Source organism: Camarhynchus parvulus, chromosome 1A (assembly GCF_901933205.1).
Source record: "Camarhynchus parvulus chromosome 1A, STF_HiC, whole genome shotgun sequence".
Classification (NCBI taxonomy): domain Eukaryota; kingdom Metazoa; phylum Chordata; class Aves; order Passeriformes; family Thraupidae; genus Camarhynchus; species Camarhynchus parvulus.
Genome location: NC_044586.1, coordinates 42957902 through 43029990, shown reverse-complemented (window position 1 = coordinate 43029990; position 72089 = coordinate 42957902). Strand labels below are relative to the sequence as shown.

At 39.3% G+C, this 72089-nt stretch overlaps 2 protein-coding genes across 4 annotated transcripts; one reads left to right on the top strand and one right to left on the bottom strand.

Moving 5' to 3' along the window:
- Positions 1-48000: 48000 nt before the first annotated feature.
- On the bottom strand, positions 48001-57237 carry DNAJB9 (DnaJ heat shock protein family (Hsp40) member B9). 2 transcript variants are annotated; one of them, XM_030960928.1, is made up of 3 exons: positions 57126-57237; positions 53286-53513; positions 48001-51532 (listed from the first exon to the last, which is right to left on the bottom strand). In XM_030960928.1, the coding sequence occupies exons 2-3, from the start codon at positions 53500-53502 to the stop codon at positions 51102-51104; spliced, it is 648 nt and encodes a 215-aa protein (XP_030816788.1). In that variant the 5' UTR covers positions 53503-53513; positions 57126-57237; the 3' UTR covers positions 48001-51101. The 2 variants fall into 2 exon arrangements, with proteins under 2 accessions (XP_030816788.1, XP_030816789.1); XM_030960929.1 differs by having other exon boundaries at positions 57192-57229.
- A 189-nt stretch (positions 57238-57426) lies between these two features.
- THAP5 (THAP domain containing 5) lies at positions 57427-63655 on the top strand. Of its 2 annotated transcripts, none has more exons than XM_030960078.1 (3): positions 57427-57615; positions 61430-61619; positions 62255-63655. In XM_030960078.1, exons 1-3 carry the CDS (start codon positions 57533-57535, stop codon positions 63185-63187), a joined length of 1206 nt encoding a protein of 401 aa, XP_030815938.1. In that variant the 5' UTR covers positions 57427-57532; the 3' UTR covers positions 63188-63655. The 2 variants fall into 2 exon arrangements, with proteins under 2 accessions (XP_030815938.1, XP_030815939.1); XM_030960079.1 differs by lacking the exon at positions 57427-57615 and adding an exon at positions 57654-57931.
- The last annotated feature ends 8434 nt before the right edge of the window (positions 63656-72089 follow it).

Genomic DNA, 72089 nt, shown 5'->3' with positions numbered 1-72089 from the left:
AATAAGAAAGAACTTACTGCACAAGAAAGATCAGTCCAGGTTTCTTGACATATGGTCAGCTTGGGAAGCCAGGGAACAAGGAGATATACAGAATGACATCATTCACTTGGCCCCATGCTAGCCTCAGATTCAAACACACCTTCTGAAATGTTTTTCAAAATTATTATGTGAATACAGCAGGTGCAAATATATTTGCAAACAAAGTTTAAAATAAATTTATTCTCACAGGGAGTTGCTGAGGACCAAATGTATCACTAACATAATAACATGACAACCTACACCAGGGATGTTGATTGACAAAGAACACCTCAGTCAATGAGGAGAGGTGGCACTTTTACCTTATTGTGAACTTTGGAAAGAAAAGGCAAAGAAAGTCAGAAAAAAAACCACAATAAATAATCTTCAGTGATCTGGATGCTGGAAAGCAGGAGTGCATTCTTGGGCAGAATTCTTCCCAAGACCTACAAATCATTTGTGCAACCTCGGTAAAATTGTTCCAGAGCATGGCTGCAAGGGAAAAATAAACATTATCAAATAGGATGAAAACTTAAGAAACAAGACACCATCTCTTCAGCGGTGAAATATGGTTTGCAAATGCTTCATGTAACTAGAGGTCTGAAGATAGTTTAGGGGAGGGAATATTTTGTTTACATGTGACATACTGCCCCTTACCTCCTTTTCAAAACTTTGAGTAGGGAAAGGACAGGCAATATACATTCTTTTCCCTTCTCAAAAGGCAATCCTAACCAGCTCCTGAGAAAGTGTGTGCATATGGCACTCTTCATCTCCTCTATCCTTCCACCTTCAGTTCCTTCACAGATGGGGAAGGTCCACAGTCCTATCTGAAGTGAAGAGAGTAAAACTGTACTTTGTAAAATCTGGCATTTATTTAAGATCTAAGAAGTTAAAATGCCAGTTTCCCCATCAGGGAAACAGCACAATCCGTTTCAAAGCATTCAGTATACCATCTTGTTTCTGCTGAGTCTTTGCTAAGATACCAATTTAAATGACATTGGTCCAGAAGTTATATTGCTAGGAGTGTGTAAGGTTCAAATTAATTGATATTTAATTGGCTGAGACGGCCTGATGCCCATGCTATTTTACTGAAGGAATTAGAGATAAAATATTGTTGCCACTGCAGATCCATCTCTCAAGAAGGGAACATGACAAATATAAAAGCTTTTCAACCCTGCAATAAAGTGTCAGGGGCAGACAGAGTAATCCAGAAGCATTGTGTGTCTCTGAAAAGTTTGTCCATTTATAATGAGCTATTCATCAAATAAACATCAATCTTACATGCATGTTCAGAATGAGAAACGCAGGTTGGCTGATACCATGGGAATGAGCAGAAACATAGATGGATTTCCTTGATTAATGGGAGTATTTGCCTCCCTTTTTTCTCAAGCATGGATGCTCTCCATAATGCCTAGTTTTCCATGACACTGTGCTTGTGGCTTTTCTGATCTTAGTTTTGTACAAGCATGTACCACATGTGGATTAAACATCATTTAAATTTTACATTTGTTCTCTAGTTACACTTAAGCATACAGATGAAATCTTGCATTTTCACTCTCCAGCAGTTTTTCAAGCTCTTTTTCTTCATAATAATAAGTAAGATTAGTTCTAGATGGCTCTGACATTTTATGTAGGCAGAAAATGGAACGTCTTTATTACCTCCTTAGGGATGTTTTCTTCTTCACATATGGTCTTCTACCTCCCATTAACTTTAATGGCATTTCCTCCTTCCAATCCACATGAGAGCAAATACATCTTTAATGTATGTAATCCTTTGTTCAAGGACCACAAGCTTGAAGAAGAATTATTCAGGAGCACTTTCAGAACATAAGGATATACAGTAGTAGATTCTTCAAACCTAAACATATGTATTTTGACACCTTCTTTTTATATGTGTTACAAAATCCTGGGGAGAGACAGGCTCAAACTGAAAGTGAAGGAAAAAAAATAACCATGCCAAAAAAAAATATAACCATGCCAAAAAAAAAAAACACCACAAAAACACCACTCAACCAAAAAAACCAGTATCGTTTTAACAAATATTTATTTTCCATTAAAAATGTCAGAAATAAAAAGGGAAGAAAGATGTTAATCTGCCACTCTTCAGTACTGCAGTATTACTCACTACATCTTTCTCTGTAAGGAATCGCAGCAAAATCAACGTGATACATCCAAATACTAACATGGAAACTGGTAGAAATTTGCCATAGTTCCTCATAATTATTTTTAATACCTGTGATAATAATGATTCATTCTTTTCCAGAATCCTACATCCAAGCACTCTAAGCTTTAATTACATTAATTCTCACAGTCCATCACTGAAGTTCGTATCAACACACTCATTTTACAGAGGAATGGAGGACATGCTTTTCTCCTCTCGAGCTACCTAAAAAGGGCATCTGAGTATTGAAGAGCTCCCACAGGGATTCATTCAAATGCTCTTCCCCTGATTAATCTACTTGAGGTAGGACTGTATCTGCAGAATTGCTTCTACCTTCAGGAAAATGGGAAGACTTGTAGAGATTTGCCTGACAGAATGAAATTGAAGGCAGCTTTCCTTTGTGGGATAATGTGCTTACAAAGGGCACTGTCCTACTGTGTAAGGGAGCTATTGTAGCGTTGAATAGTCACAAGAGAACAAAATAGGTTTTTATCTCAAACTGAAGGGATTTCTTCTTTATAATACATGACTGAAAACCACTAAGGGAATAACTTTTTTTTCCTTTTATATAAATTGGCTAAATACCTTGATAATTTTTTTTGTAATCACATTACTACAGAAAAATTGATCACTGATATGTTAAATGTAGTTTTATTAGATTTGTCTAAAAAGAACAGGTAATTGTTATCTAATTTAAAACTACACGACAAAATGACATCACCTGTAATGAAAAGAAAACCTCATAAAATAAATCTAAAATGGTTTTTTAGACCAAATCTGTAATTCTGAAAATATTTTAGTCCCTGTATTTTACCACAAAGCACTCAGTACTCTCAGTATTTCAGTACCCAAAAAAAACCCCAGACTTCTGAATTTTTTCAAGGAAAAAAGAAGCATACTACTCTAATTGCTGGCTCAACAGTGCATTGATATCCATGAAAACACTTCTGGAATTTTTAGTGTTAAATTTGTTCTTAAAGACAGATTATGTTAGTGCTATTGGGGAGTTTTTATGGAATTTAGTAATTTTTCTTCAATGATTTCTTGAACTAAGGCCACAAACCTTAATTCTACTAATAATGGAGCTTTTAAAATACACCTTCTCTTGTAATTCTGCAATAGTCACTTCAAATCAGTTATTCCCATGAATGTACCTACTGGTAAACTTAAATTGAAGCAGTATTTTGAATGCACATCAAGGCTTTTGAATACAGTAATTGCAAATCTCTGCTTTTAAGACTGGAATTGCATTCATGCAGAAACAAAATAAAAGCTATAGTCAGAAACTAAATTGATTTCTATGAACATAAAAACATCAAGGAGTCCAAAAAAACAAACCATCATCATGGCTTGATGAGCCCATACAGCAGGTGTTTTGAAACTCCACATGATTTTCAACTCTAACCCTGTGCAATGACAAGAAATCGATGTATAATGTTAATGAGGCCAATCACATTGATATGGGAGGATAACCTTTGAATCAGTCAAAGCCATTTTGTACAGAGATAAGTGCTTAATCCTCTAAATTCAGACCATAGCTCCACTGCCGAAAACTTCAACATTTAGATAGACACCAAAATTATGATATTTCTTAATGCCTCACTGTTACTGTTTGGAAAGAGTTTTAGGAACAAATTTTTTGCATGTAAAAACATTCATGCAAATTAAGAAGTAGTAATTGTAAATGTTGGTAACAGGAGAAATGTAGCTACTAAAATCCAGCTCTGATAGAAAAATTACTCTTTGACCATGAGTTCATTTTCCACTGTAATGTTCTCATTGATTTCCTATTCCTGCTTGAATCCGATAGTCAGTGTGAGAAATCTTAATGACATAACTTGGTTTGCATCAATTTATTTTTCTCATGTTGTCTTAAAATGTTTAAGTTTCTTCTGTTTCAATGACCTCTTTTCTGATCTGCTGTGGTACTTCAGGGCAACAGCATTTTGACTTTACCATTATTTTATCCTTCCATAAAAGAGAAGATCTCCGTTTAGATGTATACACATAACAGTGTATTGGCATTTTCCTCAATAAGTAATGAAATTCCCACATCACTGTCTGTCATGGATGGCAGAGGTTGACCTGAGAGCTGGGTCCACAGAGAAGAGTTTAATATGATGACATATTAAAAGCAAAGCCAGGGTAGCACAATGCATGCAGGTGATTTCTCTCAGAAACACACGTGCTAGGTGACCACTCATGCCATTCTACATGCTCAATGTCTGTGCTACCACATACCAGGGCTCCTCTGAATGGCTGGCCCAGCAGTTCACCAAAGCAAAAGTGAAAGTTTGTGTATGCATAAACAAAGAGAAGAAAAAGATATTGTTCTTGACTTTCCATCAGCATTCACTGTCTGGCCACTTCCTAGGAATATCCCCCCCTTCCTCCACCTTTTCTTAGTTTTTATATCTGAGATGACATCCCATAGTATGGAAAATCCCTTTGGTCAATGGGGTCAGCTGTCCTGGTTGTATCCCCTCCCAGGACCTTTACCTGCTACACTCACAGCCCATGGGGGAGGCAGTGGAGGGCGTGGAAATCTGGGGGGACAGCACTGGTGCTGCACCAGCTCTGCTCAGCTGCAGCCAAAACTCCAGTGGGTGTGCTATCAGTACCTTCCCAGCCACCAGTGCACAGTAACAAGGGCTACAATATACAAGGGTATTAAAATAAACAAATAAATTTTCCTCAAAGATATAATTGGAATATTAAAAAGATTACAGTCCATGGTACTACATATCCCTTCGCTCGATTCCCTGAATTGGTTCCTTGTTTGCTTTAGTTTTTCTCAAATGGTGCATAAAATACAAAGATTAGTACTATTTTCTTGGTAAGGTAGCAAAAACTTTTCCTCACCAAACGGCTGATTGAACTGGGTGGCTAGCTCAGCTAGTCCATGTGAAATAAATACTGGAGGGTGTTTAAGGACAAATTCCTTGTTTTCAGCTATAGTGGTAAATAAGGAGCGAGTTACAGTTTCTTGTATTTATCTACAAATCTTAAAATAACCTTAGGAAAGCGATTTGTTGGTGTGAATTTATGTCTCTTTCAGAAGCCACACACTTTTTTTTTTCTCATTTTAATCCACATCTCTGAATAAGCTTTCATGCTGTTTTGTAGCATCTTTCACCCAAACTACATGGTGACACACCACTGTGTGTTAAGTTGCAAGGCTGCCTACCTTGAAAAGCCTATTTAGTAGTGATATACAAATCCTTGTACCCTGCTTTTGGGCGAGCACCGTGTTGAATCCTTGTTGTGTTGTCTGAGATAAAAATGTATGCGAACATGGAAGTAGAAAATTAAATTTTTGGAGTGTATACACTTTGACAGTAGCCTTTCTCCCCAGTTAAAATTCTCTGTACTGCCTCATTTAAGAACTTTTGGATTTTTACGCTACATGAATATAAAAATTGCTTTGAAACACACAGTTTTCTGAAGGATTAATGTACCTTTTTAAAAATTTATTTCACTTTTACCCATGTAAGCTAACAACATGCTTTACAGAACAACAGGTCTCTTTCAGATACTAGGATTCCCAACTGACATTTAGCTCTTGTTTCCCAGGACAGTACAAAGCCCACGCACTTGGAATATGGTCATCTTTCAGAAGGGGGGTGTGCAAAAATCAGCTCAACAGAGCTGTCAAATGTTCTGTGTCCACTCTGACTATTATTCCTTTGTTTTAAGGGCTTCTAGGTGGTCAGAGATGCCCTGCCAATGCCAGCTCTGGCAGCAACAAGGAACATCCCTCCCTGGATTCCCTCCCTAAGCTACAGAAATACAGGAAAGCACCTTTCCATCTTGCCAAAAACCAAAGAACCTTGTAAAGACTAGGAATGCAAAAGCTCACCTTCTACCAGAGACTTCTGGCTATTCCTGATCAGCCCTCACTCTGTTTTGTGCACTGGCTACATCAAGGGCTGTTAGACCACGAGCATGGCTTAGGAGTGTCAGGACCTGAACATTTGCTGTGTTAGCCTAAAACAAATCTTGATTAACTTGGATGTTCTCATGTAAATAGACTCCCTAATCCACCAATACTTACTAAGGCCCTGTGCAGCCATGCTTGCCCCTGTAATGGGGCCCTATAATCAGCATTTCTTTCAGTCTCTATAGGCCAGAAGCCTTTTTTTCCCTTCCAAGAAAAGGAAATTTCTCCTTCTCACATGATCCTGTTGAATAAGTGTATTATCTCTAGTGTGTAATGCGCTATAAAATGGTCTGAAACGCTCATATTTCTTCTGAACTAGCTCTCTTGTGTCATCTTCTATTCCTGGCTGGTGGGATTGCTAAAACACCTTTTCTCTCAAGGTTTTCAGCCAGCGACTAACTACTTTTAAGGACAGACTTATTTCCCTCAGTATTTGGTTTATAGGATAAATCAATCTTAGAATAAGTCATGATAAATCAGCCCTTGAAGTTGAATCAGCTGACAGGGGTTAGTCAATAAAGTCCATAACTTTCAAATATCATTCAGATATTCCCCTGCACTTGAACCAAGAATATTTTTTTTTCTCAAAATTTCTAAAGAATCCTAAAATCTACAGAACAATAAGCAAACAAAAAGAAAATTGTGAATGTATAAGATCAGGTTTAGGGTAGCAATTGGTTTTAATTTTCACAATGAATTATTCCAGGTTAAAATATGGCTGCTCTCTTAATCTGTCTTTAAAAACAAAATAAGTCTGCATAACTCAGAAAGCTGCTATTTGGCTGGCTTGGAGAACATTATGGTGTTTGAGTCTGTTATGTTCAGGCATTTTTCATCACCATTCCACAAGCAGTTTTTTTGCAAGAATTCAGTCCAAAATTTATCTTTCTTTACTGCTTAAAAAAAAATTTATTTTGACAGAGACATTCAAGTCTTTTAATAGTTGTATAATATTTCCTATTGGTTCACTGATTCCAGTTTGGTTTACCAGCTCATATTCTTTACTTCTTTTTATTTTGGGAATATAATTTCATTCCTGTCAATATTTTCAAGTCCCTGTCAGTATTTTCATGGGCTGCTAAGCACTTATTATCAGTTGCAATAATGTTATTACAATTTCTTTTCCTCTTGTTCAGACTATATGCCTGCTTCAATGAGATTTTATTTCATTTTAAAATCATGAACCTTCTCATGAGCACTTAGCTCTCTGTCTCAACAATGTAATATACAAAAGAAGTAATGTCTAGCAATATTCAGGAGAGAAAACTTTGTTTGATAAGGAGGTTTTCTCCCCAGTGGAATAACAAGTGAAATATTTTGAGATATTTCTGAAGTTCAAATGAGAAGGGTTTTCAATTTCACTGGCATTAGACAATAGGAGATCCAAAATCCACAGCCATTTGAGATCAGAAAAAGTTTATTTTACTTTTAACAGTTTGTTTAATAGATTTATGGGTAGTTTTTTGCTTTTTAAAACTAGAACATTAAAAAATGCACTTTGCTTCCTACTTAAAGCATTCGTCTTCACCTTTTATGTTGCAGTATTTTACTATCTATTATGCTGCAGAGAAAACAAAATTAAAACATGGATAATACTCAAATATATCTTAAAACCTACTTTGCAGCTAAGATATTATTTTCCAAAGCCAAAACAAGAAATTATTTCTCAGATTATATTTTTACCTTAGCCCCTGTGTTTAAGATCTGAACAATTATGTTCTCCAATTATAAAGGTTTTTGATTTGTCCAATTTCTGTAGTGAATAGAATGGTATTGAACATACGACAATTTTGTAAAAGAAAATCACAATGTTATATGTAGGGCTTTAATTTCCCTTAAATTTCTAAAACTGATGTTCTAGAGAGGCAAATGAAACATTTCATTTAGTATTTGCTAATTTGTAAATAGGATGATTTTATTAAAGAACTATTATGGTATCCTCACATTCTTCCAGTCTTCTGAGTGATAATGCTTCTTTTAATTCTCAAGCCACACAAATTAACAAAAATGTATATTTGCATTGTCCAGTTTGTGGTGGTTTTTTTAACTCCTGTACTTAACACAAGTTCCAGCTCTTTTACTGTCATAAATACGTCTTAAGAATATAAAATTATGGCAAGTTCACAACATACTGAGCAAGAGGATTTATAAAATATAGGACATTAGAAACATTTTAGAAACATGTAAAATTAAAAACATTTTCTTGTTTCCAGTGACAGTCGTGTTTACCTCATTAATAAACTTATTGAAGATGATTCCCATCAGACATTGTGGTTCTTTGTGCTACCCATATGTGTAAGAACTGAACTTTCCTAAACAGAAAAAAAATTAAAACAACTTTGGTAAGGTTATTTTAAACACAAAAAAAAAATTGCAAAATTATTCTTCTCTATGAAAGGAAAACAAGTTAAGTAGAAATAAGTATCAGCATAAAAAATTTCCTTACTTGCAGGATGTGGGAAAGTATGTTATGATTTATTTTAGAGCAAATATATGCTATTCCTCCTGCTCTTTCCACAGCAGGCATTTTTGTCATATCAAGAATTTCCAATACTTTTTCTAAATCCTTTATTTTTACAGGTATTATACTCATTTGAATTCATGACATACCACCTATTACAATTTTCATCATTCATGTAAAGTTTTTGGCTTTAAGGACGATATTTTCATCTATCAAAATGCACGTTATACTACTCAACACAATCAAAAGTAATGTAAAACTTTAAATGTTTAGGATTTCAGGATTTTTTTCTTCATGTCCAGAGTTGAAGTTTTCCTGACATTTCTTCTGTCAACAGAGATTTTAAATTCAATCACTTCACGGTCACTGTGGCCAAGATGGCCACCAATTTCCACTTTGCTCACAAGATATTTGAGCAGGCAGCAGATCAAGGAGGCATCTTTTCTATTCAGCTCCCCTAGTATCTGCACCAAAAAGTTATCATCCAGGTATTTCAGGAGCCTTATGGACCTGTTTGTCCCAGCTATGTGGTGTTCCCAGCTAAGCTGAAAAGTTCCCACTTCAGTGGTGTTCCCAGAAAGTTGAAGTCCCCTGTAAGAACAGGGGTTGTTGATTTGGAGATCTCCTGTAGCTACTTTGAGGAGAATTCGTTGTTCACAGAAAACCAGATTTTGTATCTTCAAAATTTATATAATATTTGACAGAAAGGAAGCCACATTGTGAAAGTCAAAATTAATTTAAGTCCACGGCCAATAGTTTTCTTCCAAAGCCATCCTATATCCCAAAGTCACTGAATTCCCAAAGTTCGGATTGAGCCTTTCCATCTCTTCACTTCTGTTCTCTCCTATGTATCTTCAAATACAGCCAGCCCTTGACCCTAAATGCAAAGATGAAACATTACTGTTTCTTCCTATGTTTACATGGAGGCTTAAGATTTATCCATCCTGAGTTTCTGGAAGAATGACCAAATATTCTGAGCATCATTTTTCCCACAAGCCATTACTATTTTCTGTAATGTGTCTATGCGTCAAAACCCAAAACTCAAAGGTTGACTGCCAAACTCATCCAAGTTCATATTGTTGTGCAGTGGAAGTGTAATGAAAAATACCACAAAACAGGGCAGTGTGACTCTGCTGTGAAGCAGAGGTCAGTGCTTTTCTTTCTCTCTTTCTTTCTTTCTTTCTTTTGAGGGAACAGAAACCTATACTGTTGTAAAAATCATGTAGAAATGATGCAGCATCAGAGAGATAACAACCTTCTCCCCTTTAACAAAATGAAACTAATGAAAAGCTAATAAAATCTAAAGAAAAATACAAGGAGGAAGAGGTTAGAGTGAAAGTTCTTAGACAACGGTCTGAGGAAAATGATGGAGCATATTTTTTCTTAGGCTAATTCCATTCTCCATTTTTTAACTCACTGACACCAATGTTGCTTTATTGACTCCACCGTTTCTCTTTATTGAAATGTTGATTTAGCCCAGCATGCTCCGTATGTTTCAGCATATTGTTTTCCAACAGTCATTGGGACCTAAACATCAGCTTAAACTTCCCTGTTGAATGGAGACACACATATTTTCTTGTGCTCTAGAACTGAAGCTGAGGGTTGGGATGGAGGGCAGGAGAGCGATGGTGGGTAAAGAGAGAGTCCAGGAGTAGCGACTTCAGCATGAAAAAAGTTTTTGCCTTGTGATTTTTTCCAGTGGGGAGGAAAAAAGCATCATTTTTCCCACCAGAGCAATGAATAAAAAAATCACATTGCTGCAACATGGTGCCACATCAAATTCCTCTCAGAAATGTCTTTCTTCTAGCTGCTTTCCTTCTGTGGATGTGCTAAGTACCTACCCACAGCTTTCAACCAGAGCTGTAGCAGCTGTCTCTTGGCAATATTAAATTCTGAGGCACAACCATTGCACCTGGGGAAACAGGTGGTTACTCTTTCAATGTAAATTTCAGGATTCAAAAAATCCTACTCTAGAAGTTAGGAAAGCCAGAGCCTGATTGTCACAGAAGAACTGCTTGCCAAATTAGTTGTCTGGAAGAGAGCATAGCACAATGCAAGCCCTGGCTCTCTGTAGCCTGCAGCACTGACAGGAACATCAATGCTGGATGAGTGGTTGTCCTATCTCAAGGTGGCCTAATTAATATTGCAAACCAGTGAAGAGTGATACTGAGATCAAGATACTAGTTGAATTGCCACAATTAGGTTTCTCACTCAAGATGCACAAGTTTGAGAAATCAGTCTGAATCTGAGGTAAAAAAAAATTTTTAGAGTCTGATTTTTTTTCCCCACATCCTGGCTCTTTGTATCACAACCTGGTGTTGTGTTACTGGTTACACTGGTTATGCAGCTCCTCAGTATGAGCAGAAATCCTATCCATCCATTCCAAAATCTGCATATGATGGCAATAAAATGTTTCTTTTACTGACTTTTGTTGTGTGATTTTCACCTGAAAACTCCCAGCTAGCAATATCTACCACAGCAAATACACACTGGTTGCCTGACATCTCCAGCCTGAAAATTCAATCTGCACATATAAATTCCACAACTGTGGATATGTGACAAGCTAAACAACCTACCTACTTATACTTCTTTATACAATCATGTGCAAACATGTCTCTACTTTTCATAGAAACATTTAATTTTTTTTAAGGTGACAGAATCTTTGTTTTCTCATGAACTATTCAGAAATCCTGTAGCAGCTAACTTCCAAACTATTACTGTCAGAATCTTGAATGACTCTAATTTCATTCTACTTTGTCTTCCTTCCAGAAGTCATTAATTAAGGACATTACTCTGAAGCACTAGTGCCTGAACACACCAATGAAAATTCAGTTAAATGACTCAGCTTCTGAGAGCGATCTTGTTTCTTTCCAAACAAAGCACTAGGCCTTGATGAATGCAGAAGAGCAAAAAGTTTAGAACAATCTGTTCAGTTTTTGTGAGTAATTTTTAAACTTTACATGCTGCCAGTTTGTCTGTGGCTTTCTCAGTATGCTGAAAGATAACCATAAGTCACTCTCTTTCTTTTTATCATGTGAAGTTCATAAATCATTACTTTATCAGAGGTATTTGCCACTGTAACATGCTGAGTTCCTGTAACATGAATTGTCTCTCATCTTCCTATAGAATACCTTTTTAGGGAAAAAAAAAAAAAACAAAACCAAAAAATACCCCACAACAGAAATGGTTAGTGGTGGTGTAATTTTCCTGCAAGTAGAAAATATGGCTAAAAAACCCATTAGACAATCTTTGTAAGAACTGCTGCAATCCATGGCTGGGACATGAGCAAAACAGATTAGATCCACAAAGCAAATATCTTGTTGCTGTCTGCGGTGTCTAGAGAGAATGGACTGCTTCATTTCCTGGATTCATGGATCCCTAATGAAGTATAATTGTATCTCCATGATGGTTTCATGCTAATTGAAGGAGACTACAGAGGAAACCAGCTTCTGAAAGCAAGCAGTTAACATTACTCTTTCAAGGTACTTCCAGAATTAGTCTTCTTTCAAGGTAGTTCCAGCTATTTTTTCACCATCCATTTCTTTCACCATTCATCATTTCAGAGAACACAAAGACATGGGAATAACAAAAATACATTATAATTTTTATAATTTATAAATGTTAATCTTTTAATATCTTCTTGCAAAGAAATACTGGTTTTAATTGGATTACAAATTTTTACTTGCTTTCCTACACTGGCATAAATTCAGCCTCATATTGAGAGGCTCATATATATATCTTATATCATGAGATATAAGATATACCACTAACTATATTCTTCTTATTCTGTCTAAACAGTTATTTTATTAAACCATTTATTACTGAGCCTTGCCTACTGAGATCCAGACAGAACCCTGCATGATCTCTCTCTTAACCTTCTTAACCACCCGCCTGGGGCAGAGCAGGATCATTTACTATTTCTACTTCTGACTTTTTTTCAGTCTGAATTTGTTAATTACAGATGCAAAAAACAAAGTCAGGCCTTTTATAATTACTTTCCCCCCACTGCCTCAAACAAGCTCAGATCATTCTGTATCTGGGGCTACACAACAGAGATTTTGAAACTGCCAGGCTGAGCTGGTATTAGCTAAATTGCCTTCTTCATGGCAGTGGAGGGTTAAGCTTTCACACAATCATTTCACTTACTGTGATTTGGACATTGAGCAGTATCTTCTTATTCTGTGACCACTTTGTCCATTTTTGTTACATCATTGTAACCACAGCAGTGCAACTGCTGAGGCAACAGAAATTAGCCCTAATGTGGTTGTACATGTAATTCACAGGGGTTTAACTCCCTTTACTTGGCCACAAGTGCAAGCTGCCCTCAATGTCAGCCACAGTCTATTCTGAAACATCTTCTAACTGTGTGCTTTGTTTTTCTCTGCTGAGGAGTTCTCACAGTACTGTGAGTAACCAAAACTATTTTTTCACCTTCCGCTTTACCATCACTCTTGCTAAAAGTCTTCAGACATGTCTCAGGTAAAATGACCATAAGAAAAAAGTATGCTTACATCCACTCAACTATTTTGTTTAGAATCTGTCCTGGAGTGATCACCTTTGAGTACAATAAAGTACTAATAAAAAAAGCATAACCTCTTTGGCATCTTAAAGAAAATACATGCATTTAAGAAAAAGCCAGTGTTTAAGAAATATTATTTTGGTTTTCCAGTTTTTGCCTTTGCTTTTTCAAAATAATGTTATTTTAGCTCTGTGGAAGAGCTATACAGTCTAAACATTCTGTGCCTTACAAAATTTATTTGGTAAGTATAACTTCCCTACACCTTCCTAGATGACAGTAGAAAAACTGAACCTCGCTCCTTTTCAAGCAGTTCAGAATTTCTCTCTTTTTTTGCAGAGGATTATGGAGATAGCTTTGACTGCATCAAATGATGCTCCAAAAGCTTTTGAAGAGAAGTTCAGTTTCTCCAGGTACTCAGAACTCTCTTCTATTAGGCTGAAGAAGCTGAAATAAGGTTAATTAGGTTCGATCAAAGGGTGTCTCCTCCAGGATACAGATTTTTCTGAGGTAGATTAGAACTGGAATAATGAACATTAACAGAGTCAGTAACGTATACATTTAAAAGGAAAATAATTCTAGAATTTTGTCTTCCCTAGGAAACGTGTATAACGCATATTTCTAGGTCCATGTAATTCCGTGCCACTACACCTCATTTGATGGTTCTAGAAATGATTACCATTTCAATAAAATATCAAATTTAGTATTTACCATTCACAGACATAAAATGGAAAATAAGAAAAAGTACATTACCCAACCATGACAGTAAAAATTAGAGCAGGCACTGAAAGTGCAATAAACACCACAGCTATTTCTTCATGGAGGGAATTTGTGCACTTCAGTTTTTGTTGTCTCAGGTGTTTTTAGATTACCTGGAGATGCACTTTCACTTCATCAGCTCCCGATTCTACGGAAAGCTCAGAGCCCCACTGAAGTCTACAGAGCTGTTCTGGGGCTGTTCTGGGGCCCCACAGTTCAGCTCTCTTGTCAGCCTGAAGAGTTAGGATCTTTTTGGCTGCCTAGCCATACAGAGCAATTCCATTGATCTGAAGCAAAAAGCTTCTTATAACTGTGATAGCTGGAATTATTACTAGCGATTTATTATAGAGATGAAATTTTGTTTCAAAGGCCCTGGACACATCTGAAATAAATGTTCCTGAAACTTTCCAATTGCATATTTAATACATCCATTTATCGGATAAAAAAACAGCAACATTTAATATTCAGTTTTTTCTTTAAAAAATTTATATTCTCTGCATCCAAGTTCCACTGGGCCCCACTCCCCCCACAGAAAGGTAAGCACACTGAGTCAAAATTGCATTTGGTTGCCCCCAATCAATTCATCTGTATATCACTGCCAATTATTTGCACTGAGATATTCATTTCTGAAAAGCACATAAATTTAGGTCCTCCAATTCCCCATTGCAGCGACATGGTCTCTGACGATGTGTGGGAGAGGTTTTCACTTTTAGCTCTCTGATTTCAGAAGTGTCTCAACCTGATGAGAGAAGCAAATGCTTTTTTTGAGTCACTGCTGACTGTAAGACTGAAAAAATGCTGAAAATTACTTTCAAATTAAATCTCAAAACTTAGCTATCAAAATAGCATCTATTCCATTAGCATACTATTGACAAGTGTATCTTCTCAGTGAGGTTAACTGTGGCTCTCTGCTCTTACAAGCCAGTGTGAATGTAAATCATGCCTTACAACCAGCTTTGAGATTGGAGTATATTGTCCATTGTCACATTGGTCTCCCTTTTACACATGAATTAGCATGCCCTAATTAGCTGCTTTCATCATTTAATGCTCCTATCCAAAACGCAAACCAGCTCAGCTTCTCTAAATTATTATCAAATGCATCATATTCTGTAAATTGTAGGCTTTATTTTGAATCCTGATCTTTACCTCTCAAGTGAAGCAACTGATTTCCAGTTTTTCATGTTCTTATTCACCTGAATAATTGGCACTCAATTACTCAAGTAACATCACAAACTCCAACAAATTCTTTGCTGTAGGGGAAAAGTTCAAACACTTCTCCCATGACATCTAGTGATTTAGTCTGATCAAATTTGTGTGAGTAGGGCTGGAGAGTGGCATACAAAACACAGCTGATCAATAGGGTTACAATAGCATCAATTCTGTGGATGAATCAGTGTGAGGCTGTGATCTGAGTATGTTTCCACATGACTGTTCACTGTTTGTTAAGTGAAGTTTCAGAGGTTCTTCAGCATCTATTTCTTAATTCATATGCTGAAGTTTTGGGCAGGTTTTTTATATATTCAAGGTTCTTTGCAGGTGACACAGACTAGCTTTATCTACTAAGCTACACATTTTCACTACTAAGCAAAGAAAATAGCCATAGGAATCTTTTCCTATAACTTCTTTACAACAGAGTTAACCTACATTAATTTAAAAAAAATCTGCTTCCTGTCAAAAACATTGTGCATGCAGATTGTCTAGAGAGGTTGTGGAGTCTCTCTCACTGGGGATATTCAAGAATCATCTGGACACACTGCTATGCCATGTGCTCCAGGATGATCCTTGATGCTTGAGCAGGGAGGTTGGACAAATGTTCCACTGTGGTCTCTTCCAACCTGACCTATTCTGTGATTTTGTGAATATCAAACATTAAAAATTGCTGGGTAGTTTTTGAAGATTCTTTTCTGGTGTTTCAACTGTATTTTCTTTTGTTTGCAATTAATGCTAAAGATTTACTAATTTCAACAACCTTCTCCTCTGAATCACAAAAAATAACTTTTTTTAGTAAAACTGTTAGATTATGACCAGGACTGTACTGAACTCCTTTTCAACTCATACAAAAATTGCTTCTGGAACATGAGGTAAGGTGTTTTTTGGATGGTCGCCTTTCTATCTTGAAATATATGTATGTATCAAAAGTGCTGCTATTTAAATATACTTTAGTAAAGATCCTTTCTGTAAAATGGGACAACAAATGACAGATTTTCTTGGATCTTAAGAGGTCCTCATGTTTTTTCCTGTCAATACTAGAAATTCAATTTGACATTATGTTATGTGAGAATTTTTTTCAGCTGAAACACAAGAAATAATTGACAGTCACTGGATCTGCAAAAATCCAAGAGCAGCGACTCCTAAAAAAGTCATGTAAATTTTAGGCTGGCTAGAATGTAAATTCTATCTAAAGGCCAGTGTGAATGACACGTTTTGGTGTGGAAATGCTGACTTAAATCTACACAGAGATTTTCTCATCCAAGAGTAACTCAATTACCAAATATATCTCTTTATCTTCTATTATTTTCAGAAAAATATTTTGAGTTATTATGTCTTTTTGACTGTGTAAATTCATACCTTAAATATTTTTATAACTGGTTAAATATATAAAAAATTGATTTGGAAGGTGAGGCTGGGGGGAGAGAGGGAGCGAGAGAGAGAGAGAGGGAGAAAGAAAGAGAGAGAAGGTGGTGTACCTTATCTGAGCCTAGGTCTGAATCCCATTTATAAGATCTCTGTTTCTAGTAGTTTAGCTAAGTAAAGAGAGGCGGGGGGCATGGAGGGAGGGAAGAAGGGAAGCTCACAGGATCCAGAATCTACATGTTTATACTTCTTTCAATCCAAGAAACTGATATATTTGACGTAAACCAGAGAACACATCTTAATAATGGGTAAGAAAGGAAAACTTTGTCATCATCTTGCTGATGCAGAAGCCATGACTGTCTTATTTCTGTTTTATGAGTCCTTGCATTTATTGAAGAAGGAAATTTTTGGAAGCTAGATATCTAAGTCAGACTGAAGATGTGTATTCAGTTTCCTTAGGTTCTATGGGACATTCTACCACAAAGTTATTTAAATTGAATCCTCTGACTTTATATAATGAAAATAAGATAAAACACAAATTCTCACTGATGATAGCTGCTGCTGCTGCTTATTATTATTATTATTATTATTTTCTATCATTTATCAATTCTCCTGATTATTATTAAAAATAAAAAGCAACAAAAATTCATATACTGAAAAAGACCTGTCTTGACATAGACTACAATTGATGAAGCAGAGAAATGAGCTGTTAATCAATGCAGCTGAAAATCCAGGAAAAAATCCCAAAGATTCTGTTTGTTAAAAAACAATTCTTGCATTTCATTTTTGAGCAAAACAAATGAATCTGTGTGGCTGAACTGTCAGACTTTAATTGCTTCAAAAGCCTAATGACAAACGGGGAGAAGTGTCAGAAATTCACATGATTTATTATCTTCCTACACTTCAGTTTCAAGCAAATGTACAGTCCCGGAGGGATTCTCAACCACTTTCTGACAGGCCCTCAGCACTGAATTAATACACATGGTAAAAGAAAAGTTAATGTAGAGTATCAGATTTGATTAATGGAAGTCATGTCAGCTGTCAGTCCTCTGCAAACTAAATAGGCAAAATGCTCAAGAAAACTCGGTGCTGTATATGAAGGTTGCCAGCAACTTTAAAGAGGATCATAAAAATAACAGTAGATGATTATTAAACATGAAATAAAATAAAAGAGAACAATTGGATTTTTGCTTCAATGTTTAATATGTATTCATTCGGCCAACTGATTTTTTTGTCTAGAAACTGTGTTAGTCCCACAAATTCATTCTAGGGATTTCTGTTTGAGTTTTCTAATCTCTGCAGTAACTTTTTATTTCAAGGCTTTTGATTGTTTTATAACTGAGTTCTGAAACACTGATGAAGTAATAAAGCCCAAAAAATCCTAGGTAAAAATAACCTCATCCACAGTACAAGAATTTATGTCATTAGGTTGAACTAATTCATTCAATCATGTGCCAGGACTACTGAAGACAGCATGCCCCAAAATCAAACCCTGTGACAACTGACATGCTTTTGGCCTTGAATAGTGTTCAACATGGACGTAGTATGCCAAGGGAAAACCACATAAATGCTTCATATAGCGGAACCTGGAACATCTTTTTAAACATTCTGAATGTTCCTATACCCAGGCACTACTTCTGATGCCATTTATTATTATTATTATTATTATTATTATTATTATTATTATTATATTATTATTATTATTATTATTATTATTATTATATGTTATCTGCCCTATAAAGAATCTTTTCAACATTGAAGTCTCTAGTCACAGTACAGGGCTTTCATGAACATTATCCTGTCAGAAACACTGGACTCAGTTCAGTCCCTTCATCCTATGAACAGTTGGAACCATTACAATTACCATTACTGGTACCATTACTGGAACCATTACTGGTACCAAGTCTATAAAGTACCATCTCCTCTATCACAGAACAACATCCTCTTACAGTATTCTCTCATGTCCATGTGGAACTGTCAGAAGTCAGAGTTCACTGCAGCTCTGAACTGAGCAAAATCAATGTCTACCCCATCCATATTGCTGTTAGTTTTTTCATAGTATATTCCACAAATAATCCCACATGGGACCTTTACTGCATTACTGGAGATCAAAAGCCAAGGCTAGGATATCCCTGCAACCTGTACCCTTATTCATGCCACATGAAAAAGAGCTGAGGCTTGTAGACAGGTTGAGCTAGTGAGGCAGATGGGCACAGGCCAATAGCTTCACTCTGAAAAGGCTTCTTAATCTGTTTGCTAATTTCTCTTCCTGGAGCAGGGTCAGCTCAGCCCTTCAATAGCTGAATCCATAACTTCCCGTGTCTTGCATCCCCATAGAGTATTACCAGCTTCATCAGCTCATTTCCTGTCCTTTCTCATGAATCACATCCCAGCTGAGTCAACGTGGTGGGTGTATGTGAAATCAGAAATAGCCCTGCTGTGCTTAGAGACAGGGAGGGACCCCAGCTTGTCCTGAAGTTTCAATGCAAACATGCTTGACAGCCTGGTTCTCTCATGGTATTCCAGGTCCCATTTCTGCTTAAGCATCCTTAAGGTTCACACTTCCCTAGAGTCCACACACCTTAGGAAAAACTATTAACACAAAAAGTGGACTTCAATGCATGAGTGGAAGATATCCTTGTAGCCGGTTCTGTCACACATTTTCTTCAACCCCAGATCCCTTGTTTGTCTATTTACTCCTTCTTCAAGAGATCACACACCCAGCTCCATCAGTTCCAGGACAGCTCAGGCTCCCAGTCACCAGAGATGCCACACTAGAGTGAAACAGAAGTTTGTGTTCCAGGATTTTCAAGGGAATTTGTCCCTTGAAGGGAGAAGCAAATCGATAATGGTATGACACTCCACGAAGAGGGACTCCGGTGACACATCCCTTCTGCCTGTACACATTTCAGTCCATTGAGAGTCCATCTTAGGAGTCCAGATAGGTGTTCACTGTGTTTTGCATGCACATGTCTGAGAAAGAGCCAGAGAGGGCTCAAGAGTCCTTTGAGGGCCTTTTCTTTGTGGTCTCTGTAAATGAGAGAAGGAAAATCCTAGACAGAAACAACTGAGACAAATTGCCTAAATGAAGTCTATGGTGTCTGATATTCTCAGGATATAACAGATTCAAACTGATCTACCTACATAAAATTATGAATCAACACCTAAGTCAACTAGTGACATATTCATAGGGCCTGATACTTATTCAGGCATTCTGATGCTCCATTCAGACACTAAAGTGCCAAGCTGATAGGGGCAGATGTTTCACAACATGTTTTACTTTGCCTTGCAGAGGAAGAGAGAGCTGCTATATGAGCAGTGGTAAGGGTGGTCCTTCATATTTCACAGTGCCACATTTTTAAACCCTCTTCTTCTCCTCTATATATCCTCCCACAGCAATACCCTAGAAAAAGAGGAGCTAAGAGATTATTGCTGCTAATTTGGGACAGTGGACGAGAGCAGGCAAGGTTTGATGTTTGAAGCAGCCAAGGGGCCTCGGAACTCTTGGCATGGCCAAGGCATCCCATAGGCCCTGATATGTGCATGTAACCAGAGCACTCTGAGGGCACCTGCAGCTCCCAGAGATCAAGTCACTTAACAGGTGCCAAAAACCTCTTCAGGAGCCTAGGTGTATGATAAACCCACAATCTTCATTTCTATTTCCTCACATCTTTGTGACAACTAATATCTAAATCTAGTGAAAATGTGATCTAAATAAAAAGTGCCTAACATGATCAGAGATGCATCAGCTTGAAGTAATTAGCCCAAACAGCAGAACAGTTATTAGCTGTAGTTCCACCTACTGATGGATTATTGTTTATTAATAATAAGTATAAATATGGCTTGGAATTACAGGTGCGTCCTGCTCTCTCACTGTGGTTGTCACATTTTGTCAATGCCACCTCTTTGTGGTTTTTCTTGACTATCCTTTGAGGAAAAAGAGACAGATACATACAGCAGGGCAGTCATGGGCTACAGCCTGCTCCTATTTCACTTGACATTGATTGACACTGAATTTCCTGGAGAAGAATTGATCCATGCTCAGAAGAGAGTCCTGCACATCCTGTCTGCAAAGGCAAGTTGGCAGGCACAAAGACCCCCCCATCTGTTCCCAGGCATCCTGATGAAATTTCATACTGTTAAACCACAAGGGCCAAACTTCAGCCCTCCAGCTCTCAATGAGCAAATGCAGTCGTGCAGTCCAATGGCTCCCTTTGCACAGGAGGGTTCAGTCTGTAAGGCCTGCCCATTGCTGGCATGGCTGCTTAATGACAAGACATAAAACTGACATATGCATGTGCCTGGATTCTGATATCCATCAGCAAACCCAAAGCATTGCCCTAGATATCCTGCCAGACTTGTTCTTGCACATCCAGGCGTGTTATATTCTTCAGCCAGCACATCAGATGCTCTCAGAGTAATTATGTCAGGGAAAATAAGCAAACACTTCACAGCAGAATGGACTCATCCAGACAATCTATAAAGGATTAGGTAGTTGCCAATGGATGAATATTTTTTCACAGAATAATCGTCCTCTCTCTAATCCTCAGCTCTGTATCTTAGGGAAAACACACAAAATACCTGCAAAAAATGAGCGTAAGAGCTAAAAATCATAATTTTACTGGAAACAGAAAACATGGGCTCAGCAGAGCTAGCATTTGGACCACACATATTATGATCCATCACTTAATAATTGTCTCTTTCAAAGACGTAAATATCACCTTTCTCCTTTTTCCTTTTCTTTTCAAAACTGTCTATCTACTGCACAGACTAACTGAACTCCAAACATTTTCTAAAACTGTGTTTGGTATTGAAATCTTCTGCTTTTCTTTCAGATATGAAGTGTGCCCAGATGTTCATCTAATTTTTCCAAATAAGCAAAGAAATTGGCTTCTACCATACCAACTAGAAAGTAACACACTGAGGACTTATTGACTTCCATAATTTTAAAGCTACTGCAGGATTAAAACAGGATTCATAGACTTTTTCTTGAACAAAAGCAAAAGGGGGGGGTATTTTAGAACAAAAAATGTTTTCTGAAGCCATAATGTCCAGATGCAAATGAGCTCTGCAGGGATTTAATTCCTTTCAGGCTGGATACTTGTAATAATTTCACCTTATATTGACTTGATATTAGGTTGTTATCTTGAAACAATCTGTCAAAGAATTCAGTATCTATTTTTTTTCTTCCCTGTTGCACTAGTGGAAGATTTTCTAACCTTACCATTTTAAGGAAAAATCAGTGCCTTTTAATAATTAAATACATTCTTAAAAAGAAGTGAAGGTGTGACAGATGTATAAGTTGTGTACTAGGGTAGTTTTAAGATATCTGCACAAGCCGGTGAAATGACATGAGGTCCTTTTACAGAGCTGACCTAAAAAAAAAAAAAGGCATGTTACAAACCACGGATGCATGAATCTCAGTCAATACTAAAAGCTGGAGAGTGCCTAATGAGCTGTGGGAGAACAAGGCTTGAGGGGATGTGTTAACTAACACAACATCAGACACAACTCTGCAGTCAGGGCTGACAGAAACAAGTCTGTGCTTGGTGACCAGCCAACCCTGCTGCCTGCAGCTGGCTTGTCTTCAGCTGCCTCTGCCCAGTGCCCGTGTGTAAGGCAGCGCCAGCAGGTGAAGGCTTGCACAGCCAGCACAGCTTTCCTCCTGCTGTGCAGGGAGTGCACAAACCCTGCAGCCCCAGAGCCTCCAAGCCCCAGCCTTCTGACTGCCTCTTCAGCTTGATAGGCCCTTCATTTCATCCTTGACACGGCAGCAAGAGACCTCAAGCAGAGTTTTAATTTTCTCTTCTGCCTGCTGGCCACTTAAGTTGTTTAGCCCTCCAACACCTCTTAATGCAGCTGACTAGATCAGACAACATCACCAAACAAAATGTTGGTTTTCATGCAGGGTGTTTAAAACACTATTTTATCCATATTTTTAAGTTTGTAGAAAAAAGGAAAAAAAAAAAAAACAGTGAGATTGCAGGTCTTTGAAACCAAATAAATGAGCAGAAAACCAGAGGTTAATATGAGCAGTGTGACAAAAGACAGAGGTCTGAAATACATTCAGCTGCTCTGAATTTTTCTAAGCCTTGGTTCTGGCAAACCTGTTAAGTTGGATAGGACAGCCTGGAAGCCAGGAAATGAAATGGAATTTGAGTTAATTTTATTTCATCATCTGCAGCAAATGTTCAGGTGTTCTGATGCAGACATTCAAGAAAAGATGTTTAAAGGATGTTTATCATAAAAGGTCATCACAGAACCCTATTTTCAATGGCAGCTAAATGTAGTAAAGTGCATCTAAATAACAAGAATCAAAAGATCCAAAGGAACAGATTAACTAAATCATTCTTTTGTGATTGCTGACACATGGCGGCCACCCCTGCATTTTATCTCATATTCCCTCAGTCTCATTTAAGTCCTTTATCCTAGTCACTAGTGGAGAGGAGCGTATTTCTTTATGAAACTATTTGCTCTTTAAACAAAAAAAAAATCTGTAAAGAAATACAAAAAATATAATATTTTTGTACAGACATTTACTTAACAGAAGCTACCGAATTATGGCATAAGTGGAAATAAGAGCAGTTTGACTCCAGGGATTACAATGTTCATTGTATTCTAATGTAGCCACCAAAACAGAGCAAACATATCTATTATCCACAGTGTTATGATTCTTAAAATTATAGGCAATGTGTAAATTAGTACCATGGTAAATAAAATCAGTGTATGTATATTTTTTAATAATCCTCTGAAAGGGTCTTTTCATACTTTACATTGAGAAAATTTAGCTCTGAAAAAAAAAACTTAATTTATTGACCTAAAGCAAACCAGAGATGTCATATTTTGATTTTCTTTTTCCTACTACAACATGATTTTCAGCAAATTCGGCTACCTGATATACCTGGAGCAATTCTGCTGAGAGTTCAGCATATGCAGGAGGAACAGAGTGTCAGTCAAAACTGCCTACACAAACCTCAAAGGAGGATCTTGATCACAAACAGTAATAACAAAGTTTTGCTGTCTGGTTGTTTTTGTTGTTACTTTTACATGAGAAAAGACAAGCCTGGGTCATCCAGCTTATCCTCTATACTTAAATTTCTCCCACATCATTCTCACCAACACCTTGCTCTCCAGCCTGCAGTGCTGCAGACCCCCAGCTATCCATCCCCTGACTTTGTCCTCAAGCACAGCTTCTGTGGTGCTCTCAACCCCACAGCACAGTGGCTGCAGTGTGTCCCTTGCCATTCCTTTGAGCCCATAAGCCCCAAGCAGGGCTATAGTCAAAATTAAATAAGACAGATCTCTGGCACTGGGCTCATGCGCTAGGAGGCAAAGCACAGTCCCTCGTGTCTTTCACCCTCCACCCACATGTGCTTGCTCTGTAGTCTCACCATCTGAGCAGGGCATCTGCCAATTCCAAGCCAATCTATACATTTCTCCATTGACTAGCTTTAGATCTCAGAGGAGTAAACATGCCACCCCAGCAGTGGTTTTGTGGTCACATGGTGAGACTGGAACTTAACACCACCAAAAACACAGCTTCCCCCACTCCCAATACAACCTGCAGCTTTTGTTTTCCTAGGTCAAGTGGCTAATGTCAATACAGGGAAATCATTAAAATATTTTTAGAGATATGTTAAATACCTCTCAGGTGTTATTCTGCTCTTGTTCATTTTCTAAAGTTAACATCATTGTGTTAATAAAAGCTACAGAAGGAAAGATGCTGAGAAGAATGCTTCACATTTTGTAAAACAAATTGAATGCTTACCTCTTTTATAAATAAATTTTATTGGTCGTCCAATACAATGAAATTTCAATTTGGTAGTAGTTAACAATTTTTCTCTACTGCAAAGCAGATGTGAAATATCCCCCCAGGGGTTGTCTAGTGCATGTAAAGCAAGGTAACCACACTCAGGTGTTCCTAACTCATGTTTGCAGAGAAAGCTTGCAGCATCCAATATCCTCTTAGTTCAGATGACCACTGATTAACAAGGCTAATTAGAGGTATTTCACCCTGATGTGCATCCAGAAACACCCTTCTTACCGTTTAAAAACCACCACATTTCTTCTTCATACTAACATGGATGGAGACCATTCATTCCTGTTTCCTTTGCACATTTGGGGAGTGTTATCATGTTGCCGCCTCTTCTCTGCCTTCTCTGCTCTTCCCTCACAGGCCAGATTTTGTGTTCTTATAGCCCTGTCCTAGCCTGGTTACATTTATCCACATCAAGTCAAAAATTTGGTATTTTTCAGACAATGTCTGTTTTTGCCATTTATTCTGAATTCTAAAGACTGTCCACCCTAGTTCTTCTAACTGCTTCCATTTTACCATCCCCAGATGAAATAAATAGCTCTTTTATAACATCTTTGACGCAAGGAGTGGCTGACGCTGAAAAATGTATTTAGAGCATAATTTGAAATATTTTCTCACTTTGACCAGGAACTTCTGGACACATTTTATGAGAACAGCTCCCCAGTCCGTTATTTCATGTCACAGTAATTCCATCAAGGTAGTTTTGCCTAGGGTTTTTTAGGAAAACAAAATATGACAGAGAACAAACCAGCTTACTAAAGTCAGTTGGGTTTTTTCTCTATCTGAAAAGCCTGCTATTATTCGTAAAAATAAATTTAGTTGATGTGACTTTTTTTTTTCCAAATCTATTCTGGCTATTATTTGTCATTTAGCTATTTTCCAAGATTTTTGATTATTTCTTCTGTGAACATTATAGACTCAGAGCTGAGCTGACTGGTCTGTAATTTCCTCTCTTTTTTTTTACTGTGTCTAAAGACAGGTAATACATTTGCCCTTTCTGGAATGCCATCGTTTCTGAATAAGTTTACGGTTAATGGCACTGACATTTTTTCTGTTTGTTCTGGAAAAACTCTTTAAGAAGTTTCAAGACCATTCAGTGTACAGAGACTAAACTATCCAAATATTCAAACATATTCTTTCACCAGTCTGTTGTTCTGGACTTTCTGTCTCTGGTGTCAATTGTATTAACTATCTGATCAATGAACATTCAATGTGATGGCCAGTACAGGGCTGAATATCAATTTTTTCCCACCTTTTTGGTATGATCTGCAATTAACTGTTTGGGGCAGGTGGTCAATCATTGCTTGGTCTGCTCCTTACTATCAGTGTACTTATAAAATGTATTCCTGTTCAGTTTAGACCCCTTTCCTTGTGTCTCAGTTCTTGCCTTCCTGGTGCTGTGCACACAGGTCTTCTCATCCCCCATACCAGACTGTCAGTGCAACATTTTGCTCAGGCCTGGCAAGTATTTATGTTTAGTGAAGTTTTATTCTTATCCTTGCTTTGCACAGATATTGCACACATTTCTTTTTCTATGGCTGGTAACTCCCCTAAAATCTTTTCCCTTGACCTTCCTTCTGCAGAAAGATTATGACCTGGTTTTTTAAAGTATGTCTACTGCCTTTATTTTTTAATACTTTCTCCTTTCTTTTCAACTAATCATGCCTTTCATCTTTAAATTTCCGTTTCATTCTTGTCTGTTATTCATAATCAAGAATAACTAATTTTAATTACTTTCTTTCAAGTTCAGTGCACTGTCAAGAAATTGCTTTCAGCATGCTGCAGGATCTTTTCAAATGGTTTGGTTAAAACTACAGCTCAGCAGACTGATGGTTGCTGATGCTCCTACAGCATTTGATCTCAGGGGTCAGCCAGGAATGCCTTTTCAGCTGCTGTTTGGCAGTGCTCCTTGTGCCCAGGATAGCTCTCTGCTGATATACATCGCCTGATAGCATTGCAAGAACGTGCACAGGACAAGTTCCTGTGTCTGAAAAGAAGGAAAAAAGATACTCCAAGTATTCCAACCTAGAAATATCTGCTGCACCATCTCAAAGCTCTGCAATTCAAAATAAATTTGGGCTCTCACCCTTTCCGGAAGGCTTTCCTGCCTAGCAGAGAAGAAGCAACCTGCATATCCAGCTTCCTTCATCAGGAGATGTGCAACCATTACTTTTTGGAGAAATTTAGGTTTTAGAAAAAACAGAACCAGCTACTTTACCTCTTTAAAATTATCATCACAGTTGACCCTTGCAAAGACTGTTGTTCAATTCTCTGCTCTTTCCATTGTTAGCAGACTTCCACTGGTGGTTTTTTTATGTCTCTGTCTCCTCTCTCTATATGTTCTTAATTATAAAGCAATATATTTTCCTCCTTTTATCAACCCAGACTTCTTGAGCCAGCTCTACCCTGGTATGTCAATATTGCAGTCATGTGAGTTATTCCCTAAAACCTCTGCTATGCCCATCAGGTAATAATTTTAATTATGTGCTGAGATTTCTATGCCTGCTCTTCCTAGAGATGTAGTATTCAGCACATGCATCAATAAAGCCTTCTGTTTAGTTTTTTAATATTTTAGCTTCTCCATTTTTATTAAATTTTTGCATTGCCCTTGCTTGGATATCATTGTACACAATGTAGCCATTGGTCTCTTTTAGCCCTCTAAAATGTCCCTGAATGAGAAAACTCATGAATGTAAATTCACCAAAAAAAATTACATTGAAAATTGAAGGAGGCAGTTATTATACATTTTAAACATGTCAGCCCAAGAGGCTTTTTATTACCTATTATAAGGAAAAGAGACACAGAAAATACAGAGAATTTTCCTTATGCAAAATGAGTGGCTGCATGTCTACCTTAACACAACAATCACATAGAGTGTTAAATTCAGTTTCCTGAACAGAAAGCCACATTGTTGGAAGACTTGGGGGGATAAGGAGGGGATGATGTTCATGGTCTTTATTCACAGGTTTTTATAGTTCTTACTGACTTTCACAGTGCTAAATTAATTTAAACCTGTTCATGTTCTCTTCCTAGGTCACTATTGCTTTCTTTGCATTCAACTTCCAAGCAGTCAAACAGAAGTACCTTAAGATCAAAAGTACCTTAAGTTATTTAGCCTGAAATCTCTTTACTGACCACTAGTGACTGAATAAAAGATGATGTTTCAGGATAAGACACTGACATAATTCCAATTCACTTCTTTTTGTTTAACTTTTGACAAGCAAGGGTTCCTAATAAAGCATCCTCTCTGCACATTTTCTCTGTAGATTTTAGTGGCAAGATTTTCCCTTTTCTCTTGATGTAAACCATATTACACCAAGGTAAATTCTGTAAGTAGTCGTTACAAATGAAACATAGCAACTAAATGTACAAAATGCCTGGGGACAGATTCTGCTATCAGTCCTCTTCAGTGAGGCTGGGGCTGGATCAGTGCACAGAAGAACCCAAGATTTACAGCCTTATGATATATAACAAGAAAAGAGAGTTATGCTAAATTGAAAAAGCTAATAAAAAAGCTGAAGGGTTTGATATTTCTGAAATGATATCTAAACTGCTATTGAAGCCACTGGAGTTGTAGGAGTGCTATTAAAAGAAGTGCATGTTAGTAGTATTTAATACAGCAGTATTACATAGGCTGCATTGCCTATTCTTATTACACAAAAAATACACATTCAAGCTACTTTTTCTTGCACGTCCTTCGCAGTGATTCCAAACATATTTAATAAGACATCTCCTGTGATGTTCAACCCAGCAGCTTTATACTGCTCTTCTAGTTATGTGTCTTAAGACACTGTGCAAATTATAATAACCCAGATTTTCATACAGCAAAATAATCTTCTTAGTTGATTCTCCACAGGGTTTCTTTATTTATTTAGCCTTCTTTCCTAAGTCTTAAAATAATGTAGATAGTAACCTCTTTTTCCACTTCCCTCCCACTGAAAAAAAGTATTCAAGAGTGCTGTGCTGATCACAGATAAATCCTTTTAAAAATGCTTATTGTTTATTCAGTTTTCAGATTCAGCATAGACACATAAGGTATTCAAATTGTGCTTTTTAATACTGATCAGTCACTTTTAGAAGACTCTCTAATCTGTACAGTTATTAAGTATAATGGGATTTATTTCAATAAAGTTTAACACTAGGAATGAAAGTACATACGGTAAATCCTATTATATCTAAAGAGATGGGTTGCATTTCCCTGTTTACTTTCTAATCCTCCTTTGTCAGGAACAACACATTTTCATTTGAGAGTGTTTGAGAGTTCTTTTCCTTGATGATCAATTTTAACATTTGAAAGCAGAGTAAAGGTTGAACATCTCCCTTTGAAGTGAGCAAACAGGATTCCCATGAAGTTCAACAAAGGGAAGTTCAAAATCCTGTACCTGGGAATGAAGAAACCCCAGGCAACATTAGAGACTGGAGACCAACCAGCTGAAAAGCAGCTTTACAGAAAAGGACCTGGAAGTCCTGGCAGGCACAAAATTGAACATCAGCCAGCACTGCACCCTTGCAGCAGAAGAGGGCCAAGAGCATCTGAGGCTGCATTAAAGAAGCATTGCCAGCAGACTGAAGGCAGTCACCCTTCCCCTTTACTGAGAATGCTGAGACACACCTGGAGTGTTGGATCCAATTCTGGGCTCCCTGCTGCCACACAGACATGGAGCTACTGGAGTGAGCCCAGCAAAGGGCCAAGGAGATGGCAAAGGATTTACAGCAGCTGACAGGTATGAGAGGCTGACAGAGCTGGGGCTGCTCACCCTGGAGAAGGGTCGGGGAGATCCTCTCCGTCTGTATAAATACCTGATGGGGGCAGCAAAGATGGAGCCCGGGACCTCAACCCTGGTGCCCAGTGACAATGGACACAAAGGGAAATGAGGGAAATTCCATATAAACATAGAAAAAAACTTCTACTGGGAGGATCCCTAGACAGGTGGTGCACCGTCCCTGGCTGGATCTACTCAAAACCCAGCCAAAACTTGTCCCTGAGAAACCTGCCCTAACTGCCCCAGAACTGAGCAGGTTGCTAGTGTCTTCCTCCAATCTCAGTGATTCTGTCACACTCTGAAATCATCTATTAAGTGATCACAGTTCTAACCCCAGTCTTGCAGAATCTTACCCTACACAAAGCTTCAAGACCAAGGCAATCATATTTTGTCTCTACTAAAGAATATATTAGGATGATTTTTCAACAGTTTAACCTGACCAAAGATAGGTTCATTTTTATTAGAACTCTGCAGTATTGATGTTTCTTGTTCTATTAGAATTTCTGCACATACACAGGGAAACAAAGAAAAAAAACAAAAGAGAAAAAAAGAAAAAAAAAGAGAAAAGAAAGAAAGAAGTTAAGGAGGAAAAGAAGGAGGGGAAGGACAGAAGGAAGGAAGGACGGAAGGACGGAAGGACGGACGGAAGGACGGAAGGACGGACGGAAGGACGGAAGGACGGAAGGACGGAAGGAAGGAAGGAAGGAAGGAAGGAAGGAAGGAAGGAAGGAAGGAAGGAAGGAAGGAAGGAAGGAAGGAAGGAAGGAAGGAAGGAAGGATCACTTGAAAAAGAATCACAAACTTGGGCCACAAATCAGTGTTTGATGTTTACAAAGAGGCATCACAAATGTTGTTCAATAAAAGGAAAAGCAACATGAAAAAAAAACCTGAACCCCACGATGTTTCAAAGTTCTAGTTATGTTCACCAGTGCCAATTTTTCTTTTTAATGTTGGATCATTTATTCAGCCAATAGAGAGCTGATGAACAAAAATGCTGTCTCCTCGAAGGTTGGGAAAATAACTTCTTCTTGGTGTCCTTTCAAAGGCAGGAAATTCAAAACCTGACTTCAATAGAAAGTGACACTTAATTAGGCAGCTTGTGTTCTTAGACACCAAAGAGAATAAAAGGTAATGTGAGATGTAAAGCTGAAAGTGGATCATGATGGGACTCATGTTTTTTAACACACCAGGAGGGATACAGGTCTTCAGCAGTGAATGCAATTCGCAATTTGTAGTTCCACAGTCTTCTTCAAATGAAGTCTTCAGTCTCAATTCTTACTTTTAGTCAAATGTGTCTGGGTACCCCATTACACAGTTCCAGAGAGGTAAAAAAGACCAAATACATCAAAATCTACAGCTATGCGACCACAACCCCTACAGTTTTGAAAGGATACAGATGGGAGCATTTTTCTTATGGCAGATGATGTTCAGTGTATACCACTTGTCTACTGCTGTATATTTCACAGATTGACAATTCTAAGTCAGTCTTAATAAAAATAAAAAAAAATAAAATAAAACTAAAACTAAAACTAAAACTAAAAATAAAACTAAAAATAAAACTAAAAATAAAACTAAAACTAAAACTAAAACTAAAAAAAAAATAAAAATAAAAATAAAAATAAAAATAAAAATAAAAATTGCCATAACTTGAGAATAAGGACAATTGTATATTTCCTGACAACAGCATGTCCACAGCATCAATCCCTTCTAATTACAGACCATATTTTATAGAGGCAATGATATCAGTGAGGTTATGTCCTCCTATTCATCAGATTTTGATCTGTGTAATCCTTGTTTCAGTGCTTGGAGCAGAGGACTTGGCTCATGTGGGATTCAATCTGTATAAATTCAAACCTTGTTAACAGTGGTTTTTAGACTTGTCAAAAGTAGTCTCTATATTCATGGTGTGCTATCTATCTATCTATCATGGTAACTATCACATAAATTAGCTTGTCTTTGGCTAAGTTTATAATATAACATATAATATGGCTTTTATATGGGCATCTTGAAACCTTCAAAAATCTTCCCTATGTAAATATTAAACTAGTCAAAACATTGTTCCAATATTATACTTGATAATACTGGCTCCTCAGACAATACTTTTAGAAGAAATTAATAGAAATATCAATGCATACATGAATAATGGATACAAATTACTTGAGAAGTAACTAATTTTGCAAAGAAATCATTTGACTCTTAGAGTGGAAATTGCTAATTGTATGCAATACCATAGTACCAGGAGAAAAAAATGAGCTTTAGTTCCACTAGCAATACAGAGACCAAATATTGCTTATTTGTTCCTTCGTGCAATTTGCTTCTGTGCTTCTGTCAGCTTCTCTCAAGTCCCTGTGAGCTGAGAGGCCTCAGACAAGTTGGGCTCTTCCTTCTGTTTTTAGCTGACGTTCCTGTTGAGCTGCATCTGGGAACTTTTTCCCTGGAAGGCACAAGGCACAGTCTCTGTCTTGTAGCACAGCCCACTATAGCTCTCCCTTTTCCTTCGGAAAACATCCACCTTGTCCCAACCAGGCCCTTCTGGCAGACTCAAAATTTTGCATGGCAAATATCATGCACACTGGAGAACTGTGGTGATGGAAACTGTTTCTGTGGCATAGCTAGGGGTGGCAATTCCTCCCTTGAGGTCTCACTTCACCTTTTCAGGATGAGATATGCAATTGAATGACTTCAGCTTCCCCTTGAGACAGGCTTACTCTAAAGCCAACATTTCTGTGGTGCTGATTGTGTCACCTTGGCAAAAATAAAATAGACATAATTAGTATGAAGAAAAGTAAACCGTGCTGAACTGTGACTTCCTCTCCAGACTGGTCTTTCAATCTGCATTATTAGATCCTGCACAAAAATGATGAAAGTAAACATTCCTGTGGGATTTTCACAGGGGAAACCATTCTGATATGTTCTAAGGCATCAGGTTAAGATTACACACATTCTGCACTGAGGATTGTAACCTCTTGTTGCAAAGGAAAGAACTGTAATTGTTTCTTCCAAGCCTGATTATTACCCTCTGTATGTCTGTGACACATTAAAGAATACTGAGAGTAAGCTGCTACATATGCAAGACAGAATGTGTACACACACAGATATATATGTATATTGCTCAAACACATTTACAAAGACATACAGTATATATGGAACAGGAACACAATGCTCCAATAAGAAAATTAGAGTTTTGCGGATTTTGTTTAATTTGCCTTTTAAATTGAAATCAGAGAGACCGCGGGTATCTATACGCACCACTTACGCTGCAACCCTCAATGAGGTAGCTATTAAAATTAAAATTAATTACAAAATTTAAAATTAGCAATAACACATACAATGTGGAATCTTAATTACTGCTCTGTGAAGAAAAATCACTGAATTAAAGACCTTGTTACTGTCATAATTTAGGAATTAATTTCACATGATGACATGTGGAAAACAGAGTGCAAAAGGGAGCAGGATGAGATAAGAAGCAGTAGCATTCCCTACACCACTATTTTGTTCTACTTCTGTTTTCTGTATGGCACATCAGGAAGTTTTCCCTGTGTTTGTATGCTCTGTATGTAGCTCCCTCAGAATACCTACCTGGCTTTGGCTAATTGGAACATGAGAAGAGTGGAGTGCTTGACGTTTTGAATGGCAGTTGAAAATTGCTCAAAGGCAGTTTTTAACCAGTGACTCATTTCTGAATGGGCTTCAGGAGCTTGACCATCAAAGGAGATCTTTATGTCTCATTTTATCATCCTGGGACTCTTTGAATGCAAAGAGTTTTGCCTGTGCAAAGGCAGAATGACTGGAGAGATTGATGGTTTAATTTCTGTTCCTGCACCAGAAATACGGGTTGCTAACACACCAGGAACTTTTTCTCCTTTGCAATGATACTGGCATAATTTTGAGTGAAAAGTAGAAACCATAATACTTCTACAAATCTCTCTGGGTTATTGAAGAGCGCTAATCAGAAAATAACATTCCACAGCTGTTGCATTCCTGAACTACTCTTCCCTGTTTACCCTGAGAGCAGCTGTCATTATCTCCTGTTAGCAGAAACCCTATACAAAGAGGGTCTTTGAGGCAGAAAACATCATGCCCAGCCTGATCTCTTCTTGTGGCAGCCACAGAGCTTCCTCTGTGTGCTGAGAACACCTTTCTCCTTTTGCTTCTTCCCACAGTATTCTGTGGAACACCCATATTCACTGGCGAGAAATACTTCTTAGTAGATCACTATTATCAAAATGCTAGACACTTCCCAACCACGCTGTGGATGGGGCTGCTTCCACACGCCCGACTCACACACATGCTGATGGTTTTTTTGTATTGTCTGCACAACAGCAGGAGGCAATGGCAACCAGTGAAATGCAACAACATCAGCCAAGCAAACAGGACATGAGTACAAATCCTATGTCACATAAGATAACAGCATAGTTTGAGATAAAGCAGAGAAAATCCCCTATGGGTTCAACGTTTTATATATGAGTAGAGGCATATTTAACTAAGGAAACATTTAATAGGTTCATAAAATCATGGGGATTTGCTCTGAGCAAGACTGAAACACTTTACAATATTCTTCCTGGTTCTTTTTATACATGATGTTCTCTAGGTACAGTTCAAGATTTATCTTCACTTTCACTTTAAATCCTTTATTTTAAAGGGAGGCTGCTGACCACCCTTGGGGAAAACAAAAGAAAATCCCACCTGTTGCTTTGGGCTATATGCTTTTAACACTGCCATTTGTTTCCTTACAAAAAACATATCCAGAATTTGCTATCAACCTATTTAAGATTAACTTTTCACAAAAAAATTCAAAATTATTGTATGATATCTTCCTGCAAATCTTCAAAGTCAGAGAAAAAGGAGGTTCAGGAGAAACACTTTGCTAGCCCAAGACTCTCCAGTATCTAGGGCAAATTCAAGAGACAATTGCCTTGGAGGTTCTAGGTCAACCCAAAATTTGTATGTAAGTTTCAGGATTCGTTTAAAACTAGAATCAAAACTAGATTGCTGATTCAAGTTGAAATAAAATCACATATTCACTCCCTTGTGTATTAAACTGGATTCTCAGGGATATTCATATAGCTCCCTTTGGACTTTCAGATTCACCATTGCTGGGTCATGAAGGTTCTCAGGAACCTTGGCCTGCTGTTAGCGTGTCACACAGGACAATTGACATGGCAAGGTTTATGTTCTCATCATTCATCACTGCTGAAGCAATTCAATTATTAAACAAATGCCCAGAGCAAGACAAAGCCAGAAGGCATTTATTTGAATAAAATCCCTGGATGTCATCAGTGGGAACTACCCTAATGTTTGACAATGCTTTAAGCAGTAAATTATCAAGTATTACTGGGTGTTCCTGGTGTTCCTGTCTCCCTTTCCATGACTGAGAGAGAAGTGAGCTAGGTCCCATAGAGGATATGAACAGAAAAGGTATTTGGTATAACTGATCTGGCAGTCATATGATACAGTACTGCCTGAAAACACAGGATATTTTAGCTGTTCATAAATGTGAATGCATTTTCCTAGGCTCTCAGAAAACCCCTAGGCTCTCAGAAAACCTGTGCTTACCTTTCTGTGTGAAAAATTGTTGGTTTGTTTGTCAGGTCTTTTTCCCCAGCACCAAATATCAATGATTTTCCTATTTGCCATAGCAAGCCACTTAATCAATCTGGCACGCTGCCTGCTTGAGATGGTCTTGAAGTTATGGGACTGGCAGATCTCCTTATGGCTGTGACCTGAGTGATTAATCATGTGGAGTGGCCATTTGCTGAGAGTGGGAAGCTTTTCATGATTGATGGAAATGGGCCAGGCTGGAGGAAGAAGAAGCTGAGAAGGAACCAGATATTGATTTGAAATTCCACTCATCCTGTATGAGTTAGAAATGCTAGTAACAAATTCCTCCTTCTCCTCAAGAGTTTACTTGCAGTTCCACAGCAGGAGAAAGAGCAATGAATGGCAAATTAATATGATCTAATGGATACAGCCTCTGAAGTTTTCCTATGAGGAGAGAAACTTCCATAAGCTTTCCAGTGGCCCCTGTACCAGTGCTAGAGCACAGAGATCCATCAGCAAAGAAATCACACTTGTATGTAAGTATGAGCTCTTCTGTGCATGGATTAGTTAGCCACAAGCATTACTTGGCTCTGTGCAGTTGCAAAGTCAGCTGTCAGAGGCAAGGTTTGAGGTGCTTGCCTGGCATGAAGGGATATCCAAGAGCAGACAGATCAGAGCACATTCAGCTCTGCCTTTGGCACCTGGGGAGTGATGGAACGCTTCACAGAGAGATGCCAGGACATTGTTCCCATGGTCACCTGGAAGGCTGCAGAGCAAACCCAGCATATCTCACCACACTGTGGCACCCTATGAGGTGCCCATGGAACTGCAAATTGCTGCTTGAAGCAGAGAAAGAAAGGTTAGATTAGTCACACATACCCATCAATCAATCACAAAGGAAGCAGGGATAGGGATTAGGAACATAGCAAATGTCGAACTTTCAGATCCAGTCTAATGATCATGGATAGTCACCCACAAGGTCCTGTGCTATTTAGCAGGTCATGTCTCACCATCACAAGGAGCTGAGTTTTGCTTCTCTTCACTGCTTAGAGCCCTGGCTTTGGTATTGCCTCTGCCAATCATGCACACAGTTTTTCTAATGTATCTACAGCACATCCAAGCTCATCACCACTATAAGCATGTGCTCCTGGTGTTCCTGGCATGCCTCTTGCTCTGTTTCTCATGTCTTAACCTAGTCTCCTCATTCCATCCAGTAAGTTTGTTTTCCTGCTCCCACGTCAAGCACCTAGAGCAGAGTTCGTTTTTTGACATATTTCTTCCCTCAGAGGGCTTCTCCTCCAAAACTGTTATCACTGACCAAAGTCAGTCCATCATTTCACACTGACTGGCCATATCACAGCATATCACCTTCCTGACCAGTTCCCTCATCAGTTTCCTCAAAACCAGCAAAAAGTGGACAGGAAAACTGGCACTGGCTCCCTCTAGCCCAAGCCTCCTTTAAGTCAGAGAGACCCCACAATATAGTGAAGGAAAGGTGGTTCTCAAGCCTTTCTGTATTCATCACTTTCTGCAAACAGCAGCATAGCAGATGAATAACAGATGAGATGGGTACATATCAATAGCTGAGCACAGGAATAAGTTAATAACAAGGCACATGCTTGCAAAACTCTGTCTGTCACTGCAAACATATCCTACCTGCAGAAGGTCACCTGCCCCTCATGCCTAAACACTGCATTTCTCTGTAGTGGTTTAGAACTCTGCTCATCATACTGATTAGGTTTCTTGTCTCAGCACCAGATATCTCCCTAGACATCCTGGATGGTGAAGTTGGCAGAGCTTTTCACCCAGGAATAGGAAACCTAAATACCTTTAAGAATCTATTCTTGAAGGTTTACATCAGACTTGGCTGTGAGCAAAGGAATTACACTTGAAATCTTGGTTTCAGAAAAAAATGAAGACATTTTCATGTAGATCAGCATATAATTGATCCAACAGATATTGTATTTGGGGAACAAAAGTGACAGGCATACATTAGGACTTGTCACACCCTTTTATGTTCAGCCTCCCTTTTTCATGCCCTTTCCCTCTAGAGCTTCACCCCACTAATCACTATGCAATGCCACAGCTGTCTGGAAAAAACATTGCCTGAATATAACAAGCAGACACATAAAAAATCAGTCTCAGTGGATGTTATTTGCTTTTGTGCTGCTTTTATTTGTGAAAATTCTCAGCTTTTAAACTCTGTACAGACTCTGTGACCTGGAGGCAGAGGAGAAATGGTAATGGAATAGGTCAACTTTTCTGTTGCTTTTAAGGAAAAGTTCTAGTGCTTATTGAACTGATGACGTCTGGTTGCCTATGGTTATTCTTATCTTGTGGTTGATTGCAAGTTCTGATTAAGGCTTCTCCCAGGGAAGGAGCATGTTAAAGAGCTCTCTCCAGAGTGAACTCTCTACTACATGAGTTCATTCTTCAGCCTTTAATCTGGGTACTTCAGGAGTCTCCAACCTATCTGGCTGGGTAATTTCAGAAAATTTATAAGAATTTAATTATCTTTGAATTCATTTATTTTTCTTTAAATCATCAAAAATTCAAAAGTTATAGCTAACAACAGAGAAGCCCAGCATGATTAAATAAGAGACTGGGCTGAAATCCAGGCTGTCCTCCTTCCCTCTCTCATGCACCTGAACCTATGCACATAGACATATACGCAAAGAGAGAAGAAAATGTGTGGTAATGCCTAAACATACTTGATAAGAAACTAACCCTGATAGGGCAGGCTGTCCCCCACCTATGCTATGACCCCTGAACTGCAGTGATCTCTGAAAATTTTCCTACCAACCTTCAAGATGGTGGGAATTCCTTTTGTTGCATCTTCCCCTCCAGTGACCTCCTCTCTGCCACTTTCAAGCAAGGGAAGGCTCTCCACTGCAAACATGACATCCACTACAAGCACTGCTGGAGAAACCCTAGCTGCCACCTGCATCACCAAGCCCTCAAGACCAGACCCACAAAGCTGAAGAATCCTTCTGTCAGGAAAAATACAATGTGACCAGGGGAAAGATAGAAAGGATTCTAAAAAGCTTTGCTTTATCTTCCTGTGTTTTTTGTTAGTCTGTGTCATTGATGCTTTATGTGATGGGAGAAGTAGAATTTTTTTTTTTCAAGTAAATCTTGTATTTTCTCACCATAAAAATAGGTCAAGCTCAAATCTGGGGAGTGTGCCTTCGACACATTTTCTGCCATAAATCTAGCTGGTGTTCCACTGTTTGTAGTTGCAGTCCACTAATTAGTCAATCTCTTAAACGCAAGGCACTTCATTACAGTGTCGGTAGTAATTACTCACAAGAGTTGGAGTGCTGTCCCCATCCAGTGGTGAAATGTTAAAATGCTGCTCTCCAGGAGCTTCAGTTTTTCAGACATTTTGCAAAGCATGATGCCTTGATTTTAAATTGCCCAGCTAGAAACTGGAAAACTTCATTGAAAGACACTATATGAGTCTTATAAAATGCATATTCCATATATTTTAAAAAAATCTATATTTTTACCATCAAAATCTCATCAGCAAATGCTGCGGATTTTAATTTTTATCCTCCTTGAGATTTAAGCTTTGTCTTTGAAAGCTGATGTTCTTCTGGCATTGTAACTGTTTCTGGAGACAAGAATTCAGAGCTTCACCCACCTCCCTCGCCCCTTCCACCTCCAGTTTAATACAGCCACATCAATAACCTCCTCTTTGCTAATGTGAAAAAAGGCTTCTGGCAGTTCACATTTTTCATGTGTCGCAGAAGGAGAGCGCCACTAAAGAGCATGCAGGGTTAGAAGAATTAATGTGGCTTTGCCAACAGAGACTCCGTAATTAGTTAAGCTCCTGGTTCTTTGCCTTTCTTGTGCCACATTGATTTTAGCTGCCATGGACAGAAAAGAACAAAATGCAAGCAGAGTTGGCTAGCAGTACCCAAAGGAATGCCAGGTTCATTCCTCACTGTAGCAGCTTGTGCTTTAAGTCTTTCAAAGACAGGATGCCCCAGCCTGACTCTTACCTTGGCCTCCAAGAACACATTCTTGTTTTCCTTCTCTTGTTTTTGGCCTGGCCTCAGGAAACATTCAGTCAGAGATTCTTCTCACAAAGAAGAGAAAAAAATGTTGTTGTCTCAGCAGCACAACATAAACTTTATCAAAAAATGGTGTGAAAGGTTAATTCAGACAATAAATGGCCTGTGCCAAGCTCTCGGCAATATTACATTGACCTGCTTTTTGTTTTGTTTTGTTTTCCCTAATTGCTTTCAAGTATGCCAAGGCCTGGCTGATCTCCAGAAACCTGGAGCTGAAAAACTGTGCAAATCCATTTCTAACCCATCTCCTTGGACTACCCTCAAGGCAGAGCTGGCACAGTTCAAACTGTGGTTCTTTGTATTCTGAGGACACTATTGAAGCTGTGCAGGTTCACTGTATGTGCTGTTTGTCTACAAAGTTGCAGTATGGGATTGGGAAGAAATCAATGTTGCCTTTCAGCATTTCAAACCCATGTATGGCCCATTTTCTTTTGAAGGTATGATAGCTCTGAAGTTGATAAAAAGAGTTGTCAGTAAAGCTGTGCCTGAGATATTTGGAGAGCCACTGCTGAATGCTCATTTGTTATCCCCTTCAGCTGCCAGGTAAACCCCTGATTCCAGAAAGTTTTGAAACAAGTCTTTCCAGAAAGTTTAGGAGTGTTTGGACCACCTCCTTGTTTTGGCTCAGTTCCTAGATAACAGCATTCATTCAGATGGTCCTTCTAAACTGAACAGGACTGGTAAGGTACGATTAGCACACTAAGTTATGTATGAAAATATGCTGAAAATCTAGTTTTAATTTCTTGTTAGGTCAAAGTGCAAATCTGGAAGTACTGAGGATAATTCTCCTTTCATTATTGAAGTGCTAAGGAAATATATTCATTTTTACAGAAGGAAATCTATTTCACTCAGGAAAATCATTGATTTATTATAAAGCTAAGAGTTAAACAATCTCCTTTTTATTTCACATGGATTTCTTTAAAATAGATTATGCAGTTCTTTGAAAAGATGTGACCTTTTGAAAAAATGTTCTCCAAGTTCCTGGGACTTTTCTCTATCTCTTCCTGGCCAAGAGTACACTCCCACATACCAGCTCCCATCGTCAGGCTACATTGTCAAGGGAAGCATTCAGGCTGGACTTGGATGGTTCCACTGGTCCTTTGAAGACGACGCTGAAGGACATCTGCATTCCTTAAACAGCCAGATGAGAGCACCTGAGAGTTGTCTCCTCTGCTTAGGAGACAAGCAGAGCAGTTCTGCAAGTCTGGCAACAATGCTAATGGAGCCAGCCTGCCTCTGCATGGGGGCTCCTGCCCCTACTGCTGTTTAGGTGAATCCCCCATGAACTGTATTGCCTAAAAAAGATGCATATTGCAAAACAGTCACACAAAGTTATTACCCTTGCCATTCAAGGATTAAAGTATGGTGCCAAGGAGGTGGTTTAACTCTTAATGAGAGCTATCAGCAAGTGCACATAGAGCACAGACTGCATACTGAGCAATGCATATTCAGTGGGGCTGCAAAGCAGGCTCTAGCTAGCCCCTCTCACCACATTTAACTTTTCACACTAACCTTCATTTTTCACCTTCTTTAACAGATGCATTCTCCTAAAAACTTGCTGTAAGAGATACTTGTAACCGCCAACCTGCATTTCTAGACAATGGGATTGTTCATAAATGTTGGACACTTGTTGATGAGACAGAGGCTGTCTGTGACATTCAGCTGATTTCTCAGTTCCCAGCCTTGTACCCTGTGGCTCACAAATCCCCTGGTCCCATCAGCCTGCAATGACCTGAGAGTTCTCCACCATACTTTACTTGGAAGTAACTCTGGCCAATTTACAATGCCCCAGGGAAAAGGCCCTGAACTGCCCAAACTCTCACGTAAGTCACTCAGTGTATTTAAATCCTCTAGTGCATGGGATTATTCATGCACCCTTTGTCCAAGGAAAGAAAAATTAGGTAATAGAAGTATTTTCATGGAAAGCTCCCTCTATCTGTTAAACTAAAACAAGGCATTTCTTCATTCTGATTGAAGAGTCTCCAGACTCCCAGACTCCCACAGTTACTGTGGGAGTGCAGGGCTTTGCTTAAATCATACCAGTCTTGTTCTGAGTAACCAGAAGAATTGGCAATGAGCACAAATCACTGGATCCTTGCCTAGTTTTGTTTCTCAGATACGTGTCTTGCCCATCCCTGCAAATAACTCCAGGCTCAAGTTTAAGTGGAATTGAAGCTTTCCGTGCTTACCCTCAGCACAGACTGCTGTGCTGACTGTCCCTCCAGGGATTCAGAAAGCTTTCTAATTCCTGCTAGAGAACCCCTCCAGAGGGATTTCTGTCCTTCCCTAGTCCAGATGACAGCTCCGAGATAGGGTCTTGTAAATAGGTGGTAAAGAGCAAGCAATAGCAACCCTGAATTAACTTCCAAAGAATCCTCCCCCTGGACCTATCTGCATATGCAAGGCAAAGTTTGCTGCCTGTCTTCAGGGTGCCTACTGTAGTCACTGTGCTGTTCTGTCCTAAGCAAAAATATGCTGAGCCTTTCCAGTATATCATTAGCTACAGGGTTGGTAAACATTGACTTTGCTCCTATGCCTGGAGGATTAACGTCTTACAATTGCAGCTTGTGATAAATAAATGAAACTTGGGGAGAAAAACAATGTGTTATCAGAAATCCTTGCTGTCAGGGCATTATTGTGCTGGGAGCTGGGATCTTTCCACCCCTGTTCCAGTATGTGCAGACTAGGACATATCTGTGTCTCTGGGAACTCAGTTCAGCATTGCTCTGCTGCTCTTTCAAAACAATCACTGATTCCATATGGCTGGGGAACAGGACACCCTTTGGTCTGACAGCACTCCCATATCGCACAGCTGTGCAGGGCTGTATCTGTGCTTACAGTTCTGCATCAGAGATAGCAACTCAGAGCACAGTGGTGCACAGTGCCTGGGAGGCTGACAGCCACCACCAGCAGCACAAGGCACTCTGGTCTGTGTGTGTGTGTGTGTTCCATATTTTCCATCCTCCTGAGTATACATGTTTCTGGCAGACTGCAAAAAACCACCATGAGTAATGAAAATAGAACTCAATTTTCTCTACTGCTCATTCAAATATATTTGCCTTTCTTTTAACCCAATCTAATTCCTTCATTTTTCTCTTTAATCATAATCTACAGAATTCAGATTGTGCAACTTGCAGCTATCCATTGATTTTACAATCTAGCTGTCACAAGACCAGGCACAGTATCTTACGTCATAAGAAATTGCCAATACAGGAGAAAAAAGAGAACAAGACTAAAGTTCTTTCTTCTACTAAATAACATTAATGAATAACTATAAGTCTGTGGTCAGAATTTGTTCTGAAAAACCACAGTACTAAAAGAGAATTAAGAGTGACAGAAGACAGACAACTGTATCTGCCAGAGAACATCACATCAAGATGGGCATGAATGCACCTGTAAAATTACACTTGCTAGAAGGCGGCTTACTAACAAGCTGGAAGGTGAGTACAAAAAACCCCAACAAAATTGTTAATAAATTTAAAAATAGTATGGAATTTTAAGAGTCTTAAAACATTGGAATGGCTGCACTAGCTCAAACCAAAGGTCTTTCAAGTCTAATACTCTTTCCTCAACTGTTCCATTAGCAAACCCTTTGGATGGTTAGCACAGGGTAAACACATTTGCTGGTGTTCCCTTCTACTCCCCTTAGCTCCAAATATTTTCTGCTCAGGAAATTCCTGAGCTTGAAGAGATCTATATTTTTATTAAATCCCAAGAAAAAACTCTTCCAAGATATGCCCAGTTTCAACTTGAACCACTCTCGTAGTCTTGTCATCACCCTATTTTTTGCAAATTCTGTAAGTCTACTACATCTTGTATGAAGAACTGCTTTCCTGGAACTGCCTGGTCCTTGTAGCCCAAAGGATGATGAACAGTCAATGCCTATCCATGACCTCATTACCACTCATGGGGCCTGTGCATTACCCCATGGCCACTTCTCAAGGCTGAAGACAGATCATCTACTCAGTCAAATCTTATACACAAATTCTTTCATCTAATTATTCCTGCGGCCATTTTCCAAATGTCTTATGGTCTTAACAGTGTCTTGAATATCAGGGGCTCAGAACTGGTCAGAGTCAAGGGTTAGGTAAACCATGGATTTATATGGCGGCAAAACTATGTTCTCTTTATTATTTACTCCTTCCTAAAATAAGATTTGCTTTGGTCATTTCTCGTAGACCCAGAGCTGATGTTTTCCTGAACCTGTGCCCTACAACTCCAAGGTCTTGCTAACAGTGATCATCAAATCTAGGCTCATTAATTTTCATTTTACCCCATGAACATCACCTCACATTCTTCTACTTCAATCTCCACTTGCCACGTCATTGTTTAATCATCCAGGCCTCACTGGAAGTAACAATAACCACTGATATTGCTAATTTACTTATAAAACAAATAAGTGCGAAGAGATCACCCTTACAGCTGTTCTTTCCCACTTTTAATCCAACAAAATTTCAGAGGTGAAATTTCAAAAATTTCAAAATTTCTTCCCCTCTTACAGCAGCTATTTATAACAGTTTCAGGAAGAAGAAACACAGTCTCTCCAGAAAGATCAGCTTGTCAAAGATTTTTTTTTTTTAAATGAACAAAACAGGCAAAAAAATCAACAATTTTCTGGTCAGAATCACCTCACATGTACATATAGGCTTGAAATGGAGTAAAACATTTAGGCATGTACAACAGAAACAAGCCTGTATTTCTAGACTCTGTTAAGTGACTAATATATTTTCTGAGCCTAATTTGTGGATTTGTTTGCCTGGAAAAGAATTGCATGCCTTAAAAAAATGTACTAAAGATGGCTTGTTGCTTATTTCACAGAGGAGTACTGCTGTGCCATGTAGCATTTCTGTGGTTCTTAGGCTTCATGGACAGCAAGTAAACAGATTTATGATATTGTTGGAATAGACTGTGGGTCTCATGAGGTGTGACAGCTGTTATTTTACAGTACTTAAGTCAGTGTGAAGTGACAGTCAGCCACCTACTGGAAATGCTACATACAGGCATAAATAATGTGTATCCACAGGAGTCCTGCAGCACAAAAATGCAATAATGCAGTCATATACCCTCTTTTAAATGCACTCTCCTTGGAAAATCAAGACCATTTATTGAGCAGCTGTGATGCTCCATGACAAATTTCCCATTCTCCATGCTCACCCATTCTTTATGGCACAATCCACCGTTTTCAAAGATAGTATTTTTGAGCTTGCAATTTATTCCATCCACATTCTTTTTAGTACACAGACCAATTAAATTCCTGTAAATCCACAGATATGAAAATAACTACCTATGTCTTCTTCATTAAAGATCCACACATCAAAAACCACATTATTTTTAACATAAAACAGGGGTAGTTCCTGATCCACTTTCATCACAACAGAATAAAAAAGTTTTCATAGAAGCACCTCATACACAGGACATGTCTTGTAACACAGCCAAAAACATTAGCTGAAGCAGTCTGTTAATTTGACACTGGTTCAGGAGGCAGGACCTGATTGAATAGAGTCAGAACAGCTTCATGATAAGAGTACAATGTCAGGAGTCAAGAAATCCAGTCTCTCCTCATGCTGTATATCACATTATTTATGTAACTATGCACAACTCAGGTCAGGGCTCAAACATGTGACTGAATTATGAGAGTGCAATAAGCCACTTGGGTCTAAGCAGCAATAACTCATGATAACTCCTTGCATTCTCATAGCCAGTGAAGGATACATAAGCTGATGCAAGTACTTTGAACCAGGGCAGATGCAAAATGTACTTAGAAAGTGTAAATAATACTCAGTTGTCAAGAGGACAACTTCATAGAGTGCCCTATGTTGATTTCATTAAGTGCCCATAAGTGGAAATAAATCTTTTTATTTTAGCAATCATAAATCTACCTGTGGAGGTATAAGTGCTCCAGCCACTTCCTTCCATTATTTCTTACAGGTATTTATTTAACATTTGTTAAAAAGTCTGTTTCCCTCAACACAGAAGAGATTTTGTAAAATATTTACCCTGCTCAGGTTAACCTTCAGACTCACCAAGGTACTGGGCCTGGATTTGACTGGGTGGGGTTTCAGGTTTGTTTCATCTTTAAGCTTCAAGTTTATCATGCTAAGTGCTGATTAGACCAACTTATTCTGCCAGGGATATTTTTTCAAAAATTTTTAGATTAAATTTATATCAGCAGATTTAAATGAGATACAATCTGTCAGCACCTATCTCACTTTATGCCAAATTAGGTATCATTTGTCCTCCCACAGATGGAATAAAGCAGAAAACCAGTACAAAACCTCATGCTGCACATGAGGCTAACTCAACAGGATATGGGGAAAGACAGGAGGAAATTAAATGGTTTGCACTATTAAAAAAGCCCTAAACCCATATAAATTGGATTTGCAAAATAAGTTTTGTATGTATGGACTAAAGTCAATTGATAGAAATCTGCAAAGCAAGTAGAAACATAACTACTATAGCCACTGCCAAATGGGGAAAATACAGCAACTGGAGCAGAGTCATCAGTCATCAAAAGCAGAAAAAAAACCAGAGGGGAGTACAGTGTAAGAACAGGTGAAGAAAATATGTGTTGTTAATAGCAATAACATTTCTACCAACAAGCCACAAGCTCTGCATTCAGCTGCCAGCAGAAGCAAGCTATATTTATGCTCCATCTGCAGAGGTAATGATTTAATTTATTTGTACACAAGTGATAACACCTGCACTCTGCTCCCAGCAACAGTCTGAGCCCTTCCTCTGCCCTGCCTCCCCACCTGTCTCCAAGCTTGAGCTACCAAGAGGTGGCAGAACCACCCACCCAAGCAGGCATTGGCTGCCTGACAGACTGAAGATCCATATTATTTTAAAACAAATTTCAATGCAAAAATTTACATATTAAAGCAGAAAGACTGAATCAAATTCACTGTTGGGATTCATGAAGCAATTTGGGCAGAGAGCACCTTTTCCCTCAGCTGGAGCTCTGCATGCGCAGCATTAAAGATCATGGTGCTGCAATGGATTCCCCTGCTTCAGCCAGGTGGAGTCTGGCAAACGCTGCTACCACACAGCTCCACTTTATAATGTGATTTCCCTGAAGTGCCTATTGCTGCACAGCAGAAGAGACAGGTATGGTACTACCGCCATGTGGGCATAACACACAACTTGCCATTTAGATCACCACCTAAAATCATGCATATTGAAGGCTAAAAGTCTTGCAAGTTCAACATCCTAAAGTAAAATGGGTTCAACTCTATTGCAACCTCCAGACAGCTCACTTCATCTTTTCAATGTCAGTGGGAGATGAACATATGATGGCAATAACCTCCAACAAGTAACCACTAACACTTCATTTTCTTTCTTGTATCTAGATAAAATTTTAGTAATAAGTGGTGCTTAACAAGAGCATTCAGTGTGGAATTAGAAAAATCCTCATAAGACAGCAACACAGGTATAGCTTCAGGGTGTCTTGATGTGTATTATTCAATATCCTATACTTCTGTTTTCTCTAAATCCAGCCTAACTATGTGGAGTAATAATAACAGTCTGTGCTTTTGCTTTTGGCAACCATATGTACACTGGCCAGAATTCTTCAGCTTAATGCACGAGATGTTACAGCCCACCTAAGACAGGTTCATGATTTCAGCTATTAACAGAGCCAGACACCAACACCGCCAATCAACAGCGGTCAGTGGTTCCACTGCACCAGCACCACTGAGCCAACTGTCAGCACCCACTCCCAGCTGCCCGTGGCTGGAGATCAGGTGTCAGGCACAGCAAAGGTCTGTCAGACACCCCTCTCTCCGCACAGATGCCTTGGACAGGAGCACCAGTTTTTGCCAGCCTAGAGAAACACACAACTCATATTCTCAACAGACCAGCAACACAAGTCAACACAACCCCCAGCACAACCCCATCCCTTTTTGTGCAAACACACAAAAAAGATATATTAACACCAGGGTCACGTTTATTCCTTGGTGGACTGTCTCAGAAGAGCTGCTTGGACAAGATGGTCTCCCAACTCCATCCAGTGTCTCAGAGCCTTGGCAGAATCCTGCAGCTATCCCTGGGGACCTGAGCATCTCCACACCATCTTTTGGTGCGACTGCAACCTCAGCAGGAACAACACAAGCAGTAACGTTCATTTCAGTGCCACTGTAGTTTGTAAAACGGGTGCTGTTGAATCACACATCACTGCATAACAGGTAACATGCCCCAAATTAAGCTTTGGAGTACATCACTTCAAAGCAGATTTATTGGGCTTTGGTATTGGGTTTTTTCTTTATTATTGTGTCAATTTTTTGTTTGATTTCGGAAAAATTTGTTGTTTTGAAAAACTTTTCAAAAAAAGAACTGGAATCAAGGATGAAGCACAGCCATAGCCTAGAATTGATTCAGACCTGTACCAGGAGTGACTGACAGTCAAGGGATATCACAACTGCTAAGTGGCCTCCCCAGAACTGGTCTCTGCCCATTCCTGAAGGAACAGGTGCCCACAGGACCGAAGCCAGCAGCACGGCTGTGTGAATCACTCACTATCCGAGGGCAGACCAGTCAGCCTTAACCACAACAGCTGCCAGAGCCAAACAATCCTCTGAACAGCATTTTATCCTGAAAGGAGCCCCATACGTGGCACAGCCGATAAACTCTACACGTGGCTTTCAAGTCCAACAGACACTTCTAATGAATCTTCAATTTACAAATAATTTTTAAAAACCCCTACATTCCTCACCATAAAAATATAATGCAGATCATAGATTGTTTCCAACACATTTAGTCCTCAAAATCTAGGCTTGCATTATTAAGATGACAGTTTGCTTAGGTTCCAAGGAGGATGATTCTAATGAGAAATGGCCAGATGAAACAAACCAAATCCTGAAATTTTCACACCCTCCACCTTTTAAAGATCAGACCCAGAAAACACAAACTTTCAAGCAGCCTTGTGAATTAGCACAACAGCACCTGACCTTGCCTTTAGAACCTGTGATTCCCTGTGGCACTCCAAGCCTCTAGCACTGGCCACACTGCCCTCGCGCACCTCAGCAGGGCAGAGCACAGGCAGTGACCCATCACCTCCAGGCAGAAGCTCTCAGCTCTTACAGCCCCTGCTTCTCAGAAAAAAAGTCCTTTTGCACAGGGTTTTTTGTCTGCTTTGTTTAAAGGCATAATATCTTAACTCCAAGCCATTCCAAACATGTCCAAAAAAATACAAACCAGGTGAAATTGACCAAAATTTTTTTCAGCCCACTCTCTACCCCCTGACAACTCCACCATCTCATTCAGGGAAAATGCAGTAGTCAAAATCTTCCATAAAACACAAGCATCACATAAACCACTTCAATTTGGTTTCCCATCTATGTCTTGAAGCAAAAGATTAAAAAAAAAAGAAGACACATCACACCATTAATTTTCACATTTAATTTAATGGCACTCTAATTAACTTTACAGTACTTTTATCTCCACTAGATACTGTGTTTCAAAAGTATAATGGGAAGAAAACAAACATAAAAAACCACCTTCATGGTAGTTTTAAAAACTAAATCATTTGGAGTTACATATGCATAAATTACTTTCAAAAAATTGCTCAGGATTTTATTTTTCACCCTTATCTAACAAAAACTGATTTTGTTGGGTATTTTCATAAAATTTAAAGAGAGATCAAAAATGGCACTTAAGAAACTCTGAAGTCAGGGATGTCATAAGGTTATACCAGGACTTCCGCTGGAGCCTGCCATGAAGCAAACACTATAAATAGGGAAAGAATGTGCAAGAGCTCCGAATAAGTGAGAAGCACAACATGTTTTGCAAGCTTGTGTTCTGAGGGCCATGAAAGTGAAGACTCTTGGCTGAGGAAAGCCTGCCCAAATTTCCCCAGCTAAGGCTTATTCCAAGTAAACCCATCATAGAAAACCACAGGGACAGCCATACACTGGCTTCTGCGGATTTGACCTTGGATCAACAACAAAAACAACCACAAGGTGACTTGGAGAAGTCCATAGAAATAATGGAAAGCATTTTTTGTTTTTCCCATGACAAGTATTAAAGAGAAATAATATAAAAGCAAGTTAGAATAGACAAGGCAGAAGGTTTTTTTTAAGGTGGATCAGCTATAAAAATAGCAACACTACTGATTTTCTTGTCAGTTTCATACTTACACTTTAAAGAGATCAGGAAAACAAGTACACTTTGTACTAAGTTTGGAGCGTTCTTAAAAGAGGGGAAACTAGCCCAGAAGCAGCCCTTATTTTCACCCTAAAGTTTAGCCTGAAAGATTGTGGACTTATACAGTCACTTAAATGACTTGAGTTTTTGGGGTGAAATGTGAAATGTGTTTCGTACAATAGATAGTGTTCATTTTAGCTTTCATTTCCTTTAATTCAGAGTTCAGGAAGGGACCTAAGTGAATTGTTCATTCTACTATTTCCTTTTTTTTTTAATTAAGAAAATATTCACTCAACTAAGAAAGGCATTAATATTTTACCTGTGCATCCCACTTCTAGAGTTGCCTCCCACCAAAGGACATTCACAAACACTCTCGTATTTAATACTTAATCTTTGTGAGATAAAGTAATTCATAACTTCAAGTTAATAATTTGTTCACTTGGATGCCCATATGATAAAAATTGGGCAGACAGTTTGACTCATGCACAGGACTAATGGAGTATGTTAAAGAAAATAAATGCAGAAATCTACAGAAAACTACAACTTTTGTTTGAATCATATATTAATTATACAGAAGAAACAAAAATCTCTACTTACATAGAAAAGGGTGAAAAAAACAAACACACTCAATCCAGCACTTTTCTTACTGTAAGAATATTGCACATTCCGATAATGTTGCACAAATTACTGGCTTTTAATAAAAGACCATATATGAGGTATTAGTCCATTAATAAATAAAGAAGAACATGGAAAAGGAAAAGCACTTAATATAGCGCAACAATCCATTCCAAGGATTAGGCAATGAAAACAAGCAATAATACGTACACTGGAGGGGAAGGCCAAAGTTCCTTAACAAATAGGCAGCTTTCAATATCCATCGAGAAGCAAAGGGTTAAATCTCTTAATAAAGATTTGAAGACGTCAAAGCCTATTTAGAACACTGCTAGTTAAAATGCTTATTTTGCTCATGCAATCAACCTGAAAGGTAAATTCTTACTTCCCAGTTCTAAAGGGAACAGCCAATTTAACAAACTGAACCTGTATGACTAGTTAAACAGAAGATACTAGTTTAACTAAGCTACAACAGAACTCTCTGACATCAGCTGAAGTTTTGTTGTGCAGCATTTTCTGGTGGTTTTTTCTTCCTTTTTAGTTTTAAGTAGTTTACACTGGTTGTGAGTTTCCACGGTGCTAAAATCAATACCCATTAGTGCTGTCCTTATTAGAAGTTTCCAACCCCACACGGCATTGGATGAATACAAAGATTGCAATTTTCATTTTTACTCTGTGGTTAGGCTAAGAATTTACCTCTCAAATCACAACACTGAAAAATTCCTGCTGACAGGTAATAAATCTGCCAGTCTAAACACTCTAGCTTTTACTAAGGCCCTTTCAGGAACACCATGAATCTGTAGACAAGCTTATCCTATTGAAGTTCCTAAGATCTCAGAGGGATATTTTAGTTCAATAAAGTGAGTTACAAAAAGTACATTGCACATGTGATAATATAGCAAGCACAAAACAAGAGTGTTTCGGGTGTGCCCTCCCAAACCTTATCAGAGAGATATTTGTATTGTGGAAGGAGGGGGGAAAAAAAACAAAACAAAAACTTTGTGTGCACACAAACTTACATACATGAATATCCCTATGTCCCCTAAAGAAGTCAAGGGTTATTCAAATCTTAAGATCGTTTCAGGCCAATTCAGAAATAAAACTAATTCCTACATCACTCACAGTCTTCACATATGCCCTTGCTATTTTCCAACTTCAAAAAGTAAGGTTTTTACTAATACTTTTGCAATGCTAGAGAGAGTAACAAAGACCCAGGGAAGTTATATTTCTGCTGCTATTTTGTGTAAATTATGTAATTTGCACAGTAAATCTGTATCAGGTAAAAACTGCAAGTGCAAACTTGGAAAGAAATGTTTAAAAAAAAAAAGCAGCACATCAAAATTAAAGTATCTCCTCTGCTTCAATCCACCCACCAGTAATTCAATCAGTCCTGAACTGGCTTACATGAAAAAAATTATATTACATTTCTGAAATGAAAAATATATATCTTGTGTTCAAATTCAGGGAAAGCGTTTACTAAACTGAAATATATATAATTTTTTCTGTCACACGAGACTATTTCTCTCCCATTCTAAGTAGTTGTCGACACATTTACTTCCCAACAGCATGTTGTCTCTATTCTGAAGATTAATTTCATCTACAACTTCTTTATAGTAGTTTAAGTGTTTTTTAGAAAATACAGTTCAGAGAATTTCTTCCATGTTAGCACAAAACCAAGAAAGATTATGAAGATGTTGAGTAAAGAAGAAAAGTTTGGAAGAAAGGAAACATTATTGTCCAGAGCAGTCGGTGTATGTGGTAACCATGTTTCCTCGTCTCTGAGTGACAGTCCTGCAGTGCTTGCTGGATCCATGAAACCTGGCATCAGTTCGCACTGCGTGTCTGTGTGCATTTTCAAAGTCACTGAATGAAAACATCTTTTCCATATTTTCAAACACATCATCAAACAGTCCACCTCCAAAGGAAAACTCTTGGAAAGAACGTCTCTGCCGGTTATGAGCCTCCCGATGACCTCGGAAGTGATTTTCAAAGTGCTTTTTTGACCGTGAGTTTTGACTAAACAGGTCAAAGTCTTTGAAGAGATCGTCAAAGTTGAAATTAAATGACTGATGGAATGGACTTCCATTACTTCCTCTTCCTCCGTGACGGCCAAGCTGATCATATTCTCTTCGTTTATTCTCATCTGACAATGTTTCATATGCTATTTATATTTAAAAAAAAAAAAGAAGTTACAGTTCAATTTCATTCAAAACATCAGAAAAAAGAAACCACACACAAACACAAAGAACAGCAGCTTTCTCTCCCACTCTTCCTGAACCGAAGAAATTTCAAACAAGACTTTCATCCAATGTTCAAGCCCAATCAAGAGCTCTACGTTTATTTACCTTTCTCCAAATCAAAATAAACTGCGTCAAAGTAGTTACTTACAATAACAAACACAGCTATATTATGAGGATAGGTTACACATAATACAACACAGTTTAACTACCAATAAATATTAGCATTTAGATTTGAAACAAAATAACAGTGAGAGGTGGTGATCAGAAAACCTGAAGGAGGGCAGGATGAGTTAGACATTCTACCTAACAAGACAAAGGACCTGCTACACTCCTATCACAGAAACACAGGGCAACATCTGCAAAGCTACTTGCCACCCAGCAAGTTCCAGCTACAAGCAACAACATAAAACACTGAGGAAATAAAGAAAATTAATTTCACCATGTGCCAATTCTCCATTTTCACAAGTTCAGCAATAAACCTAGATTTTGTGATTGAATATACCCAAAATGAAATTAGATTTCCCTCCAATCTTTGATTTAGAACTACAGCTACTGGTATTCCAAGGCAGAAACTCTGATAGAAAATACACTCATTCTGATAAGAAAATATTTTAAAAACTCATTTTCTTACTTGTCAAAGACTTGCAATTATCCTATATAATTCAACATTTAAGAGTTCCTACTTCCTCCTGTAGTAGGTGCTAACAACTGCAGTGAGTATCTAATGAGGCTGTCACTCCCCTTCATTATATTACTAACCACTTCTCTTTCAAAACAACTCTTCTGTAGACAAGAAGGTAAAAGCCAGAAATCCCATTTAGCTTAGTTAAGAGAACTACACTAATAGGTGGGTGTTATACCTGAGTCTACAGGGAACAGAAGTGGGTATACCTTATTTTTCAGCAAGTCTTTCTGTTCTTGACTATCCACTTGCACCATTTTATCACACAACACTTATAAGTGTTATATTTGTAGGATCACAGATAGTTCAAGTTAGACATGACCTCAGTCTCTACTCTAACTTCGTGCTCAAAGTAGGGTCAGTTATGAGATCAGACTAGGTTAGTCAGCGCTTTACCCAGTCATTCCTGAAAAGTGTCCAAGGCTGGAGACTGCACAACCTCTCTAGGTAATCTGTTCTAACACTGGGCTGTAGAACAGAATCACAGAATTGTTAAGACTGGAAAAGAACTCCGAGATCCTCAAAATCCAACCATCATCCTCAAGGTGAAAAAGTTTCTGCTTATAACCACTTGCACCTGTTGTCTATTGTATTTCCACCATGACCCACTGAAGCACCCTGCTGTGTGGTTTCTAATAATCTCCCCACAGTTACTTCAAGGTTGCTGTCAGGCTCTCCTGAAGCCCTCATAGTAATTCTGAGCCAGATCTTATGAAACAGATCCTAGGGCTAAAGCTGTCCTACTACCAAGTATGTTTTGTGAGAAGAATACGCCAAAAGCCTATTAAGCAGAAATGCATAAACTGTGTAAAAGGCCTTTCTATGTGCAAGGACACAGAAACAACTCAGATTTTGATGCTTGATATCTGACAGTACTTAAGTGGAATTCAGAAAAAACACCCTTTATACCTCTTATTCAGTAAAAACAAAATGCACTTAGGATATAGATATAAGACATGTATTAAATTATGACCATAGATAGTGTATATTACCTTCAGCAATTTCTCTAAATTTCGCTTCTGCTCCAGGACTCTTATTTTTGTCTGGGTGGTATTTCATAGCCAGCTTGTGAAATGCCTTCTTTATCTGGCGGTCAGATGCGTTTTTTGGAACTCCTAAGATATCATAATAGCTCTCTGTAGCCAGTATTAATTCCGTTATCATTAAAATGCAGAGAGCAAATGTGAAGACAGATTGTGTAGTGGCCATTTCTCCAGTTCCTAAAAAGAAAAGGAAATATACTTGAAGAACAAGTTGTTTTACATTCCACAACAAGTTAGTTACAGCTGTAGGCTGGCAGAGGAAGACCAGCATGTTACAGGAATCAGTGCCAGACTTGTAAGCACACTGCTTTACACCTGTCAAACTCCATTACACCGTTTCCATATTCACAGAAAATGTAAATAAAAATACTGCAAAGTGACATTTCATATACATAACAACCACTTTAGCGTCTGTCTTTGTTTTACATTTCACTTTGTCATACAAAGTTGCAAAAGTAAATACATAGCACATTTCTTTACATCTAACATTTCACACTGCCATACCTGAACTAGCTTTACATTAATCTTGAGTTCTAGGACCCCAAAGAGAGTAGCTCTGACCACTAGTGACCCTACTGGAAGACCAAGTGACTGATTAGCTGGTGCAACAACAGGAGCATGAAAATACAACTGGCCTAGAGATGACTGTGAGGTGCAGGAAGACACGACTATTAGACACTCGTGCTCAGCTTCAGTTTGTTTAACTCGCCTAAGGTGAACATAATAAAAAGCAGATCATTCACTTCCAGAGTTCAGCCAAGTCAAGCACACTTTCCTCTATTTAACAATAGGCTGGCTTAGCTCATCTGCATATCAGATTGCTTTATAAAGGAAAACAGCTACCATATCTTTGATATCAAAGAATTAATCTAATAAATACCATTGCATAGAAAGGTTTACATATGAAACCCTCAGTGTAAGAACTGAAGGTAAAAAAATGTCTTTTACACAAGACAAGTAGCTTCAACAATAATTAAAAGCTGTAATTTTATTTTTCAACAACTCATCTGTCAAAAAAAATATATTTTGAAACAAACATATGAGAACTTAGGGGATAATTGTGGCATATATAATGACTTCAAGAAACAGTTCCACATAAGCACATGATGTCTCATGATTTCCATGAAGGACAGAGTGAGCTGTTCCTACTAGAAGATGAGGACAGATAATATCCCTGTGCATATTATATTTAAAACAGAGTGCAGAAAGGCAAATGTTCAAAGACAGAATGCTGGCTGACACCTGACCAAAAGGATGTACAACAAGACCCTGAACATTCCAGATGTAACATGTCCCCCATCACTAGATTACACTGATTTAAATGTAATGTAAGAATAACTCAGAGACGATTGGTGTTACTTTCCTGAAAGTTGAATAAACAAACTTACAGGCTGAGCAGTGTTAAAGTCAGAACACTTTTGCTAGCCAGCATGGGTCTCAAAATTTGTCAGGCAGAATTCAAAACCTTTGAACACCTAATACATATGAAAATTAAACATTTATGTGAAAGTCAATTCCCTCTAAACAAAATTAAAAAGCAAGAACCAAAAATGGAAAAAAGAATACCATTTCCAATAGGCAAGTCAGGGGGCTAAAATGAATGCTGTGAGACAAGAGCAAAAGGCCTGCAAGATTAATCTACCCATGCCCTCTTAAGCATTTATTTGGCCAGCAGCCTGCATGATATCAAGTGTTAAGGGGCAGCAGTTGAAACAAATTGTATTTTGAGCAGTGTACTTAGATACCATATGGATAGTTCGTTCCAGTATTCTCCATGCACAATATCAGACATATTTTTAGTACCAAGTTTTCCCACATACCTTCTCTCACCACTTCACTAACCTGAAATTTTATGACTTGGGCACTAAGAACCACACACATGTACATCCTGCCAAGTCTTTAGGGCTTTCTTCCTGTTTGTGCTTTATAGATGCAGACTTATGTGTTCATCTCACATAGTGATTGTTTTAATTTACTTCATTAACCCACACCTGCATCATGCTTGCATAATCACCTGCTGCACTCTCTTAAGGTCAACCATCCTGCTTCTGCTACTGAACACTGAAAAGATCTAAAAGGAATAGCTCATGTCCTCCATTAAGAAAAAGCAAACCCCTCTTTCATAACTCATGACAGCCAGAGATCATTAAGTTAGTCCTTCAGGTTTTCTGCTCTGGCTCACCATCTCAACTTTCTGATAACAAAATACACCTGAATTTTTCTTTTTCTACAATTCTTTACATTAGGAGTTCTGTAATGAAGTTCTTTGCTATATTTGATTTCTAAAGCATAGTAAAAAAATGGGACTTAAGTTTCACAATGTTTTAAACTAGCAAACACAGATTTAATGCTGCCCTTGAACAAATCAATCAAACTCAAATTTAAGAATAAGATGTAAATAAAAATCAAATACAAATAAAACTCCAGTATAAGCAGCAATTTAAACTTCACAGGGTTATCAGAGAGAGCAAGTCTTATATTTAGATACTGTCAATTATTCAATTTACTTTTTAGAAAACATTTTATATGCTGTCAGTATCTTAGCATTGCTACTGCCAGCTACTTCAGCCTTGCCATTCCAAACTATTTTTACAAGCCCTTTCAAAATAAAGTCTCTTAAATACTTTTTTTGCTTACATCTCTTCACCCTGTGTTTCTCGATCAAACAGGGACACATAAGTTGCACTTCCCAGGTGCATATCCTGCAGCTACTTAAACCACATTCCAGAATTCAATAAATTCTGTACGCATTAAGCTCATGCAATAATGAGCTCTTCTAATAATTATCTATGTACTTAATTTAGGTACATCTATCAATGAAGTAAGAGAACCTTATGCCACATAACTATTTAATTCTGTTGGGTGAGCAGGTACAGATCTCAACTACTATACACTTTTGTATAAGAAGTGCACTGTCTAATGTTTATCCAAGTACTGCAAAGGTAATAACAATCAGTTCTTCATTAGTTTATCAACATTTATCAACAGGTCCACAATTAAGCAACGTTTGAGGATGACGTACCTAGAATAAAACCTGTCAGATTTAGAAAAGAATAAGCTACTTCACCTTGCAACACAAATACCCTATTCCATTCTTCTTTGAAAGTAGTTAACCAAAATCTTGGATAAATGCTTATATTCAAAGTCTCACGTACTCAGAAAACACGGAGCATCACTAGAGTTCTGCTACTGCTTTCATTACAGAATTGCTATACGCTAACCTGTGGAATGCTCACGTCCTGTAATTATTTCTGCAAGCAATTTTCTAATAATAATAAAGTTACCGAGGTCTTCCCTCTGTTCTCCTACCACGACTAATCAGATGAGTAAGCAAGTCTTCCAGTCCTCAAGGAGCTACAGGCAAGTCTGTCAAACGGAGGAGCTTGTACTTGTCTTGGCCTCTCTTATACTGACTCGAAAGCAAATATAGAAGAAGGTTCCTGAATCTTGCCCTGGAGCACAGGGAAACGAAGGAATCAACCTGACACCACCCTGCCTATCCAGACCCCTGAAGACCTCGCTGGAGCCGGACCGCACCACCGGGTGGGGCCAGGCCAGAGCTAGGCAGCAGCTAACAGCCGCATTCAGCAACGCTGTCCCACCTCCAGTGCAGCCAGGCTGGGAAACACCACCGCAGCGCGGCCCAGGGAGGCCCAAATTCCAAACAGAAGCCCCGCACCGAGCCTCAGCGGTCCCTCTCTGCGCTCCCCCGCCTAGTTTCCCACGCTGCCCCCAAGCTTCCCAGCGCCCCCCTCCCGACCCGTCCGCGTTCGCCTTCACTCCACCCACCTCAGCAACCTTCCACTTTCTCGGAGCCCTCACCTAGCGGCCGCGGCCCTTCTCCGCCGTGCTCACCTCAGCGCCGGCCCCGCTCCCCCGCCGCCCCTCAGCGCCGCCGCCGTTCCCGCCCGCCCGCGCCCGGCGCCCGCGCAGTCCGGCCCCCCGCCGTTCCTACACGAAGCGCTGCGCCATTGGTCGCCCGGGCACACGTGACGCGGTGCACGTGGGAGGTCTCAACCTCGGCGCGGTCGCCACCCGCCGCTGGGGGCGCTGTGGGGAGGCGGTGCCGCCTCCGGCCCGGCCCGGCCCAGCCCGGCCCAGCCCAGCCCAGCCCTGCGTAGCCCAGCGCAGCCCTGTCCAACCCGGCCCAGTGCAGCACAGCCCGGCCCAGCTCAGCCCGGCCGGGGGTGGCCGCCATGCCGCGGTACTGCGCCGCCACCCGCTGCAAGAACCGCGGCGGCCAGAGCGCCAAGGACAAGCGCAAGCTCAGCTTCTACCCGTGAGTGGCCGCGGAGCGGGGCAGGGCCCGGGTGAGCGCTGGCCGTGGCGGCGGTACGGAGCCCCACCGCGGAAGTAAATGGCCGAGACTCAGCGCCACGGGTGGACCACGCTGGTGGTTGCCTTGGAACCCGTGCCTGCTCCCGGGAGGCTGGAGAGGAAGGACGCTGACCCCTGGGGGAAGGGAAGGTGTAGGGAATAAGGAGCGGACAGCTGAGACGTAATAGCACGCACCGTCCCTAGCACAGGACAGACGGAACTTGGGAGAGGGAGAGATGACATGGCAGCGTCTGAGGACTCTGGAATAGGTGCAGAGGGTCCGTGAAGTGAAGAGCAAGGAGATTCGACTAAAAAATAAAATTTGCACTTCTGACTCTGTGTCGCTGCTGCCTCTGTGGAAGCGATGTTCCATCAGGGCAGGCAGTAGGGGAGGCTTTGACTTAATGGTGAAAGGCCTTGTGTATTACGGTTTATATGCCTTGTGTATTACGGTTTACATGCCAGGAGAGGGCCCGGAAGAGTAAACAAGTAAAGATAAAATGATTCCTTAAAATTAAACTTTGCCACTAGAATTATTACCTTACCTGCACTGTGAACAGAGGCATTGCTGTTTGTTTGGAAGCAGCTGAGTTAGCTGGAACTTGGCTACTTCGGTTGACAAGAACCAGTTTGTGGTGGCTGCACTGTGCTGTGCAGACTCTGCATGGACCAGTCGCCATCGCAGGGCTGCAGTAACCTCTGCCCTGTTGTGGTTGCATGGCTGTCGCTTCCCAGGATGGTGAGTTATAAACAGTATTTCACAATCCTGAGAGAAGCACAATGCAGGTAACTAAATATGAATGTATTTGTGTAGAATAAAAGTATGGAACCATTTGTCAACAGAAGCAACTTAAGAAAAATTTGAAAAAAAAATTTTCACAATTAGCCTCAAAATCTGTTTTGGTAAAATTTATACCTCAAACTAGGTTTTCTTTCAGTTTCTGATTAGTCATAGTTATTCCAAGATCAGGAAGGCTGTGTAAGAATACCTACAGGCAGACTGCTTTGAAAGAAATTTTATTTTAGATTGAAGGAAGGCTTATTTCCCTGGCACATTTCTAACATGGAAAGCATCATAAAACAATAAGGAAAATAATTTATTTTCCCTTATGCTTTAGAGAGCATGTGTGTCACATGGATAATCAAAACAAGTTTGAGCACTGAGACATGTATACATACATATTCAAATGTATGGCTTCAGTATGGAGATAACTGCCAAAACTTAGCTGGTTCATCTAGCCTTAGAGTTGTGCTCCATTCTGAGTTTCATGCTCCTGTAGAAGGGATGCTGAGATTTGATTTATAGATTTCTCTTGCCTTATATTAGTGACTACTGCTGACATGAATTGCAAGTTTTATTCCCTTGCCTTTTACCACCACCGCAGAAGTCCTCTGCTACTCTGTGGTTGGGGTCTGAGCCCCTGCCAAACCCTTTGTCACCTAATCTCAACTGGCCTAACTGCTCTTCTTCGTTTTATTTCTTCACTTCTTTGACTTGTGTAGTGATGGCAGCTGCTAAATAAATTCTGTCTACTTCCTCTTTCCATTTCCCCTTTTTTTTGTGTCTTGTTTACACTAGAGAACAGATTCTGTTGATTAGTGAGGAGTTGTTGAAGCATGAGCAGGTTTTAGCAGAGTTGCCTTTAAGCTAAAATAATAACTTTCACTATCAGACCCTTCTCTTGCTACAGATTATTTTGTTTTCCATCTGAAGCTGGTTGGGTCTGGGTAGAGCAGCGGGTGCTGTGTTGTGAGGGTAACTGCAGTGGGAGCAAGTGTTCTCAAGGCCTTCTTGGAGAGGATGTGAGTCATGACATGACCTTCGATGAAAGGAAGCCATCATCTTCCTGGGAGACTTTTTTGGACCTCTGTACTGACAGCCAGGCTGAGCTGTGTTACCGAGGAGCATGCTCTGTCACACATGCAATACTGCACTGGCTGTACATCATCTAAGCAGGCAGGATTTGAAAAGCCTGAACCTCTAACTTGTCCTTCAGGGTTACTGTGGTCTTATTCCGTGCATTATTCCTTGCATTATCCCTTGCATTCCTGCAGATACGCAGAGCTGGGTGCATCAAACGCCTGCTCTGTTTCCTTGGTAGTTTGAAGACTTACATGGCAACAGTTTCAAAAGATTGGGAAACGGATAAAGACATGCACCTTTATGCTGTGAATTTCAGCACTCTGTCTCTCAAAATCACCTGAGTTTGCAGTTTTGGACCACAGGGCCTGTAAGAGTCTGCTGCTATGTGTGGCTTTTGGAGAAAACCTGCAGCTTCAGGGATTTGAGGGTGGGATCACAAAAGCAGAGATTTTTACCTTGTAATTATTGTTGCTCATGAATCTCAGGAATATTGTTTTCTGAACAGTAGTCACTTAACAGTGCTCAGAATTCAGCTTATGGTTTGAATGACACATACGTATCATATGTGGTTATATGCTAGAGTTAAAGTAAAATTAGAAGTACATTTCAAGTACCTTGATACTTGACTGAGTAGAGGTGAGAGACAAGAGTGGTCTGAATGTTCATGTTCCTGTTACCATCACTTCTTGACTGTGTATGCATCATAATAAGCTTTTAATTTCCCTTTCATTTGTGTATTGCCTGTCATTAAGTAAATTACATGTTGTCACACGTCACACACTTTCTTTTTAATTTAGTTCTCTTTCTGATGTCCAATCATTTGCATGTATTTTTAAAGTCAGGTTTTTTTTCTATGAGGGTGTATACTCATAATTTGCCTTTTCAGATGGGTTATATGATTGAAAAGTTAATTCTAAATTATAAAATATGATGTGTGCTCCTAACACTGTGAGAAAGTTTAATTGCTGAAACACAAAATATAGAAATGCTTTGCATCTGCATGCATTTACTTTTTGAACAAAATTTAAAGCCTGTACTGGAAATATTCACATTGCCAAATTATCTGACAATCCAAAGAGGGGCATGTATTAGGAGGTACTCTGTTAAACAGAAAATACTAGTTGTGTCAAGAAAGACAAATAAGCCCGAGAAATACTATTAATAAAATGAAGACCAGTCTTAACTTTCTTTAAATTATGTCTCAGTATTTCATCTCTCTTCAGTAGAACTGCTTTCTGAGCAAGTGTTGTAGGATCAAACCTTTCAAAACATCTTGGCCATGGATTCTGAAACCCTTGGCTAGAAGAAATCAGAAATTCTGCTTCTGAACTCCAGAGCAAATACCCAACTGGAAATAATGTATATAATGATTGGATTAACATGTATGTGACATGCAGATTAGCATTTAATACTTAACGTTTTTGAAAAAATGTTATTCTAATCTTTTCTAAAGGAAGGCTACCTTCTAAGTAACAATGAGATATTTTTATTTAAAACAAAGACAACAATAACAGGGATTTTTGTATATTGTTTGTCTTTTTGACTGCTTTAGAAAGATTCTTTTCGGCGATGGAGAGAGATGGGGAGACTGACTCGGTGATCAGAATCCCATTTTATTGTGGGATACAAGCACCGATGTACTATTTTAGGGAGACTAGTAATGTGTACTACAATGATTAGGTTAAAATCACATACACAAACTTATACATATAACAACATCTCTTGTTTGCAGATTTCAATAGGATTTTCTTCTTCCGGTAAACCTGTCTGATTAAATCTTCTTTCTAGATCTAATTCCTTCTATCTAGATCTAATTTTCAAAGTTCCATTTGCTTTTTGCAAGGCATTTTGTCTATTAATTCTCTTATGCTAATAAGGTCCAAAGTACTCTCTGTCTCGTGCACCCCAACAGATTCCCACTTCATGACAAAGAGAGACTTGAGAAGTGGCTGCGGAACATGAAGTGGGATTCCTGGACTCCAAGCAAGCACCAGCTCCTCTGCAGTGATCATTTCACCCCCGATTCCCTGGATGTGCGGTGGGGGATACGCTACTTGAAAAACACCGCTGTGCCAACCATTTTCTCTTCCCCAGATGATGAGGTAATCTATGTCTATCCTTTTTTTGTTTTGTAGGATGAAGCTAATCAAGTATTGATGTAATACAGATTTTCTAACCTGTCAGATAATCATATTTTATTTAAAAAATAGAATTCCTGTCCATCAATACAGTTTGTCAGCAGGGCTGACATAAAACAGGTATGTGATTGCATAATGTAAAGGAAGAACAACTTTGCCTAGTTTGATTGGAGATTCAATATCGTTTTTAACTGGAGATTGCAGAAGCATTTACTATAGAAAATGTTAAATTTCTTATGAGAATAATTACTGTATCTTGTGTAAAACAGTCCAAATTCTCTAGAGTTTGAAAAAATCCATAATAAAACAAATAAAAAACTCCAAACCACAGTAAAAAAAATAAACCAAAACTAAAAACCCAGACACTATTATTGCTTTTAGAGCTTTAAAATAGTATTTTTAAATGTAGGACATGAAGCAAAGTTGTGCAAGATGCTTACATGAATTCTTGGGTCTCTGATGTAATTTTTAAACAGTGTTCATCTAAATCCTTTTGCAATACCATGCTATGAAATGAGATCTGCCTAATTTTTTAATGCTCAGTGATTTTCTTGTTACAAGATGGTGAATTTGTTTTTGTTTTTTTTTTTCTCCTCCAGGAAAAAGATTCTTCACAGAACAGTTCACAGCAGGTACAGAAAAAAGACCAGGAAGAAACAAATGTTGTGTCAGAGGAAGTATCGCTACCACTTGAACCTTGTACACCAAACAAAAATTCTGTAATTGCACAAAATGTAGAGGAAAAAAAAGTGGTTTGCTCAGCTGCACTGAGTGAACCTTTACAAATTCAAAACCCGCAGCTTCCACATGAAGGTGGCTTTCAGGCAGACCATGTCATCCTTGATAGTTCATCTAGGCAGTACATACATCAGCCTAATCCTATTCTGATGACAGCAGCAGTCCAGAGCTTGGAGGCTACCGGTGTTCATACTTCTATAGACGATCCAGGAGGTTGTACAGCTACAGTCCTGCAATTTACAGACCCTGACTGCTTGAATTCATCTCTGAAACTGAACAGTGCTTTAGGATCAGTTACTGACTATGCAGTTGAGAGTTCTGTCCCTCATGTGGTCTGTTCTGAAGTGCAGACAAGTGAAGATGCAGTTTTACTGAGTACAGTCACACAAACTATTGAACAGTTCAGTGGAACTGAAGAGTCTGTCATTGCTATTATTATGCCAGCTGAGGGTCCAGAAGAGCCTGGAAGAGTAAATGCTTCTTTCCCACCTGTTAAAGAAGAGTTTCTTGACATAGAGGAGACAGAAGTGATTGAATATGACGGAAATGAAATACTGCAGACTGAGCATTCATACTGCAGACAAGACATAGACAGAGATCACCTTTGGCAAAAAATTTCAAAACTCCACTCTAAGATAACTTTACTTGAAGTGCAAGAGGTAAAAACTTTGGGGAGACTCAGGTCCTTGGAAGCTTTTATTAGACAATTGAAGCAAGAAAACCTGCTTTCTGAAGAAAAGCTGAAGTTGGTAGAAAACTACTTTACAACACTTGAAGTGACTATGATACAGTAAAGGCTTTCAGTTGATGGTTCTCAAATATCTTTTTAACCTCTTTGACTGTACTTTTGGACAAATTAACTTTTTTTCCAGTTGAGGTGTTTTAAACATCTTATGAAAATCATGTGAATAGCATTCTTTAAAATGTTACATCAAACAAAGCTAAGTGGTAGAATGTCTGTAAAACATGATAGGCAATTAAAATTAAAAAAAAACCTGAATTGGGCGGAGTTTTCTTAAATGTGTGAATTAAGTCAGAATAAGATAATTTAACCCTTTCTTAGCTGCAGGCTTCTCTGAAACATGCGGTGCCTGCATTGGGTTCAGCAGTAGAATGGACAGAATAAGCATACAGGATGAACAATTATATATGTACATTGTCATATGCATTGTCCAGTGAGGTCAAAATTGCTCTTTAGTTTTCTGTTCCTCTAACATTTCTTCTGATAGTTTTTTGTATGCTTTGATCTTATTAAAATTGTTTCTGCATAAAGGGTGTTTTCTTTCCATTTATTTCTAGAAACAAAAATTCTCATAAGAATATGGTTCCAGTGGACAGGCCCATCTCAATTTTTTTTGTTATGGTTCAGCTCAAGTGGAAAGCAATCTTAATCACAGATGTATTTGCTAGTTAGTAAAAGGGAAAGCTCTATTTAGTGAGTGCTGTCTGCACTGATCCTGTTCCAGCCTGCAGCTTGGTAGTGCATATATCCTTAATAATACACTGAAGGAAACAATGTTCTGCAGAGCAGGTTGGTAGTGAAAGTTAGCAAAATTTTACTTAGCAAGAAACAGAATTACAAAACTAGAAATTAACTCCCTTTTCCTGATTTTATTAATTATTTCTAGTGCATGGGTTGTCACTATAGTAGACAGATACTATAATTCATTTCAAGGAAAATTAATTTACTTAAATACTTTCTGCTTATTCTGTCAGTGTGCCTTGCTGTATGCTCTAGTACAGTGAAAAAGTCCTGCATTGTCTGGTTCCTGACTTGACATCATAGCTGTGCTAGGTGATCCTTGTTACACCCCTTCCAGCTGAACTCTTGTATATAATACAAGAGTATTATATTCTACAACCATTAGAATTGGTTGAGGATGTGTTTTTCTTTATTCAAAATGGTGTCATCCCCACCACCCCAAGTTCAGTCTAGGATTGGAGCAATGGGTTCCTTTTCAATATTTTTTATATTGTCTTTTACACACTTTCTAAACTGTTCTGGTAATCTTTTCATAAGGAATTGAGAGTCAGTTTACACTAGCTACAAAGCTGGCCTTCAACTAGATAATAAGTTCCAATTTCAAAATTTTTGAGACTTGGAATATCTTGAAGTGCAGAAGTTGGGCTGCTAAAGCACAGTGCTGTAGGAGGTTAGTCTGCATTGGTAACCACTGATGAGGCTTGCTTTGTCCTGCAACTCGTTAACTTCTTTCACCTTGAAGCACAGGCTGTTCTTGGTAAAATTGCTAAAGGACAAAGGTCCCTTACAATGTGGTGAGTTATTTACCATGTCTCTGACTCACTTATTTTGCCCTCCCTGGAACAAGAGAACATTCCTGTTCTGCCTTGTGTGCTATGAAATCACAAGGGGTGTCCTGTATACAGTGGAAACATTGCTGCCATATCTGATCCCATGCTGGGAACATTGTCCTGGTGGCCTCTCTGAACTGCACATTTTGTAATGTTTTACAAAGTAAGAGATCTTTCTAAGTGATTTACAAAATGCTATATGAAATACCTAAATGGTTTGGCAATTTTAGAAGTCTCATGAATGTGCTACAAATCCTTTGCTAATGCTGTATATTTTAAGACTGACAACCCATTTCAAAAGTTTACCGTAGTCCTTGAATGGCAGTGAGTACTCAGACATGGCAAAAGTGTTGCAACACCATAAGCTCTTGTCTCAGCAAAGGTCTATTCCCCCCAAAATTTTTGGGGTTTAACATGGGATTTTCATTGCTGATATATTTCTACTTTTACTAGTGGCTTACAGTATTTAAATTGAGAATATTTTTTGTGGCATAAATTTCTTTAAACATGGGGAAAAACCCAAAATGTTGAATTTCCCCTTTTATGGAGTTACTTGAGTTGACTTTGGCCAGATGTCAGGTGCCCACCAAGCTGTTCTATCTCTCTCCTTCCAGCTGGACAGGGAAGAGAAAACAAGATGGAAAACAACTCATAGGTTGAGATAAGGTAGTTTACTAAAGCAAAAGCTTTCTCTCTCTTTGCTTGTGTTTACAGACACACAAGCAAAGAGAGAGGAAAAGAAGGGGTAATTCTCTGCTTCACATTGGCAATGACATTCAGCCACTTCCCAGAAAGCAGCGCTTCAGCACACATAGGGGTTGCTCCAAAGGCAAATACTGTAAATAACCAATTCCTCCCCTTCCTCATCATTCCCTTAGCTTTTATATGTGAGCTGACGCCATATGGTATGGAATATCCCTTTGGACTACTTGAGTCAGCTGTCCTGGTTGTGTCCCGTCCTGGGATCATGCCCACCCCTGGCCAGGAAGCTGGGGAGACTGTGCTGATGCTGTGCCAGCTCTGCTCAGCTGCAGCCAAAACACTGCTGTGTTACCAGCACCTTTGCAGTTACCAGTGTACAGCACAGCACTGTGAGGGCTGCTCTGGAGAAATTAACTTTGTCTCAGTCCTAGATTATAGCAGAAAAACTCAGTAACTCAACAAGCCTCTCACGAGGTCTACAGATTTCCCTTCAAAGTGTGTTTTGGACCAATGGGCCCAGGGTGGATAAATTTATTTAAAAGTATTCAGCATTACAGTTGGCTGCTGCTGCTGACAGGAAGGTATGTCTGGGTGCTGTGCTTCAGTTATACGCTAACCCTGAATTATGTGAGCTAATTACTACAAGTCAGTAGAAATAGCATGTTGAGCATCAACAAACCCCTCTGATTTAGCTGCTACATGTGCAGTGCAATTTCAGTGTTTCCTAATCATAAAGTGCAGCCCTGCACACACACAATTTTATTTCACTAAGCTTTATGGGCATTTGTGCTCTATATTACAGTGGAAACTGCTTCTGTAGAGTTGCAGCCCTGCATCTGAGTAGTGCACTGAGTCATCATCATTCCTTTTTGTAATGTATCGGGCTCATCTTGATCCAAGTCAAATGTGCATGTTTATCTTTTCAATAAATATTCATTTACATCAATTTTTTTAAAAATCTTTTGACTGTCCACTTCCACTGATGTAACCAATTACTTCAACAGTACATATTTAACAGATGCAATCTGTTTTCTTAAGTCACCTGTTGAACTGTTTGGCTCTATTTCTTTTCCACTGGCTACTGTAGGAGTTTGGCTTTTGCTTTCTCCTGGGCTTTTATTTAAATTCCACCAGTTTTATTAAATTTACCAACAAAAAGTGACATTCTGTCTGGAATAAACTGGTGCCCATTTACCGTGATTTTCCATCTTCTGAATTTATCACTCTCTGTGAAATTTATCTCTCATTCTGAATGCAGGGACAGCTACAGGGGATTTTTTATTCCTCTCAGACTAACAGCTGTCCAGAGTTTCTTTTTTGTGCTTTCTTGCATCAGAGGTGCAAATATTGACTGCACTCTTGCATGCATCACAAGCATTCCTTAGAAGTCTGTCTAGATCTCTCATTCAATGTCTTTGATCTTTTTTTGCTTTTTTTACCACAGTGAATTTGTAATTATTCCACTTACACCACTTGCCACCTAAACTCTCTCTGCCTGCTGATGAGAAGCGGTGAATTAATTCCATTTTTTGATTTGCTTGCATGTATAGCTTTTGCTTTCCCTGTTAAACTGTCTTTATAATCAACCCACAAATTCCCTCACTTTTATTCTTCTGATTCTCTCTCCCCATCCCACCAGGAAGGGTGTGCAAGTGGCAGCACAAGGCTTGCTTACGTTCTCACTGAGGTTTAACAATGACACACACTTTGTTCCTGATTGCTTTATGCACGACTCGATGCCTCCTCTCCCTGGATGATGCCACTGAGCTGCAGGTTAATGTCATACACACAAATCCATGTCCTGTGCTTCAGCCAATCCAGTTCTGTCTCAGCAAAGCACTAGGACAGCTTAGCAGCCCTTCCCTGTCACAGAGACGTGGTCTAACACCCAGGGACCCCATCACACACCCAGGGACCCCAATCACACACCCAGGGACCCATCACACACCCAGGGACCCCAATCACACAGCCAGGGACCCCAATCACACACCCAGGGACCCATCACACACCCAGGGACCCCAATCACACGCCCAGGGACCCCATCATACACCCAGGGACCCCAATCACACACCCAGGGACCCCATCACACACCCAGGGACACCATCACACACCCAGGGACCCATCACACACCCAGGGACCCCATCACACACCCAGGGACCCCAATCACACGCCCAGGGACCCCATCATACACCCAGGGACCCCAATCACACACCCAGGGACCCATCACATACCCAGGGACCCCATCATACACTCAAGGACCCCAATCACACACCCAGGGACCCCATCACACACCCAGGGACACCATCACACACCCAGGGACCCCATCACACACCCAGGGACACCATCACACACCCAGGGACCCAATCACACACCCAGGGACACCATCACACACCCAGGGACCCAATCACACACCCAGGGACCCCAATCACATACCCAGGGTCCCAATCACACACCTAGGGACCCCAATCTCTCACCCAGGGACCCCATCACATCACCAGGCCAGGGTTTATGCTGGCAGCATTGTCTGCACTCCATGGACTCCTACAGCCATAAATACCTAATTATGTCAATGGCAGTGGTAAGAGACTGCCTGGCAGAATGTCTTACTTCTAAACCCACTGAAAAAGTGTTGAAATTTCTTTGCTCTTAGACTTTTTAAAGTCTTTAAGGCATTAAAGTCTTACTCATAATGACAGTAGAGCAATGAGATCCTGAGCCTGCTTTTGTGAGAGGTTGCAGCTGCACAGTAACAGGCTCTACAAAAGACCCACCTCCTTTCTGGGCAGCCCAGGAGACAATTTGAGCAGCAGGAGGAATTTTTTAACCACCCAGGCAGAACTGGACAAATTCCACATCCAACACTGAGGAAAGGCATAAGACATAGGCGAATGGCTTGGTTCCTTTCCATAGATTCCACAAGCAGGAAGCCTCTTGCTGTGTTGTAAGGCTGGAGCAGAACCAACAGCTGCACACTGGGGCCTGGTGAGACACACAGGGAAACGGGAGGAAGGAGTGGGCCTGGCATTGGCACTGACAAAGGTGCTCCTGTGAGCATCTCTGCACCACTGCAGCGCCAGTTGTGGGTGCTGTCTCCCTCGTTGTGTTCCCAATGCCTGGCACAGCTCAAAACTGCAGAGAAAGCCAAGTAATGCACTGGATGTCATGATCTGCCAGCACCAAGGCAAGAGGGGAGAGAAACAGAGAAAGGGAAAAGGGCAAATTACATGCTCATTAATTACTTTAAAGTGAGCTTAGATTTGGACAAAAAATATATTATCCTTTGTTCATTTATGAGACAATTTCCTGACTTACTAACACTAAATTTCTGCAACCTCAAGCAGATCTCTGTACATGCTTTAGAATTTTATTCCCACTTAGAAATAATCACTGCTCTATTTTCTCCTTTACTAGAACCAGTGTAATGGATTTCTAATTTACCATTTACCGCTGCCAAGATATGAGTTTCAGCCAGAAGATTTTCCACAAAGAAAACAGTAAGAGTAAAGCATCTAAACAGACGTTTTCCAGTAAATATATCTCTTGGCATTGTTAAACATTATGGGGTACATTGCAAAAAGTCTATCACTGTTTAAATACCTACCTTTCCTGTAAAGGATTGGCACTTCTGATGGCACAAGAGCAATTTAGAAGCCTTTTTCACAGACATTCAGGAAGGTTGAACCATAGAGATGCCTACGGAATGTATGCATATTTCTATAGAAAAACAGTATTTAGTGCATATAACTAAAGCAGCAGTGCTCCCTCTAAACAGCAGGTGGTGCTACGGGATCACTCTGTAGACGTGAAATAAAAAGTATTTTATTTTTATTCTGTTGTTGATTAAACATCTGCAAACAGATGACTATGCGGGGTTTGGGGATTTTTTCCTGATTTCAGATGCATGTTTAAATTTCAAATGTAGCTTTAATAAGGAAGGGTAGTGTATGAACAAAACAGTGTGACATTCTCTTCAATCTTACAGAAATAAACCCTCAGACAAGAGGAAACTCATTTATATTCTGAACATAAAACATTAAATTCGAGAGCCTTCTGCTCAAATGAATAGCAAAAAAGAAGAAATTTATTCACTGGCCTTACGTGGAGCATGATTGCATTCCTCATTTGTTGAAGTGGGTCAGTGATTACTGTTTGAATCCCACAAACAGTTTAGTGGTGCTTATTTGCATATAAATCAGGATAATAGTGTGAGTGTTTAATCACATCCTTCATCAGGGGTGTCTGGTTTGCTGCTCAAGTACTGCAGCCATGCTTTGAGACTGGGAAGATGTGTGCACAACAGATTATGTGTGACATATTCCCCTCTGAATTTCGCTGAGAATATACAGCTTGAGATGACCAGAATAGGGGAGTGTTGGTTGTACACATTCAAGTAAGTTTCTTCCTTTTTTCATTGTTACTTTCAAAATGTTAAAAAATATTTGGGCATTACAGTAAAGGTTAGAAGTACACATGTGATTCTCTGAATGAAAGGAATGGGGCAGCAGCAGTGGCACTGCAAAACCAGAGAGTGAAGGGATATGTATCATGGCAACAACTGCCTTCAAAAGCCTAAATGACCCTCAAGGCTGGTGGGGCCACGTGTTGCAGTTTCTCTGAGTCCTCAGCAAGTGGTGGTCAGCCCCTCCACCACAGCCTCCTGAAAGAAATCTTCTCACCTGACTGGAGGTCTCCACCATGAGGTGCACCACAATTAAGCAATATTTTATATGAAGAAAAAGAAATTAACTAAGTAAATGTCTGTTCATCTACTGAATATAGCCAGGGGATGTTCTAGACAAATATTTCAGATTTAGATATATATATATCTTATAAATACCTAATATAATATAAATACCTAAGTTCCCTAATATAGATCTCACCTGTTTCCAAATGTAAATTACTTTTAGTTCTCAGACAGGGACTAGTTAGAAAAACTAAAGTCTAACATGAAGGAGTTGGGCACAACAGTCTTTCAAAATTGTGCCTCAAGTTTCCTGTACAGCCAGTGACAAGATGAAGATCTTTGAAAATTCTAGAAGGGATTTTTCTCAGTTATTTCATTTGTACAGATACAATCCTCTTTTTTTCCTTAAGATTTTGAAAGACACCTCTATCTCTGTAAGAAATTTGTAGGAAAGTAGGAAAACTGATTCACCAGGGGCTGCCTTAGTCAAATTATGTCAAAAGCAGAAGTCTTGGTGCTGCAAAACATCCTCACATGGTGCACATCAGTTATGAGAGCGCTGCCTTCCTCCATTAATAGTACAAACTGGTTGCAGTCTGACACATTTGACCTCTGACAGCCCCTCTGGCCTGAAAACAAACTTGTTGCTGCTATAGCTGCTCTCTGGAGTGGCAGCAAACACCACGAGGGGTCCTTTTCAGCCATGTCTGCTTGGGTAAGCACATTATAGAGCACAAATACCAGCAGTCTGACCTTCGTTCCGAGCCAGTAGACTAAGAAACCACTAGGCTTTAGGAGCTCTCAATGACGAGAATAGCTACTGGTTGGAGATAATAAAGACATGAGAGGGATAGTTTCACAGCAAGCAAAATATATAAAGCCCTTTAGATCCTATGCTTAGCAGCAGCTATTATTAATCTTACATCAAATTTCTTTATTCAGTGTTTTATGTAGCGAGAAGTCCTGTACCACGTAAGGCTGGCTCTAGCTGGAGGGTAGTAACAGACTAACTCCTTTTTAATATGTCATCCTTTTGTTTTGGCCTGACTAGAGTTAATTTTCCCCTCAGTAGCTGGTATAGTGCTACTGAGACTGTAGTCATTTTTTGGATTCATGATGAGAATAGTGTTATAACTCAGTGATGTTTTAATTGTTGTGAAGCAGTGCTTAGCCCCAGTCAAGGAGTTTCCAGTTTCCCGTGCTCTGCTAGGGAGGAATTGTACAAGAAGCTGGAAAATTTGAAATATTTGAACTGTTCTTATCTCAACCCACAGGTTTTACCTTTTCTTTTTTTTTCCCAATTATCTCTCCCATCCCATGGGGAGCTGAGGGAGGGAGCGAGCAGCTTCATGGTACTTAGCTGCTGTCTGGGGTTAAGCCATGGGATGGAGTGACAGCCCCATATTGCCTCAGTGCCCGCTGACAGACTATGAATACTCTCAGAGCACTGAATTAACCTCCCCAGGGCTGGCTCCAGCAGACTGACAGGCTGTTTGCAGGAAATGGTGAGTGTTCTGCTGCTGACAGATAAGGATGAGTACAACTCATGGCTCTTTTCAAGCCAGAGCCCCAGCCAACATCTGTAGAAAGGCGTCCCCACCTCACTGGCAGTGCAGCAGCCCCTCTCTGAGCTTCAGCTGTTTCTGAAGTCCCTTAACAAGTGGGGGGACTCTCTCCAAAGGAGCTCAGCTTCCCACCTGGTACAGAAACACTGCATTTTCCCACTGTGAGGAAAGCACACATTGAAGGTTTGGCTGGCTCAGAGGACATCTGCGTTGACCTGAATCACAGCTCAGACCTCCAGCAGGGACTTGACAAAGAAGCAAAACCTGGATGGATGCTGGCTTATATTCCTTTATTTCCTTCCCCTTACTGTAGTGAAAGAGGAGCCAATAATCTGAGACTTTGAGACTTACTGGGGTAGGAAATCTTGCAAGGGAAAAAAATATAGATAATGAACACAAAACTACATTTTATTTATGAACAACATTATTAGA

What these genes read in the sequence shown, in the direction of transcription:
- DNAJB9 (XM_030960928.1), bottom strand. Translation starts at nt 53,502, where the DNA reads ATGGCCACTACACAATCTGTCTTCACATTTGCTCTCTGCATTTTAATG. An exon ending in ATTTAGAGAAATTGCTGAAG is followed by an intron (nt 51,533 to 53,285) that starts GTAATATACACT and finishes AAATATAAATAG; the next exon opens with CATATGAAACATTGTCAGAT.
- THAP5 (XM_030960078.1), top strand. Translation starts at nt 57,533, where the DNA reads ATGCCGCGGTACTGCGCCGCCACCCGCTGCAAGAACCGCGGCGGCCAG. An exon ending in CGCAAGCTCAGCTTCTACCC is followed by an intron (nt 57,616 to 61,429) that starts GTGAGTGGCCGC and finishes GCACCCCAACAG; the next exon opens with ATTCCCACTTCATGACAAAG. An exon ending in TCTCTTCCCCAGATGATGAG is followed by an intron (nt 61,620 to 62,254) that starts GTAATCTATGTC and finishes TTTCTCCTCCAG; the next exon opens with GAAAAAGATTCTTCACAGAA.